The sequence below is a fragment of the Equus asinus genome, unplaced genomic scaffold, assembly GCF_041296235.1.
Source record: "Equus asinus isolate D_3611 breed Donkey unplaced genomic scaffold, EquAss-T2T_v2 contig_5, whole genome shotgun sequence".
NCBI classification, from domain to species: Eukaryota; Metazoa; Chordata; class Mammalia; order Perissodactyla; family Equidae; genus Equus; species Equus asinus.
Genome location: NW_027225182.1, coordinates 223894 through 295982, shown reverse-complemented (window position 1 = coordinate 295982; position 72089 = coordinate 223894). Strand labels below are relative to the sequence as shown.

The 72089-nt window shown below is 43.6% G+C and overlaps 1 long non-coding RNA gene across 1 annotated transcript; it reads left to right on the top strand.

The window, feature by feature from the left end:
* The first annotated feature begins 17719 nt into the window (after positions 1 to 17719).
* LOC123276006 (uncharacterized) lies at positions 17720 to 36690 on the top strand. Its single transcript, XR_011501068.1, has 5 exons — positions 17720 to 18053; positions 26243 to 26454; positions 26621 to 26811; positions 34559 to 34638; positions 36430 to 36690. It is a non-coding gene; the product is annotated as an uncharacterized lncRNA (long non-coding RNA).
* The last annotated feature ends 35399 nt before the right edge of the window (positions 36691 to 72089 follow it).

Genomic DNA, 72089 nt, shown 5'->3' with positions numbered 1-72089 from the left:
ATTGAGTATGTTGTTAGCTGTGGGTTTTTCAAGGATGATATTTATCAGGTTGACAAAATTTCTTTCTATTCCTAATGTGTTGAGCGATTTCTTTTTTAATCCTGAAGGATTTGTATTTTGTGAAACCTATATTCCATGTGTGTATTGAGATTATGTGGTATTTGTCCTTTACTCTGTTAATACAGCATATTATGTTAATCAGCTTTTCAGATAAACCAAACCTTCAGCTAAAGGTGAGAGATTAAGACCTTCTCAAGTCTTTCCTGGTTATGCACAGAGCCCTGCACACTTACAGCCTTCTAGATAACCACAAATCCACTGGAGCTTTCCAAAGCTCCCTATGGACATTTCATTCCCACAAGTTTTCTTTTATGTTTCTGCTCACCTCTTGCCTGCCTCAACTGGCATAGCTCACTCAGGCCTCTGAAATGTAAAACACTTACCACTGATGTTTTTTCTTCAAGTGCTCTGGGGAAAAGCTTTCCTCACTAAGCAAGCTCTGAGTCAACTACAGAGAAGCCATGAGAGTGAGGCTTTTTCAAGGAGCTGCCACACAGGCCAAATAGTGACAGTTCAGTGGGGATGGGTCTTTTGGGAGCTCCAAATCCATTATGGCTGCTAAGATCTTGGTTTTCAGAGCTATCATGGTTCTGAGACTGATGGTTTTCAAAGTTATTGAGAATATTGTGAGGGCAGGATGGGAATAGTGCACGTTATAATGCCACAGAGCTTACTCACTTCACCAAGAATCAAGTTTTTCTTAACCAAACAGTCCTCAGATTGCTCTAAGACTTTGGTTCATTTCTAGACTTCTGAAAATATTGATTTTGACCATTTTGACCAGTCTTCTCATTTGTTTTGTATTTTCAGAAATCCTTTCTCCAACATTTCCCTGTGACTAATCATTTATAAATCAATTACATTAAATTAAAATATATGAGAAATTTAGCTCCTTGTTCACACCCAGTAGGCACATTTTAACTGCTCAGTAACAACATAGGACTAATGATGACTGTATTGGGTAGGGCAGACAGATGTTCACATCCTTACAGAAAGTTCTCTTGAACAGGACCTAGAATCAGGGTAGAATTCCAGACACCCTTGTGCATCCCTTGTGCCCTTCTAGCTCTGTCCCCACAGTAACCACACTGGGGGACCATCTGTGTAACTTCTCACCATTGATGTGGAGACTGGACAGAGTTGCCATCTGTGAGGAATTCCTGTGACTGACGCAGAATGGTACCCAGCTACAGAGCCTTACCCTGGACAAGATCAGTGTCTTTGTGGATGGGAAGGCTCCCTGGTCACTGGGACAGGAGTAGGTTTCCAACTTCTACACCTGGGGTTGTTCCTGGGAATCGGGAGGACTGGAGCTGAGAGAGCATGGAAACTTCTCAGGCTAGTGGGAGGTGGCATAGTTCCCCAGGCTTTACCCACCATTGCGGGAGAGAAAAGGAGACCCAGTGGAATATAAGAGGCCTTCTCCTAGACAGCTCTGTGAGCTCAGGCTGGTCACCTCCCCTCTCTGGACTCTGTTTCCTTATCTCTGCACTGAAAGCCACTTGGCCAGATGGTCAGTGAGGGCCTCTAGCTGTGTGTGAACCAGCATTGACAAGTGTGGCAAGGTGGACCTGTTTCCACATCCATAGGCTGTATAAAAATAGGAACGAGCCTGACTTGGCCCACAGGCTGTAGTTTGCCAAGTCCTTCTCTAGATCAGCACCATGCACTAGAGCTTTCTGCAAAGATGGAAGTGTTCTAGATCTGTGCTGTCCAGTGCATAACTACCTGTGGCTATCGAGTACTTGAAGTTACATTATTGTGACTAGGATTTATGGTTACCGATTTCTAACGGTACTGAAGTACCAGATTTTTAATTTTACTTAATTAAAATTAATTTTAATTTAAAAAGGCACTTGTTGCAACTCCACATTGGACAACACATCTATAAGAATTTGGCTGGAGAGAGGTTGCACAAGTACAGGGACCTGAAACCCTACCCACATGCACAACAGGTGCTGTGTGTCCAAACTCTCCTGGAGTTTATGTTGTAGTTGGTAACAACAATGATAGATGATTGAAAATTATAAATTATGTGACGTGAACCAATCCATGATTGGGAGTGGTAATCTGAGATGGCTACTTGGAGGAAATTACGTTATAAGAGAATCCTTAAAAATGAGTATAAAACAACTCAGTAAAGGAGAAGCGGATGAATACTTTTCTAGGCAGAGAAGAAAGCGTTTGAGTGAGAATTTACAAATTTAGAGAGATCCCATGGGCTTGCCAGGTATGATGATCCATTCTGCCCTCGACCATCATAAGATGACTCAGCCCAATTTCAGTTCTCCGTGCCCAGAGGTATAAGTTCGATTTAATTTGTTACTCTCTTGTCGTGCGATAATGACCTTGAATATGTAGCAAAATTCCCTGATTTTCAGAGGTGCAAAATGGGGGTGAAACATCACGATGACTTTAATATTTTAATTTTAATTTTAATATTAATATCCATTTTCAAAGAAGCAAGGGTGGCAAGTGTTAATAATTTACACATTGGAAGAAATATTGTTTTACTTGGCTAAAATATACATTGTAAAATCTAGGTGATGGATGTTTCTGATATTGTTCTACTTTTCTGTGTTTGAAATGTTTTATTTAAAAAAGTAAAACACACATGCATTCTCCATTCCATTCACTTCCAGGGTATTCTCCCAACAGAAATGGTGCCTTGACTGAGAATTCTGGTCAACCTCAAGGAAACCTCAGCCCAGGGTGGGGAGGGAATATCTTCATGCTCTGACCCATAAAAGATAACCATGAAAACAGGGTCTTGGGTGATGATGAAAGTTGGCCAACCCATGTCAAGGAGTGTTGCAACACAGTGAGGGGACAGCAGCAGCCCTGGGAGAATTACCAGAGGTGGCTCACAGGAACAATTGTCTGCCCATATCTCCCCTTCTAGACCATCATTCTCATTTGCTTGGCAGGATTCATGGTGCTCATCACTCGCTGGATCTGCTGTCTCCTGGCAAGCAGGGAAGTGTTGCTTGTCTTCTTACTATTGGGTTGTAAGAGCTCTTTGTATATTATAAATACATGTGCTTTGCTAGGGATATGTTTTGCAAATGTTTTTTCCCAATGACCGCTTGGTATGCAGAGCTCCTTTAGAGCTTAAATTAATAGTGAAATTATCTACATGACTCTTAGTGACTCACTCCCACATCCCAGATATTTCCGTCAACCCAAATGGTCTTGTGCAATAATAAATAACTCAGAAAACATATCCACCCACAACCAATTCCTGATTTCCAGTGTTTACTCAAATGCTCATACAATAGATACTCGTTCCTCAAGATTGGAAATAATGCCAGATCACCACATCCTCACCTTCATTTCTCTTCTCCTCTTCATTCTCTTCTCCTATCATCCCAGGATTCCATGGGCTATGATCTCAATAATTCCCTTGGAATGATCCAAACTTTCTTACTGCTGATATCTGTCTTGTAAAACTTCAAACCCAGAAGATCCTGGTTATCTGCCATGACTTACCTGCTGCTGGTTTTATGTTAACTGCTAAGAAAAGCACATAACATATGTTGGTACCACTGTACATCCAATATTATCTACCTCAACTGGGAAGCATCCATAAAGCCTGGAAATTTTACTTGCTTTTTATGTGTCAGTAATTTTGAGCCTGTTTTTAATATTCTCCACTTTCCTTATTCCTTCCAACATATTCAAAGTCACTTAACTTTCCTCACATTTCACAGAGAAATTGCTGTCTATAACTCCTTTTCTGTAGTGGTGAACCATTGCGAAAAGATCATCTATATTATGTGTCTCTGTCCCACCACCTCCTCAGATCCCCCACACTCCATCTGCCCTCAGTATTCTATGAGTGATTCCCTTGGTAAGGCCGCACTGACTCCTTTCTTACTAGACCCAAGGGAAACTTTTCATTATTCATCCTACGTGATCCTTAAATGGAAATCTTTTAAGCATGTTTGCAACAACTTAGAGATGTGAATCTTATGTTACAACTGTCAACGTTATAATATAATGTATATACGAAAAAATTCAAGTTACGAATGCAGATTATGCTACAGCTGAAAGGCACAAACTGGATTTGTGGAACCAATAAAAAAAACCCCAGAATGTAAACTCTCTCATTATTAATTTTTATATAGATTGCATGCATGAATGATAATATCATGGTTATAATGGGTTAAAATATACTATTAAAATTAGGTTCAGAGTTTGTTTTTACTTTCTTAAAGGTGGCCACTAGAAAGTTTTGATTTCATGTTATAGAGTGTTAATGCTACTATTGGACAGCACCAGTCAAGGCAGGAGTGAAAATAAAGCACAGAGAAAGTGGTTAGGGGGGCCCGCTGGGTGGTGCAGCAGTTAAGTTTGCCCATTCTGCTTCTTGGCAGCCTGGGGTTCACCGGTTCGGAACCCGGGTGTGGACATGGCACCGATCTGCAAAAGCCATGCTGCGGTAGTCATCCAACCTATAAAGTAGAGGAAGATGGGCATGGATGTTAGCTCAGGGCCACTCTTCCTCAGTGAAAAGAGAAGGATTGGCAGTAGTTAGCTCAGGGCTAATCTTCCTCAAAAAAAAAAAAAAAGTGGTTAGGGAACATTTTTCCCAAGAAAAGGAGTGTACTCTGCCCCACACTGCAAGAGGCAGTAAACACTCTCATTCACACACACAGACACACAAAATGAAACAAATGTCATCCTAGGGTCCCACCGCTACTTCTCAACTGGCATGAAGTTGCACTCCTACATAGTGCTAAATGGACTAATCTCAAGAAAGTAATCAGAAATCAAGATAATTTACCATTAGGAAGATCTAAAACCAGAGACTAAGGGTCAAAATTTTTCTTGTGAATTTTCCATCAATGGCTTCTGTTGTTAATTCAATATGGGAGGGAGACTCTTTGAAGGAGAGTTCTTTTAAAACTCACTTTTTCTTTACTATGTAAATGTATACAAGATATGTAAAGAATAATTGAATTATACCAGCCAATCAATGAAAAGGAGATGATAGAATACAAATATCACTACTATAAATCACTATTGGATTAGCGAGTTGGTCAGGGAACAGATGACATTGGATTAATTTGGACCTCATTAGGATGATTCTGACTTCATGAACCATCATATTGCAGGTATTATGCTAGGACCTATGAAATAGCCATCCCCGCCCCACACACAGTTTAACTATCAAGGCCCACCAGCAGAACAGGTCCTTGCTGACAACTCCCCTGACTCCACCCCTCTGACAACACCTGGAGAGTTTTACACAAATCCCACCCTGTCACTGCATGCTTCTACCTGCCACAGACCAGGAAACGTTTCTACAAGGCTCATGTTCTGTGCATGCCCAGATCTGGGGATGACACTTCTCCTTAGTGTGAAGAAAAGGATCAGAGTGCAGACCCTGTGAGCTGAAGCAATTAGGACAAGGACTGGGGTTTGTGACAGAGAGAAGAGAACCTTTAGAGGGAATCTTCACTAGGGTCCAAGAAGCCCCAGTGATTCCTGGATAGAATCAAAGAAGACGCTTAAGGACAGAACACATAGGTTTGGGTGTGATTCTGCTTGGGAATGCCTGTAGGATGACATATGTGACAGTGGTAAAGCATTCAACAGTGTTGTTCATTCTTTTATTCATTGTATGTCATGGAGTGCTTTCTACATACATCCGGGCACTAGCCTCACCCTCTGGAGCTTATGAACAGGGTCAGAAGATTTTTTAAATTTTATTTATAATGCATAGATACAGTGCTTATGATATGCTAGGTGTTCCAAGCATTTTACAGACATTAACTCCTTTAATACTCTCCATGACTTTACAAAGTGGCTATGCTTATCATTATTGCATGATGACATTATTGACAGATGAAGAAACTGAGGCACCAATGACATAGTAATTTGCCCAATACACATATCTAGTAAGTGACTGTGCTAGAATTTGAGCATGAGATGTTTGCTCCATTTTCTATGCTCCTAATAGTGATATTTGCTCTCTAAAGACTTCACACATTGAAAAAAATTGATCAACTTATCCCTTTTCTTGGTGTATTCAATAGCCTATCTTATCTGTTTGAAAAATATAATACCTGCATAGAAACTATTGCACATACACACCCAAAAACATTTACTATGTATCAGGGGACTTTTGGAGAATAAGCAAAAAAAAAAAAAAAAGAAAAGAAAAAGATGGGCAACAGATGTTAGCTCAGGTGCCAATCTTAAAAAAACATAAAACTTAGACATGATCCCATCGCCTTGGCTGTATTAAGTTGTTCAGAAGCCAGTAACTAACCACATCGTGGTTACATGAGGATATGCACACCAGGAGGCAGGGAGTATTGGGAGCCATTGTGAAGAACCCATAGGCCAACATGAGGCACTTGGGTCCATAAAACAGGAGACCCTGGAAGGTTTAATGCCAGTGGATGACATTAGATGAATATCTGAATTTCATTTAATTTCAACCCTTTAAAGATGCAGGCCTGACTATGAGGCCTGGTGGGGCAGTGAATTTCCCAAGATCACAAAGCTGAAACCCAGGCCAGCTTTGAGAGATAGTCCATGGTATATCCCACGCTTTCCTGTAATTATTTCATCTGTAAGTTTGTGCATCAGAGACATGTGACACTAGCCCACAGGTGTTATAGATGTCATCTCATATACACCTGACCATGTGCCTAGGTAGTAGTTTTGAGCATCATCACCATTGTGCAGGTTGGGAGAGTGGGGAAGCCCTGAGAGGCACAACGGCTTTTCCAGGACACAGGACTGGTAGAAAAAAAGAGGTCTGAATTCAGTTCTGCCTCCTCAAAGCTGGAGCCCTGGCTTCATCCCCAAGGATCTCTGGGCAGGGTTGTGATGGATATTTGTGTACAGTTATGGAGATGACATGAGCAAGGAGGATGAGCAGTCAAGAGCCCTGAAGGCTCAATGCCTCAGCACAATGCCTTGGGAGCACAACACAATGTCTGCCTGTTTAGCACTCAGCAGAGTGCTGTCCATTTGAGCATTCAGCACAGTGGTTGGTGAGCACTCAGCATAATGCCTGCATGTTGAGTACTCAGCACTGTGCCTTCCTGTGACAAATAGAAACGGCAAGCAATAGGATATATTGGAGAATATGAGGAAGCCACTTGGTGTAAACCTAATTTGGCCTGACTTTGTTTTTTTCCAAAAGGGTCTGAGCACAGCCATTGAGCACGCATTGTATATCTGCTTTAAAACATTTACTATGGCAAGAACAAATGGCCTTAATTAAGATAAAGGTGCAACTTCCCCCCACATTGGCATTTCCTTAGGGATAAGCATCTTTCCTTAGGCTAGGAACTGATTGCTGTGCTCACCTTTGACCACCCGGCTCACCTGTGACCACCCAGCTCGAGACAGCAGACCTGCCACCCTGCTGTGTTCACTGAGACAGCAGACCTACCTGCTGTTTCCATCAATCACCGTGCCGACAGAGCAGTCTCATGACTGTTGTAAAAGGACATTTCAATCCTGTGTGAAACATCCTGTTTGGGGGTATATAACCACTCTGCGCACCCCACTTCTTTGGTGCCCTTTCTTCCTTTGGGAAGAAAGGGCCCAGGCCATGGTCCTCACATTTTAGCTCAGAATAAGCTCACCCAAATTTTCACTTATAGATTGGTTATGGATTATTTTCATTGACACCTGTGAGAACTCAGCACTGTGCATGGTGCTCACTCAGCTGAGTGCCTTCCTGGTGAGCACTCAGCATAATGCCTGCATGATGAGCTCTCAGCACAGTGCCTGGTGAACATTCACAAAGCTCATGCCAGGTGAGTGATAAGCACAGTGTCTGCCTGGTGAGCATTCAGCACAGTGACAGCCAGGTGAGTACTCAGCATAGTACCTACACTGTGAGCATTGTGCAAAGAGGCTGGTGAGCAGTCAGTACAGTTCCTATCTGGTGAGGACTCAGGATATTGCCTGTCAGGTGAGCACTCAGCAAAGTACCTGGTCAGCATTCAGCAGACTACCTGGCTGTGGAGCACTCAGCAAAGTGCTAGGGGAGCACTAAACACAGTGCTTCATGAACATGCAGCACTTCCCATATTTGCATTCTTAGCCCTGGCACCTCCATTCCCAGGTCTCTTTCTCTGAGGCCACCAACAGGATTCTTCCTCAGGCACCTCTGCTACACATTTCCTATGAAGGGAAGAGGAAAAACCTGAAGACACTTTTTCCCTCTCTGACTCAGTAACCCACTCTTCTCCACTCCTACCTCATCCCTCCTAGCCCCCAGCATCCAGAGAAAAAAATGAAATCTTTTGTCTGGGGCTCTCCAAACAGTGAGATGACCCCCATACCTGTGCTGATCCACATGACCCTCAACCAGTGAGCCATCCCATGGGAGATAATTAAATAGGGGGAGACTAAAATTCCAGTTCTAGTTTCTTGCTTATACCATCACAGTAAGTGATTAAAGGCTTAACTCCTTCATTTTGGGTTTGTTTTTTTAATCAGTCACTCTGACACCTGGCAGTTCAGCTGTCTCTCTCTCAGCCCAGCTGATCTCCTGACACTATCTTTATATAATTGTGTTACAAGATTCAGGAGGATAAAAGACAAGTTTAAATATTCTGTTGGAGGGGCTGGCCCCGTGGCCGAGTGGTTAAGTTCACATGCTCTGCTGCAGGTGGCCCAGTGTTTCATTGGTGTGAATCCTGGGCTCGGACATGGCACTGGTCATCAAACCATGCTGAGGCAGCATCCCACATGTCACAACCAGAAGGCCTCACAACAAATAATATACAACTATGTACCGGGGGGCTTTGGGGAGAAAAAGGAAAAAAATAAAATCTTAAAACAAAAATTCTGGTGGAGAAGTGGAACATAAACTTTAAAAAAGACAAAGTAAATTTGGAGAAAGGAAAATAAAAATTCTAAAACTGACAAGTAAAATAATATTAAGAACTCAACTGGTGTGTTTGAAAGTGCACATCTTAGAAACAGCTAAGGAAAAATTAAGAAGCAGGATAGATTGTTGGAAAGAAATCCAGAATAAAGTCCAAAGAGGCAAAATTTTGAAGAAGAGAGAGAGAGACCATGAGAATGAAATAGAAATAATACTAAAATGCATTCAGCTATTACCACAGGTTAAAGGGACACATGGGCAGCAGCAATATTGAACTGAAAATGACTAAGCATTTTTAAACTGGTGAATGACTACTCCATAGAAAAAATAAGCTCAGTGGATCACAAGCACAACACAAAACAAATTCCACATCTACAGTGAGTATAATAAAATCACAAAAAGAGTGGAATGAAAAGACAAAGAGAAAACCTGAAAGCAGTCAGGAGGGGGCAAAAACAGGAAGGAGAGGAGGAAATAAGGAAAGAGAGAAAGAATAAATTCAACCAATATCTCATTTTTCAACAGCAAAAATGGAAGCTGGATCACAGTGGGAAAAAAATAGCTTTAATGTGCTGAAACAATACAATGGCAAACCCAAGAACTGTAAAGAAAACAAAAATATCTTTTGGAAAATAGCAGAAAATGAAAACATTTCTAGAAAAACAAAAACTGAAATTTATCATGAATGTGTTGGGAAGCAGAATTTGCTACCTCAAAATGTGTATTTTTGGCTTGATTATTTTTTAAACGTTTTTTAATTTTTTTCCTTTTTCTCCCCAAAGCCCCTGGTACATAGTGGTATATTCTTCATTGTGGGTCCTTCTAGTTGTGGCATGTGGGATGCTGCCTCAGCGTGGTTTGATGACCAGTGTCATGTCCATGGCCAGGATTCAAACCAATGAAACACTGAGCCGCCTGCAGTGGAGCATGTGAACTTAACCACTTGACCACGGGGCCAGCCCCTTGGCTTGATTATTTTTAAGAACAAAAGACCAAGAAGATCCTTTGAGTTTCCTCCTAACCTCCTAAAGGAATTTAAGATAGAAGGCCTGTTCCAGGAAGGAGCTCTCACCATAGATAACTATAGTGTAATATGTATTATGTGTGGCAGACAGGGAGGAGCCTAGCAAGGCCCATTTCATCAAAACCCTCCTCATGTCCCACACTCTCTGCCAAACATGGCAAACATTTGTTGACCAAACACTTACTTTTCCTTCTCTTAGTGAATTGCCTCCCTCCTCTTTGAAGTCTCAAGCCACTACCCTCAAAACCCTCTTTTGTCTTCAGCTGAAGTATTTAAGGTATTTCAGGTGGTGGCTCCAGCCATTTTGGGGAATTACTCAGTTTTCCTGGGCTTCTCCCATGTATACACGTTCTTACCTTTCTTTGATTTTCTCCTGTTATTCTTTCTCATGTCAATTTAATTCTTAGACCAGCCAGAAGAACCAAGGGGAATGAGGAAAATTTCTTGCTCCCCTAAAATATCAAACTGAAGGATAATAGTGAAGGATATTTTTTGAGAGAAAGGGAGGAAATCTCATGATGGAGAAGTAGGAACAACATAAGAACAGCAAAATTAATAAATATGTGGGTAGCTCCAAATAAATAATCTATAAAACAAAGATAATATGTGATAGGCTTCAAATATATATTTTCATAGATTACATTTATAGTTTTATAGTTATATGATAATTGAAGAACACAATAATAATCTAGAAGTCAGAAAGGGGTAAATGGGATTCTTGCACTCTCTTGGAAGAAGGTATACATACTAATTAATGTTAGACCTTGATAAAGTAGGGTAGCCACTAAGATAATAGGAAAAATATTTACTCCTCTGAGAAGAGAGAGCACACAGGAATGAGAAGGGAGTATTACTAGACATGTGGTGGAGGAGAAGGAGCAGGAGGAGGGAGAGATAGGGGGAGGGAATTCAGGAGAAAAGGGGTGCCTGTAAATCCAGAGGAAAGTGTTTCAAGAAGGAGGAGTGTTCAATTGTATAATATGTGTCAAATGCAGCTGAAAGGTTGAGTGAGATGAGAGCAAAAACTTAACCTTGAATTTAGCAAAATGGAAATCATTGGTGACCTGGAAAAAGCCATTTCGGTGAAGTGATGTGGAGAAAACTCCTGAATTGGTTCAGGAGAGAACCTGAGGGGAGGCAGCTTGAATGGAGCAGAGAAACAGAATGGGAAATGGAGAGGAATCTGGGGTCAAAGGAGGTCTGCCTGTTTAACACATATTAGGGCATGTTTGTACATGGATGTTGGCAAGGAATCATCCCAGATACAGGACTACAGCACTCTGAGATGCAGCCTGAAAGGACTTTCAAGCCCAATTTTACTCAAAGTTACCACTTTAGGTCAAGATGGTGGCATAGGCAGACTCTGAACTCACCTCCTCCCGTGGACACAACAAATCTACAACTACCCTTGGAAAAATTAACCCTAAGAGAGAACTGAAAACTGGATTAAAAGAACCCCCACGAAAAGGGACAGGGCTGACTGAAGTGGAAGAGGCAGAAACTCCTTTCTGGAGAGAAAAAGACCACCTTCTAGCAGAGATGCTTCACGGCCAGCAGGGAGTAACCTTAAGCCTAGCCTCCCCAGGCACCTGCAGCAAGAGCAACATGAACAGAAGGGCACATATAGAGCACACAGGGGACACTCCTGGAACATTTGGAACTGGTGATGAGAGGGAAGCAAACTGCTGGACCTCATAAGGCATCTCTTATATATGCCCACCTCTCCAAGATCAGGAGATGTAGCTGGCATACATGATACATAGATATAAGCACAGAGAAAGAGGCAAAATGAGGAGATAAAGGAATACATTCCAAGTAAGGAAACAGGATAAAACCCCAGAAAAAGTACTAAATGAAACAGAAATAAACTACCTATGTGACAAAGAGTTCGAACAAAGAGTCATAAGGATGCTTGTTGATCTTGGGAGAAGAACTCAGTGAGAACATCAACAAAGAATTGGAAAATATGAAAAATAACCAGTCGGGGGCTGGCCCCGTGGCCGAGTGGTTAAGTTAGCATGCTCCACTTCAGGCGGCCCAGTGTTTCATTGGTTCAAATCCTGGGTGTGGACATGGCACTGCTCATCAAACCACGCTGAGGCAGCGTCCCCCATGCCACAACTAGAAGGACCCACATTGAAGGATATACAACTATGTACCAGGGGGCTTTGGGGAGAAAAAGCAAAAAAAAATCTTTAAAAAAAGTAATTTAATTTAAAAAAGAATCAATCTGAAATGAAGAATACAATACTAGAAATGAAACCTTCACTAGAGGGACTCAATAGCAGAGTAGATACAGAAGAATGGATCAGCAAGATGGATGAAAGACTAGAGGAAATCAAACAAGCTGAACAGATAAAAGAAAAAAATTTAAAAGAGTGAGGGCAGTCTAAGGGACCTCTGGGACAACATCTAGCATACTAATATCTGTGTTATAGGTGTCCCAGGAGGAGAAGAGAGAGACAAAGGTGCAGAGAATCTATTTGAAGAAATCATAGCTGAAAACTTTCCTAACCTAAGGAAGGAAACAGACATCCAAGTACAGGAAGCATAGAGAGCACCAAATAAGAGAAACCCAAGGAGGCCCACACCAAGACACATTATCATTGAAAGGTCAAGAATTAAAGATGAGCGAGAATCCTAAAAGGCACAAGAGAAGGGCAACAAGTTATATACAGAGGAAACCCCATAATGCTATCTGCTGACTTAGCAGAAACTTTACAGGCTAGAAGGGAGTGGCACGATATATTTAAAGTGCTGAAAGGAAAAACCTACAGCCAAGAATACTCTACCCAGCAAGTTTATCACTCAGAATGGAAGGAAAGATAGTTTCCCAGACAAGCAAAAACTAAAGGAGTTTATCACCAAGAAACTAGCTTTACAAGAAATGCTAAAGGGACTTGCTTGAGTGGAAAAGATAAGACCACAAATAAGAATAAGAAAATTACTTTTTAAAAACCAATAAAATCACTGGTAAAGGCAAATATACAATAAATGTAGCAGCTGATATGAAGGTCAAAAGACAAAAGTATTAAAATTATCTCTTTCCATGATAAGAGGGTAATGGATACACATGCAGAAAAAAGAGGTTAGATATGATATCAAAAACAGAAAATGTGGGATGAGGGGAGTAAAAGAGTAGAGCTTTTAGGGCCAGCCCAGTGGTGCAGTGGTTAAGTTCACATGTTCTGCTTCAGCGGCCCGGGGTTTGCCAGTTCAGATCCCAAGTGTGGACCAATGCACCACTTGTCAAGCCATGTTGTGGCAGGCGTCCCACATATAAAGTAGAGGAAGATGGGCATGGATGTTAGCTCAGGGCCAGACTTCCTCAGAAAAAGAGAGGAGGATTGACGGCAGATGTTAGCTCAGGGCTAATCTTCCTCACAACCACACACAAAAGAGTAGAGCTTTCAGTAAGAGGTCAAACTAAAGAGACCAGCAACTCAATATTGACCATGATACATGTAGACTATAATATACGAACCTCGTGCTAATGTCAAACCAGAAACCTATAATACACGAATAATTAATAGAAAGGAACCCAAACATAATACTAAAGAAAGCCATCAAACTATAAGGGAAGAGAGCAAGAGAAGAAAGGAACTGAGAAGAATTACTAAAACACCCAGAAAAAAAAGCAACGAAATGGCAATAAGTACATTCTTATCAATAGCTACTTTAAATGTCAATGGACTAAATGCTCCAATCGAAAGGCATAGGGTGGCTGATTGGATAAAAAAAGTCAGTGGATACAGAGGAAATTATTAATAAATGCTATTTTGTATCAAGAAAGAAAAAGTACCAGCTCTAAAAGAGAACACGAACACCTTCCCCATTAGCTCTTTCAAGAACGCACTTAAGGTTAAAGCAGTGCCCATGCCCACAAGTCCCTTTAGCTCATTATCAGAACACTGCACACTATTTGTTGACCTTCACTGGAAGAATGGCTGCAGTGGACTTGCCGGGATGAGTTCTCTTACATATGAAGGGGGATCAGAATAAATAGTCTTAGTTGCAAAATGATATATTCTCCTGGTAAGAAAATAGATTCTTCATCATAGTAAGTGTGGTGGCCACAAGATCATACCAGCTACAGGGAGCAGAACTGACCAATGGCCCCAGCTGCTGCTCTGAAATCCATCACTTCTTTGTGCTGAGGCCACGCCTCCCACAAGCTCTTCCCAGCCCATTACTGAGCTCAGCAGGGATAGCTTGGCTGCCCTCTCCCTGAAAGTGAGCTGCAGGATTCCTCTATTGGTTGACTTTGGTTCAAGGTTGTCCCCTCTTGAAAAACTTTCCTTTCCTCAAGTCAGACCTCCATCAGAGTCTGACAGCCCTGCCAGCTTCTCTAACTTCCACCACAATTTCTCACTGAAATATTTCCCCGCCAAATGCTTGTCATCTCTTGGAGGATACAGATTAACGTTGTAAGCAAAACAAGAAAATACTCAGTTTCCAAAAAATTTTTGCATCTATAATAACATCTATTCCTTATAAATATCCAATACATTACACAAAAGGGAAATTGTAACCCCCACACTTTGGATGAGGAAACGAATTAAGTGATTTAGCCAAGGTCAATTACCTTATTTTTGTTCAGTAGCTTCTCCATTTCCTAGTCTTCCATGATCAGTGTTCAGAAAAGAACTTTGAGTCTGCTTTCCCTTTTGATTATTACTTCCCTACTATGGACAACAATAACACCTATAGTTTACTAAGCAGGCACTGTGTAAGCACTTTGCATATATTCAATTTTTCATTTAATCCTCACAACTCAGGGAGGTAGATACATCCCCCTTTATATATATGTGAGGAAATAGCTCCCAGGAATCAAGCGACCTGCTCAGGTCACTCACCTACTAAGCAGAAGGCCTAGGACCAGCCCCTGACTCTAAATCTAGTGCCATTAGCACTTATCATAACACATCAAATCTGTCAGCATTTTACTAAGCACACCTACATTCATTAGGAAGTGGGATGGGCACCCACCAGCAACTCCCCCTGCAGAGGTCTGGAGATGACAAGAGCCAGGGAAAGGAGGAGGTGGTGATAGGAGGTGACAAGGTACAGGCAAAGGTGAAGATGAGTAACCTTCTCCCAACTGCTCCATCTCAGGTTGCAGAAGAGTTCCTCATGGTCACCTGTACTCCAAGGGGTCTTATTTCAAAGAAAGTATGGGGGGAAGTAAGCTTTTATTTAAGAGGTTGCAGCAATTATTTTCGCAAATAATTCTCATAAAAATGTTAGGAGATGGGACCCAGCTTCCTCCCACCTGCCAGCCATGGAATAGGGAAGAAAGTATTAGACACTCAAGCTTCTCCATGGTCCAATCTTTAGCCTCCTCTCCAGCTTCATCTACCCTCATACTCTGTTTTACTTGATGCTTCAATACAGCAGCATCCTTACCGTGCTGTCACATATCACTGTACATTCAGTCATGTAGCTCACTGTCTAGTTCAACCTTCCTTCCCTTCCCTTGGCGAACTCTTACTCATTTCTCCACATTTCAGCTCAGCCACCATATACTTCAGGAAGTCTTGCTCAACAACCGAATTGAGAACTCCCAGAGGACACCTCCTCTGTGTTCCCCTATCCTACCCTCAGTGCTTACCTCGCCTCAACATTTCCCTTATTACGTGAGATTATCTCACACCAGAGATACAAGCAATATTATCTCCTTAAAACCTCACTCATACCACATCACTCTGGCCCATAAAGTGCTTCAAGAGGAATCCTATGGAAGGTAAGAGAACATATAGGCCCCATGCTCTGGCCTTTAAGGCCCTAAATGGCCTGGTCCCTGACCTTCTCTCCAAACTCCTCCTTTGTCCTTGCTTACTGTCATGCCACTGTCTGTTTTCAGATCCATCACCCTGCCAAACCCTCTCATGCCTTAAGACTTATTTCCTCAGCTCTTAGCACAGTTGTTCCTTTTTATTCTCCAGGGCTTTGTTTGAAAGTTGCCTTCTTACAGGCACCTTCCATCTCCACCTCTAGAACTGTCATCCTTTCCCATTGTTCCCTATTTCTTTTCTTCACTGCAACCACGGAATTTTATAATTAAGATATTTATTGACTTATTCATTTATTGTTTTCTTGTTATTTAATTCTCTAATTTAGTGGAAAACACACCCTCAACTCTTCATGCTCCTGGAAAGTGCAATCCAGACTTTTTAATCTGTATCCTTCCAGAGTGTTTGGTGCACTGTTACATCCTCAAATGTTCCAAGTAAATGAATGAGCAAGCAAAGTTCAGGAATGACACGAAGAGAGGGAATTACAAAATAGCAGAGATGTAAAGAAATTAAATATTAGTGTTAGTTTCCATAACAACTTGCATTGAGGGAACTCTGAGTGCTTTAAAAATATTAATTTACACTCTGTTCACAGGAAGAACTCATTATCTCTAACTTACGAGCAAAGAAAGTCAGCCAAATGAAGCGACTTTTCCAAAAGGAATATAATGCATTAAATAGGGAGCTTGGTCTAAACTCTGAATAGCTTTATTTTATACCCTGTCTTGTTCCCAAAGGATTTTAGATGGCTTTGAAAGACACAGACAGTTACACAATTTAGAGTGTTCACAAAAACAAAACAAGCCAGTTGCTCAGGAGAAGCACGATTATTCCTGGTACAAGGTCTGAAAGAAACTTCTTTCTTGGGTCCACACAAAGGGCATCAAACCACATCCTCAATCACATCCTCCAGGCAAGGAAGCAGTGGGGCTCACGGGGTTGTTTGCGGCACTCCTCAGTGTGGGCCGATGGCGCGGGGCCAAGGCTCAGATCCACAGAGCAATTCTCCAAGGAACCAGATCAAGACAGCCCAGGTGTGCAATTCTCTGATGGCCTGTCTTAATCCAAAAAGAACATCTGGAGATTCTGGAGGAATCATTTAACAGCACACTCTTCATACGCTGGGCTCCGTGAATTTTAATTTTCACCCAAAAACTTCTAATAAGTACTACCTAACAGTGAAATTGAAAGTGACAAACATCTGGAACACGGTCAATGTTGTGTAACAATGAAGATTTCCATCTGATTTATCAGTCAGATGACCTGGGATAGGGTATATTAGCTAAGGTGTAGGTTAAGCTGTTCTAACAAAGAGACCCCAAAATACAGTGAACTAGATAAAACCACACTAACATTTTGGGCAAAAGCACTGGGAACTTCTGGTCCTGTTGCCTGTGTTAACTAGGCCAAGAGGCCCATGGTGGGTAAGGAGGTCCTGTGGACCCACTGAGTGGGGCCTCAGAGAAGGGGCTTAGGGGGTCACTTACCGGGCTTCTGCATTTCCTGTCTATAGTGTAGGAATTAGCTGTCTGCTGTGATGTTTCCTCCTTTTAATACTATGGCTGGGGCTGTTCTTCTATGAGGCATGACCAAAGTGTAGACTCCTCAGCCGGGAGTTCTCCACTGTGAGGGTTCCAGCAGCCCAACCAGATGGAGGGGATGGAGGAAAGGTGGCTTTGAAAATGCAAGTTCCACCTACCCGGGTCCCAGTATTTCCATTTTAGCCACTGAGATTTTATCAGCCAGGGAGATTTTGCTGGGTTTCAAGCTGCCTCAGGAGCCCTCAGGAGCCGGCCTCAGGCGCCATTAATTAAACCCGCTTTAGCCCGGCAGCATGGCTGCAGGGTCAGAGTGTGGAGGACGCCGGGAGGAAGGGGAGGGTCATGAAGGAGGAAGGGGAGGGCCGTGAAGGAGCGCAGAGCGTGGTGGGCGTGGGGAGGGGCGTGGGGAGGGGCGGGGGAGGGGCGTGAGGGGAGGGGCTTGAAGGAGCGCAGAGCGTGATGTGATATGCGTGGCGACTGGCATGATGGAGGAAACGGTGGATACACCGGTGCTTTCCTAAGCGCTATAAGCAGCAGTGACTGTGACTCCTTTCAGCCCTCAGGCCATGGAGCATCCGGTCTGCTGCTGCAATTTGCGCTTGCCCTGAATCTTTGGGGTGGGGCTTTCAGCCTGGGTGAGGCGTGAAGGGGGCGTTCCTGACGCCACAGGCGTCCAAGTCTTATGGCAGGCACCACTGTCACGCTCAGACTTCTCAGGCTTCGTCTCAGGTTCGCCTGCTGTCTCTATGGGGCGGCTGTGGACTCTTCAGGTGGGTCGGACTCACTTTGGGGGGGTCAGAGCTGGGGTGGGGTGAGCACAGCTCAGCAGGCAGGGGATGAGGGGCAGGGTGGGGGATGGGGTAGAGGGTTCTGTGGCCATTTGGGGTCTCCTGGAGTGACCATATACAATTGAGAGGCTTCTGTTACCTGTTATCAGATGCATAGGACTAAACTAAATGATAACAGATGCTTGGAGGTCCCAGAGAAAATTGACAATGGAAGCCTCACTGTAGGTGGGGCAGGCTAGGGCCATCCTTCTGTATAAAAGTATCAGGGAACGTTGGGTTGTGTTTCTGGACCATCTGTCCTTCTACCTTGTAGTGAACACAGGGAATGTGTACAGATAAGAGACAGAGGCTGCACCTGCCGATCCGTGTTCTCTAAATCTGTTCCATTCTGCAGAATGGTCAGCATGGCTTCATTCAACTAACATACTTCTTACTTATGTGTATTGAGTGTTTGATGCAAAAGAAGTGCTTTGCAAATTAGCTCATTGGATCCGTCAACATTTGTAAGAGGTTGTTAAACCATTTCACAAAGGAGAAAGGTAAGGTTCCTATAGGGGAAATGTTTACACATAATCACAGTTATATGTCACAGGCAATTGATATTGCCTGCTATGTGATGAGTCTGTGATTCACTTTAAATTGGTGAGGAGAATCTAGTTATGTGTTCTTAAGTTGACAACCAATAAACTGTAGTAAACGCGCCAGTCTGTAAATGAGATTTACCATATTTTGGGGAAATGTCCAGTTTATTTCACATTGCACATCATGTGATATTCCTTTATAATGAAGCTAGTATGTATTAAGGCTGTGTACAGACTGTATATACGTTTGCGGTTATGCAAGAATAACACATGCCAGATCAGCACAGGGAAGCATTTGGCTAGAACCCCAAAGGACTTGAGCTTTCTATACCTACAGCCTCATTTCCCCAACTCTATCATGTCAACTTTCTGCCCCTGGACTCTGGTAGAGATGTCCCTGTCTGAACCAGAATGTCCACAATGTTTTAGGAATCAGCGACCTTCATGGATATGGTTCTGGGTTTCACCCAGGAAGAATAGGCCTTGGTGGGCGCATCCTGGCAAAAGCTACACAGAGATGTGATGCTGGAGAACATCATTCGTCTTCTCTCTGTTGTTGAGTCTGTCAATAAGGATTTATTTACTCAACAAGTATCCAGAGAAGTTTCCACATATCATGCTCCCCTCAGCTCTCATTTTTATTCTTTCATAACACAACTACGAGTGGGTAATTCTGTTTATTGATTTAATGACATGTAGTTTGCCCCTTCACTAGAATATAGTCTTCTTGACCACAATTTTATGTCTTTGTTGCTGCTCTATTGCCAGCACCCAGAACAGTGCTGAAAACTCAATGGGGTTTTTTTTAATAACTAAAAAATAAGATTAAACAATTCCTAAGTAATTTTTCTGTTCTAAGCAGTAAGCCCAAAGTTTGAGGCCACAGTAGAGAAAAACACCAGGCAACATAAATTTAGGTTATTCTGGATTAACTAGAAACATTTAATTCCTCGTTTGTTGAAAACACTGGGAATCTTTACTCTGTGAGCTTGCTCGTGCACATCCACGAGTTCCTCAATGCTTTTGGCTTGGTGTCACGGTGTTCCTCCTGCTCTGCTCAAGGACTTCCAAGGTTTTCTTCAATGCTCACTTAGTTGTTCATGCGATCCTGTCCTTGACTTGAGGAATATGTATGGTTCTTAAAACACAGTTCAAAATTCCAGTGGCTTTTTCCCATGAACAGGGTGGCAGCTCTGCAAATAAGACACAATTTCCCATTGGAGCAAGGAGAGGAGTTGTGGAGGGAAGAAAGGGGATTCCCACAAGGCCTGAGGCTGGCTAAGCTCTAGGCATGTGTGTTCACTATGAGGAGAAGCCTAGTCAGTGAGGGATCAGGACCTTGGTAATGCCGACTACAGATTTCCTTAAGTCCATGGTCTTTTCAGGAAAGTATGGGAATCCAGTGGGGGAAAAATCCTCAATGTTGTCAATATTCCTAGCATTTATCAATGTCTTTTATTCATAGTTTATGTCCTCATTGGATTGAAAGTTTCATATTGTGAACTTTGCCCTCATCCCTTCCCCTTGATGATTTCTTCTCTCATAACCTTACCAAAATCTGTCTTAGTTTTCTCTTCAATCTTGAAAACATTTTGTAATTGACAGTGCCCTAAAACATGTTTCTAGACATTAGTGCATTGCTCCATTTCACATTCTTGCCCTGTGTAAGGGTCAATATTTGCCTTGCATGCCGTACAACACTTTGGTTCCCTAATGCCTCTTGAGAAATTTATTTTTTAATTGACTTTAGGCAGGAGAAGTAACCTTTAAAACCAAGAAATGGTACCTATACCAAATATCTGCAGGAAGGAGCCATCTAAGTGCACAGTGATGGTAAGTTTCTTGGGTTGAACCCTGGTCCCCTACATTAGAGGCCTGGGAATTGGATGATTACTAGTAAAGCACAATAACGGGACTATAATTTGAGATGGGAGTAAGTGCCATCCCAGCGGAAAGTTTTGCATAATTTTAATTTAGGAAGGATATTGACCTGAGCTCAGAGCTATAACCTGAGTTCTTATAAAAGGACAATTGTATAAACATGGCTCAAATATCTAGTCTATGAAACACAATGAAGTTACAAAATTAACCAACTGTACAGTTGAGGTGTTATAAAGAAGAAATCTCTGGGCTGGTCCAGTGGCACAACAGTTAAGTTCACACGTTCCACTTCAGTGGCCCAGGCTTCACGAGTTTGGATCCCCAGTGCAGACATGGGACCACTTGGCAGGCCATTCTATGGCAGACGTCCCACATACAAAATAGAGGAAGATGGACACAGATATTAGCTCAAGGCCAGTCTTCCTTAGCAAAAAGAGGATTGGCAGCAGATGTTAGCTCAGGGCTAATCTTCCTTAAAAAAAAAAAAAAAGAAGAAGAAATCTCAATGCATGCAAGAGAGTAACACACCGTGCATATGTAACTTACATGAGGAAGGTTTTTAACCAGGAACTATGACTGACTGATTAGCCTAGAATTCATACATAGAGAAAAGAACAAATGAACGTCTGTGGGCAGTCTTTTAAGTGCCTCTTAGCTCCTCCAATAAGCAGAAATCTCACATTGGGGAAGAACCCATTGAACAGAACTAGTGTGAGATGTTTTCACTCACAGGTTCACAGTGACTTAACATATGTGAAGTCACGTGGGCCCAGGAGGCCCACCTCTGTAAGCTGTTGGACCAACTGAGGCAGCAAAGCCATGAGGAAGCACTGAAGTTTCACCTGGAAAATACCCAAGATATTCTCCAGAACATGAAATACTGGTAGGCAGGCCAGATTCAAAAAGACAGAAGGGGATGGCCTGAAATCCATAATTAAGATCAGATGAAGCCTGCTTAGGAGCCCAGGGGTGTGCCCAGGAAGTTCAAGATGAAAATCTTGCCTCTAACTTTGGAGAATGTTGTGGACTTTGCTGCTCTGTTCTCAGCCAACTCAGAAGGTTCCAGGGAGGATTTTGATCAGAATAGCTTATGGAGGGAGGTTTCAAGGTCATGTAATTTAAACAAGTGCAGTCAAAGAGATGGCTGTAAGTGAGGAAAGCAGGGCTCCTGGAGTGGTGAGAGTCACTAGGACAGATGGGAGAGATGGGGGGCTGGGGAGGGTGTGGGTGCACCAATGATGCACTCCTCGGGTCCCCAAGATGCCAGATGTCTGGGAAGCAGCTGCCACCATGGCCTTTACCACTGCAGCCACCGCCAGTGCCGTTTCCCCAACCACCAAGAACACCACCACAGTAGGCTGGACAGGGAAGTAAGAAGTAGGTTCCAAATTCACCACTGTGGTCTCAAATCTGGACCTGGGAATGTTGTGATTGGGTCTGATAGGAGTCGTTGGGCAAGAGGAATTACCCTGAGGCAGGGGCATGAAGATCCCTGAACTCCTCTCCAAGTGTCATTTGTTGTATTTGAATCTGTTGAGCTGAGGTGGATTCCTGCCCCAGAGGTGACCAGAGTCAGCCCAATCCACATGCCACACCACAGGGGGCGCCAACCGACCCAATGCATTCCAGGAGGCTGTGGGACACCACCCCCGCTGCTGGTGCCCTTGCACTGGCTGCTGCCACGTTCATCATCCTCCCTCGGGAGCCCGGCCTGGGCTGGGGGGGGGCCCAAATGTGGAAGGGCTGAGACACAGTTTGGGCACACTAGCTTCCTGGAAGCCTCCTGCTCCAACCAGGCTGATGACAACTGCCAGGGTACTTTCAGGTCTCAGGGCCCTTTTCCCCATGCTAGACCCCAGACAGAGACTCATCCCAGGAAGCTGGAATGGCTGGCCTCCTTCAGACAAAGCAGGCTCCTCCAGAGGATACACCTCTCCCTGTGCCCTGCCACAGTGCACCCAGAGAGATGGCCAGGGCAAGGCCTGTCTTGGACCTTAGTCATGGATTTCTCTCAAGAGTAGAGCTCTGGGCAGCAGGAGGGCATGGCTTTAGTGACTCCAGAGTGAAGGGAGGTGCCTGCCCCTGGAAGGGCAGGCCTGCCAATTTCCCCACTATTTCCGCAGGGGGCGTGGCATGCCTAATGTGGCCAAACTCCTTTGGCTAGCATTCCTGAGCCCTGTTGACTTGTCAAACATTTACTGCTCCCTGTGTTGAAAAGCTCCTTCCTGATGGGAGGCCTTGTTCTGTCAAACAATAAAGGAGGCACCGGATGACCAGCATGCAGGAGGGATAGCCTTGCCCTGCCCCCTGGCTCCTGATGGGCAAAGAGGGGCAGAAAGCTATTTTCAAAGGATGGGAGTGGGACCTGAGCAGAAGGGGAGACGGGGATGTGAGACACAGTTGTAGAAGTTGGGAATCCCAGTTCACCAGCAGCTGCACCCGGCCACCACCAGTGGGCTCCCCCACACTTTCAGTGCCACAAGGACCTGTCCCTCAGCAAGCCCAAGGGCCTTTCTGAGGCCAGTCACCTTTGCTGTGCATGCGTAGATAGAAAGAAGGGTTTTCCCTCCATGGAGTGGGGCTTCCAGAGTGCTAACAGTCAATAAGACCCATGGGATTTGTCAGTCAGTTGGGGAGGGGCGGGTGCACCCACCATCCTCTCTTCATTTCCCTGAGATCCTAGATCTGGTGAGAGTCACTTGAGATTTCCATGAAATTAGTGGAGTTCTCACTGTGTTGTAGGCGATCTTGTTGAGGTAATGGCTGGCCTCTGTGATATCAGGTCTCGGTGAGGTCAGAGGGGGGTCTCTATAATGTCACTAGAGGTCTCTTGGAGGTCATGGGAGTTCTTTGTGTGTTCAGGGAGTTCTCTGTGAAATCAGGAGACCTCAGTTTGAGGGAAGAGGGGTTCACTATGAGGTCAGTGGAGGTCTCTGGGTGGTCAGACAAGTCTCTGTGTGGGCATGGGATGTCTCTGTGTGGTCAAGGGGAGTGTCTAAAGTGTCAGGGGATGTCTCTGTTAGGTCAGCTGAGATCTCTGTCTGTCAGTGAGGACAGAAGGGGCCTCTATGACGTCAGAGGTGGTCTCTGTGAGGTCACGGTGTTACCAAAATCAAAGTGGTTTGAATGCTTGCGAGTTAAGTTGGCATGAGCACACTAAAGCTATTTGGGAACATAAACCTTCCCTCATTTGTTTGTCTTCCACCCCTTGACTATTGGGGACCACTGAGAACGCTGTGTAGTAGCTTCCCTCACTTCATCTGTAGTAAGTTCACAGAAGGTGTCAGTTCACACGAGGGCAGTGTGGAAATTAATGGTAACTAGAGAATCTCTCCTGATGGAGTGGCCATTTTTGCAGCTGCAGCTGCCACGTTATGTCCTTTGAAGGGCTTTACCATGGATCCCAGCTACTTTCTTGGAGACCTGTACCACTTCTAACAGTTTAAGCATCTCTGGCCCATGTTTAACGTCCATGATTCACTCTGGAGACCTCTGTGGCTGGAGGTCACTTCTGGGCAAGCATGGCTTAAAGACCCATTGGAATCAAGGAGAAGGGCAGCAGAGTTTAAGATATGACAGGATATTAAAGAAATATGAAGGGAATCTGGCATCATATCTTGATAATGAAGTATTCTATTTCGGGATAGCCAGAGGCCTCATCAGTCACTGGTAGACTAGAGAATTGATGTAGGAGTCCAAACCCTCATAGGTAGGTCCATAGCCAATTTTTTTGCTTTCTTGAATAACAAGCAGATGGCAGCTACTGCTCTGAAGCTTGGGGGCTAAACTTTAACCAGTGTGTCCATCTTGCCCCATTCAAAAGCGTCCGTTTATGATCGCGAGTTTATCAGAGAGGCTGATAGCCATGCATCCAATGTAAAGAATCCAAAGAAGAAAGAACAGAGCCATTCCTTTAGACACATCGTATTCCTTCCTGGTCAAGAAGCTGAACATACTTAACTCACGTCTGACTCTATCCTCCTGGGGATAGAATCACACCCCGCAGGATTACCCTTCTCCCCGCCCCCATTTTCCATGCCAATTGCAAGTTCGGGTCGTGACCTGTGCTCCTGACAAAGTGGCCGTGAGACCGCAGGTTCCCACCACCCCCTCCTTGGGTTTGAGGGCTCTGATAGAGCGGCTCACACAACTCGGGAGAACCTCTCCCTTCTGAACAGCCACAGGGAAGAGGGGCATAGAGCAAAACATGTGTGGCAGGGAGGAGGAGCTCCCGGGGCCTCTCTGGGTGTGCCACTCTCCCCGAACCTCCACGTGTTCGCCAACGCAGCAGCTGTCTGAGCACCGTTCTTTCGCAGTCTGACGGAGACTCCATCGCCTGGGCATAGTCGATTGCGGTCATTGGCCGTTGGCTACTCAGCGCAACCTTCAACCCCTCTTGCCCCCCCCCCCGTCCCCAGGGGTGGGGACGGGGACGGGGACGGGGACGGGCCTGAAACTTCCAAGGCAAGAATCGAATCACACAGTTGGTTTCCCTGGCACCCAGCCCCCACGCTTAGGGCTTCTCCAACACTCACCTCGTTAACACCAGTTCAGGTGGCGTTGAAAGGGGCTTGTTAGGCATAACACCAGACAAACCACTTCGCCTTTCTGGCTCTGGACTCGTTTCAGGAACTGAGCCCTAAAGTAATTCTCCTAACCAAAGATGCGCCATGTGGCTCTCGTATGGGCAATCCCAGGACTTTTAGGCGCTCACTGCCAGAAACCAAGGGAAGACATTTACTGTTATAGCCCCAGGAGCGCACAGCATTGAGAGCACTAAGGTCTCGAGCAAAGCTAGATTCCCCTGTTCTGAAAACTTCCTGATTCCGGGAAAGCTTCCTCTTTCTGGCTTCTGGCTTCAAGGGGCATATGTTTCACCCGGGGCCAGCCACCTACCTGCTTCCGTTTTACCTTTCCTGGCGTGGCACCGGCTGCTCACTCCACCTGTCCTTGGGCCCATAGTTCCGAGTTAGCCCTGCTTGAATCATGTAGGGGAATCTCTCGCTTCTCAGGGGCTGCTGTATCCTGCAAGAGGGCCATCAGCTCACCTCCCCCACTTTTTGGTGCTTGGAGCTTGGTTTTCTCCTGTTCCCAGCCTGTGGAGGCCCCTAACTCACAGAGCTCGTCCCTCCCTAGAAGGGGGTGGGGAACGGGGCATTCTGGTACACACAGTGAGGAATCCTTCAGCAGTTTGGACCCTGTTTCACAGGTCCAGGGCTCCAGAAATCTTCTGGTCTCTCCCTTTCCTGAGACCTCCTTCAGTTCACACTTTCCTTCAGAAAGCTTTCCCTTGTGGGCATTCCACACCAAGAACACGGCTCCACTAGGGAGCAAAGATTCAGCCTGCTCTCCTCCTTCCTGCCGAGGTCACCGGGCCCTCCCGGAGCCAACAGGGGGAGGGGGCTGTCCTTCAGCCCCATCACGTCTCATCTGTGGTCAAGGGAAACTGCCACGGCTCGGTCTTCTTCGATCCCTTCCCTCCCTGGTGACGGTTCGGACAATCCTGCCACCAACGCCCTTCCTCTTGGCAGTCCGCACACCGATTAGCCCCCGACATTGCGGGTGGCCTCCTGGCCCCTCGGTGGGGGCTGGGGTTACTCACCCATGGCATATGTCCCCTCTCCCTCAGGTTACCTTGAGGAGACTGGCGGGCCACAGCGAGCAAGGCGGCCTGCCTTTTCATCTTCTTGTCTTCCTTTGCATCCTCAGCTTCAAGCCGGTTATGGAGCACCCTCCGTGCAGCCACTCGTAGCTGTGCAGGACTGGTAGCAGGATGGATCGCCAACTTTTGGAGTTTCCCACGGGTGTCTGGAGCACTTCTGAGATCTGAAATACGGATTCGGGATCATTGTACTGCCCCGGGCCTCCAGGTCCCAGTTTGTGTATCACCTGAGGCAGTCCTGCGGCCTCTGGAACAAAATGTGTGTGTGTGTGGCGGGGAGGGGGGGCGGGGAGGGGCGGTGTGGCTTTCCCCAGGGCCCCATTGGACCTGTCTGAATTTAGGCCATTTAATGGGTGGCCGGCTTACTCTTTTCATGGCTTTCAGAAGCAGACCCCGAAAATATCCTCCCTTTCCTCCATCCCCAGGATCATTGGGATTCCACCCTGCCTCGCTCTCTGGCACAGCCTGTCCACCATGCCTGTGGATGTCCGATCCTGGGTCATCTGCCTTACCCGCTTGTTCCCTGGCTTTGAATGGAACGGACGACTTTGCCTCAGGCATGCTAACCTTCTCCTCCAGAAGCCCACAATTCGTATGGGGCAAGAATTCATATGGAGTGAGTATAATAATATTGCTAATAAAGTTATTTTTATTATTAATAGCTAACAATTATATAGTGCTTCCTATATTCCAGGCAATCTTCTAAGTGCACTCTAAATATTAACTCTTTGAATCCTTGCAAATCCCCCATGAGGTAGGTATTATTTCTTTCAAATGAGGAAACTGAGGCACCAGAGAGAGGCTAAAACCAATATGTAACTGATAAATGAATTCATCGATAAGGCTGAGTAAAATGCAGGCTCTCTGTCTTCGGAGTCTTGGCTCTTGATACTCTATACCTGTGCTCCTGCAAGTCCTATGAAACTCAGAAGCTTGTACGATGGTGGTGAGGCACAGAGGCTTTAAGCAAACTGCTGAGTTCCACAGCTGACTCCACCCTTGGCTTGGTACTGAAAACAGTCCTGGATTTGAGAAGCTCAGTATCTACTGCCCTCTCCTCTAGGACCCAGTAGAGGTGGGGGATACAGATGCAAATATGGGGAGGCTTTTAAGTTCTAGGGGCAGGTTGTATCCAAAGAAGCTCAGGGCCTGCAGGTAACTTCTCCTCTCCAGTTTAGCACCTCCCCTACCCCTTCAGCCCCCGTCCATGCAGAAAGGCAGCATGAGCCTGGAATCACACAGGCCTTGATGGAAATCCTGGCTCTGAAATGCACTGGCTTTGGGTAACAACTTAGGCTTCATGATCAAGAAGGTAAAATCAGAGGAAGATGGTGCTGTTGAATGAGCATCCCAGCAGCTGAGTTAAACGGTAACCAAAATGACTGCCTGACTCAGGGACATAAGGCTTTAATGCACACACACTTCACATGTCCCAGGCACAGGCTAGACATTCTACACGGCTCATCCCTTTTCATACTCCCAATAGCCCCAGGAGTTGTGTTGTTCTATACCCACGTCACAGGTGAATAAACTGAGGTTCAGAGACCTTAAGTAAGTTGTCCCAAAAGTTGGGCTGCTTTGAATCCTTGTTACCATTACGGGCTTAATTGTATCCTCCCAAAATTTATATGTTGAAGCCCTAACACTTAGCACCTCGGAAGGTGATTGTATTTGGAGACAAGGACTTTAATGTGGTGATTAAGTTACATGAGGCCATTAAGGTGGAGCCCTAATCCTGTCTGACTGGGGTTCTTGTAAGAGGAGGAAATTTGGAATCACAGGGAGACATCAGGAATGCGCTCACACAGAGGGAAGAACATGTTAGCACAGTGAGAAAGTGGCCATCCACAGGTCCCCTACTACCAGCACATAATCAGGAAGGGCAAAGAGGTTTTCTGGTGCCATTTTGTCCAGAGGCTTTATCTCATATTTGGTAACTCCTAGCAGCTCTGAAAAATAAATGTTATGAATGTGGAAATATCAATGGATCTGGGAATTTGTTGTTGCATTATTGTCATTTCTTGGAGGATCAGAAGATGTCATAAGCATAAGCCTGTCTCTCCTAAGAAGGCCTGGAAAGAAATTACAGAAAGTGTAGAAGGCAGGAGCTACTTCTACTATAGCTCATTTCCAGATTCGGGCTAATATCAGATCTTCATTGGATTATTAATGTTTCTTGAGAGTGTTGCTTCATCAAATTTCTCTTCCCTGCCTGGGCCTTCAGCAGCTGATACGGTCATCAGCTGTCTAGCTTGTGGCCCTGCATATCTATGCCTTACCTATTCATATGTCCAAAGTGACATGAAGCTCAGGAGGCCGTATTTTCTGATTTATGGTATGATTTTTGGAAAAGTTTTATGAGGTATAAACAAAGCAAACTAGTTAAAAATCTAACACTCATTTTTATTTGAAGAGAATAAAATCATATGCCATTAGAACTCCTCTGGAAAACCCAGGGCATATATCTCACAACTTGCTTGACTTTTTTTTTTTAAAGATTTTATTTTTTCCTTGTCTCCCCAAAGCCCCCCGGTACATATTCTTAGTTGTGGGTCCTTCCAGTTGTGGCATGTGGGATGCCGCCTCAATGTGGCTGGATGAGCGGCGCCATGTCCACGTCCAGGATCCAAACTGATGAACCACTGGGCCACTTGCAGCGGAGCATGCTAACTTAACCACTCAGCCACGGGGCTGGCCCCCTTGCTTGACTTTTGATAGGCAAGAAGGAGATAGAAATTCTTACCAGTGGCTATCTGGTTGCTAGAAACAGAAACTTCCTTTTGTTAACATAAGCAAAACAAATATCTTTAAAGGCTATGGAATGACATATAAAATTGAGGGAAAATAGAACTTCAGGAAGCACCAGAACCAAAGAATAATGAGAGATACAGAGACGGAGACAGAGAGTGGGGGGGAAGGGAAGAAGGGAGGGAAGGATGGGTGGAGAAAGTGATAGAGTTAATTAAACAAGGTGGCCACAGCATAGGCTAAGGGAGGGGATGGGAGATTGACAGTAGTCCGTGATCCCAGAGAAGAATGTATTTATATACAAATGGAGGAAGGATACTGGACAAGCAAGTATAAGTGATTTTCACTAACAAAGCATTCCTAAAGTACTCATAAGCATTACATGACTCCCTGATTGTCTCATGCACAAGTATTGCTCAGTGAAATTCCTGCTTGGGGACTTCACCAAATGTCATCTATTTACACTCAACACCCATTTCCATCCCCTTGTACATTCTTTCTTGTGTTTCAGTACTTCCCATATTTGAGAGGGCTAAAAAGAACGTTTCCAAAACTCCCTTGATGCCACGGTTCTAGAATTGATTTAAGTTCCATCAATGTAATGCAGTTGCATGAGATTTGAAAGGCAGAAGGGGTAGTGAAGGGCAGCAGGGACATTTCGTGTATTTATTTTCCTGCATTAGTAGCAACTCCAGGCCCTGGCAGGCATCAGTTTTTCCCGTGGCCAAAAGGCACTTTGCACTGCCTACTCACCAACCTCATGGTCAGGGGCATGGAGACATCAGCCAGAATTTCCTGCAGTTCCCCCAACCCTGGTCTACATCTGCTGAGGCCTGACCCTGAGCCTGAGTCTAGCAGCAGACACCAAACTCCATTCTACTAGCCCTTGAAATAATTCTGTGGACGTCTAATTTCCTATAGTAAAGCCCTTTCTAGTGGAGATACTTAAAGTAGTTTCTGTTTCCTGCATTCACCCTGAATGATACAAGTATCAAAAAGCTCCTTCAGTATCAATTTAATTTCCAGCTTTATTGCACATTCTTTCAGTGCAATGATATGGTTCACCCATCTTATGGCTCCTTTCCTTGCACAGATGACAGAGTTTTCTTGAGTAATTGAGCAGAGCTTCCTCTGACTTGCCTACAGGTGAGTTCAGTTATTTTGTTCCTTGAGACCACTCCCATTTCCCAGAACTATTGTGGACTATGCTGCTTAGCTTCAGTGGTTTCCTTGTTGTGTTTCATCTCATTACTCCCAGAAATGTACACTAGGAGTGATGATTGCCTTGATGGCTGTTCTTTTAGGCAAGTTGGATCATAAAAGGCATACTTCTCCAAATATTATTATATCATGAAGCATTCTCTGGTGATAGCCCTTTGATAGGTACACTTATAGAAGAAGTTAGAGTTGGTATTATGCATTAGAATTTCAGTCACATAGTCCCTTGGATCTAGGAATCCCAAAGCTAGGGACTTATGTTACTGATATCTCACAAAAAATCCTCTCAGATTTACATATAAGTTTAGTGCAGGAATTGTTTTTGGTAAGTGTTTTTTAAAACGAAAACAGCAAAACGATCCTTCAGGGACCATTTAATTGAATTACAGTATATTCAATTGATAAAAGTATTCAGCTGTAAAATAACATGGTTGGCCCAATACAGGAAGATTTCCAAGATGTAATATTGAGTGAAATGGTAAGGATGAATTGCGCAAAATATTTAGCATTTAGCAAGTTTTAAGTATGACAGGTGAGAAAATATGCATTGGTGTCAACTACACATGAACTGTTCACTAATTCCCCTTGGGATCAAAATACAAGGTTCTGAGAGTTTAGAGTGGCGGGGTGGTATATCATTTTGTGTTTCAGTGGAGAAAGAGAAACATTGCCAGGTATTTCAAACAGAGGGAATTTACAACAGGGGATTGTTGGTTGGCTTTGCCAGGATTGGACGACTGAGAATGAGGGTATTCATTTCCTAAGGCTGCTGTAGCAAATTACCACAAACTTGGAGACTTAAAATAATAAGCATGAATGAAAAAAGAGAATGAAATATACAAAAAGAAGTGTATATGAGACATATAGGAAATGCTGACAATACCCAGTACACATGTAATCAACGTTTCAGAAGGACAGGAGGAAGAGAATGGAGCTAAAGCAATATCTGAAACAATTATGGCTGAGAAATTTCCAAAAGTCATAGAAGACTTCAAGCCACAGATCCAAGAAATGCTATGAATTCTCATGAAGACAAATACAAAACATTTAGATCCCACCAAACATGGTATGGTCTAAGGTCTAAAGGGGTATTTCACAATAAGGAAGTGTGGGCCCAACTTTGCATCTCTTCATTGTGGGGCCTGTGAGTGAGGGAGAGGAAGAAGCAGCAATCATGGAGCAGGGCTATAGCGTGGCTGCTGATGGGGGATAATTAGGAGGGAATGAAGGTAGCCTCAGAGGCTCATTGATCCCCTCAAACATTGCTTGAAGACCTGTAACTCAAGATTTGGCAGAAAAATGGCTAAGAGTTTGCCTTCCCTTTTATCAAGGAAAAAAATACCTATAGTAAGTCTTACTTACAACTACTTATACAAAGGGACAGAAAACCCAACTCAGTGGGTATAGACAATGAAGATATTTTGTTTTATGTAAGTGCAAAGTCTGGCAGCAGCAAGCCTTACAGGTGTGGGTTTATCTAACCATTCAGGTGTCAAAATCAAGGATCTGCTTTCATTCTGGCTCTCTGTTCTGCTTTACTTGGTGTTGGCATAATCTCTAGGCTCTAGGTGGTAGTCCTCCAACTTCTCCAGGTGGGCACTCCTCTGCAATAGCAAAATAGCCATGGCAGCTATGTCATCATATCTGTACAGCTCCCTCTTTTGGTAGGTCCTTCTAGGAAGGAGAGAACCTTACTAGCTAAGAAATTATAGCAGATGTCTCCTCTCACCTCTGAGGCTCCGATTGAGTCTTATGCCCATCTTTGAACCAAGATCGTGATTGAGATACCACGTTAGTCTTCAACTAAGCAGAGACCAGGTTTAGAGTTGGAATTGGGGGTTAATACTACCAAACCACAGCACTGGCATGGGGGGAAGAGTGGTCTCCACAAAGAAAAATATAGTTTCTAACAGTAGAAGTGGGTAATCACCAGAGGAGGAACAAATGCTGGAAGCCAAAACAAACAAACAAACAAAAAATCAACTCAAATCACATGGCATGACACTTGACCCACTTCTCTTCCCTTTCCCTCCTGGGTTAGCTCGGCTCTCTTCTCAGCTGTTGCTTGAATGCACCAAACACCCCGCCCTTGAGGCCTTTGCTCTCCCCAGAGCTTTATCCTGGTATGCTCTTTCCTCAGACATTTGCTTGGCTTTCTCCCTTGTTTTTCTATTCACGGCTCTATTTAAATGTCGCCTCAGAGAGGCCTCTGGTGAATTCCCTATCAAAAATAGCAACTGCATTTCTATCTACCCCCATAATTGGCTTTGGTTGTGTTTATAGCATTTATCACTATTTGACATTATTTTATGTCTCTCTTTGCCCTCACCACTGGAACACACTCTCCCTGAGAATATTCCCTCGTGCTCATTGTTGTATCATGGTGCCTAAAACAGTGCCCAGCATGTAGTAAGCATTAAACAAATGTTTGTTGAATGAATGAATGAGTTAGAATCCAAGACCTAACCCCACTTCTGTAATCTTAAGCAGGGAACTGAAGCCTTTACTGCCTCTGTTACCTTATCTGTCAAATGGAGATGCTTTCTACCACAGAGCATTATTCTTCAAGTAAGAAAATGTGTGGGAAATCTCTGGCATGTACAGATCTTTGATATATATTATTCTCACACACACACACACACATATATATATATTCTCACAAAGCTTCATTCAGTGGACCCAATGAGGCCAGAATCCTTTATTTAAATCAGTTGTTATCGACCCTGGTGTCACTTTAGGATTACCGAGGGAATTCTTCACAAGTGCTGAGCTTGGTTCTCACCCTGAGTCTCTTATTTAATTGGCCTGGTGTGATGCCCAATCATTGGCAATTTTTAAAGCTCCCCAGCGGGGTCTAATATGCAGCCAGTGCTCAAGACCACTAGTTTCTAGTCATTGGTGGGCTGATGGCAGGGCTGGATGTGTAACCATCAGACTCATGGAAGCATTGTAAAACCTGGCCCTTCCAACACCTGGAAATCTCTAGAAGCCAGCTTGGCTTATTTTCTCCAGTACAAACCTTCAACTGGCAGACTACACAGATGATCCTTCCCACTGTGTTAGAAAGAAAAAACACCAGCTCTGCCTCAGATTTCTCAAATGATTTTTACATGTGCAAACCATGACCCGTTTCCACGCTTGTAGATGTTAGGGGGGAGAAAGAGAAGCTTAAAGGAGACCAGGGAGACTAGTGTGTATTTTCTCCTAAAGAAACTTTTAAAAGTGCAGAGGAACTGGCCTGGGACAGGGTCTAGGATCTAGATCTTATACTAACAGGGATGATGCATGTGAACAGTGCCCAGGACAATTCCTGGCCCATCGTAATTAGTGTTCAATTAAGCAAACTAGACTTGCCTAAGGTGTTATGATAATAACGACACAAGGACAAACAATGAATCCTTTTTCTAAGCATCTTCCCTGTGTTAAGTATTTTAGGTAGGTAATTTTTTATCTCTACAACATTACGGTAAATCACTGGTTTTCTCTCCTTTCACAACTGGCAAAATTAGGATCTGAAAGCTTGCAGCTGGGAGAGGGAAGACTCAAGATTAGCATTCAGGGCTGACACCAAAGTTCATCTTCCTGCCTGTATACTCTATACTGTTTCTAGAATCCCCTTAACTCTCAAACTCTATGACTCGGAGCAAGTTGGACCTTTTTCACCTGCAGTAAACAGAAGGCTTTTCCTTCACTTAAAATAATGTAAGTAGTGATAAATGCTAGGAATACAACCGAAGCCAATTGTGGGGGTACTGGGTTAGAGATGCTGTTCAAACCTCATCCCATTCAGACCCTCTGACTATTGATAGGAGAGGGAAAGTGGAAGAGAGAGGTTTTGCCTGATCTTTGAGGCATACACCTGTGTGGAGAGAGGGGGCAGAAATGCCTGGTTTTCTGTTAAGAGGTAGGGCCATGGGAGGAAGCTGCTGCCCACTCCTCAAACTGTGCAAGTCCTCCTGATTCAGGGCAGTTCTACAGGCTCTTGTCTCTGCTTATCTGGAACTCTCTGCTCCTTGTGAACACCCACCATCACCTTTGCCTGGAAATTCCTATTCACCCTTTGGATCCACAGTTTAAGCGTCACTTCCTCCAAGAAGCCTCCTCTGGTTCTCCACCACTCCCACCCCTACAGTAAAACAAAATATTTTCACATCTTCTTTTGTTGTGTTTATGGTAGTTTGTAATTACATAATAATTTTGAGTAATTGTTTAGCGCCTACCTCCCCTTTGTCAGCTCCATCAGGGCAGGAACCAGATCTTTCTGATCTACCTCCATATCCCCATCGCCTAACACAGTGCCAAACACATAGAAGGGCCTCAACATTTTATTTGCCTGGCTGTAAGTGTTACAATGAAGAGACCAAATTTAACCCTTCCATTTTTTCTTTCTTTCTCAGGAAACAGAGGAAAGGGAACCTCTGCCACTCCACTTCAGCCTGACACTCCTGAGATGCCTCAAGGCACAACTAAACAAATGGTATGCACCTGGGTATGTGGAGCTTGAGGAAGAGCTTCACTTATCTTTCACCTTCTATTCTCTGATGCTGGGTAGGGTCCTCCTTTCTGGTTTTTTTTTTTTCTGGTGTTGTTCATTTATTTTTTTAATGATTGGCCCTGAGCTAATATCTGTTGACAATTTTTTGTTCTTCTTCTCCCAAAATTCCCCTAGCACATGGTTTTATATTCTAGTTGTAGGTCCTTCTGCTTCTGCTATGTGGATGCTGCTTCAGCATGGCTTGATGACATCCATTCCCAGGATCTGAACTGGTGAAGCCCTGGGCTGCTGAAGCAGAGCATGTGAACTTAACAATTCGGCCACGGGGCTAACCCCCCCTTCTTGGTTTTTGGTTTCCACCCACCGCCGTGATGTCAGACTCTCTTTGACTTTGAGAGTCTCCTCTGGCAGAGAAGGGAGGTAGAAACCTCTTCAAGTGTGGGGTGGTTCCTGCCTTAGCTGATATCGCTGCAGAAACCTCTCTCCACAACCTGGTCATGGGCTTGGCACCTGCCGCAAGAAATTGGACCTGTAGCATGTGCAACGTTTCTGAAGCCTGTGACCAATCCTCCCACTGCCATCAAAATAAAGGGTGGTTCTGAGACCTATTTCAACATTTTTTTTTAAAGATTTTATTTTTTTCCTTTTTCTCCCCAAAGCCCCCCGGTACATAGTTGTATATTTTACTCGTGAGTCCTTCTAGATGTGGCATGTGGGATGCTGCCTCAGCAAGGTTTGTTGAGCAGTGCCATGTCTGCACCCAGGATTCAAACCAACGAAACACTGGGCCACCTGCAGCGGAGCGCACGAACTTAACCACTTGGCCACAGGGCCAGCCCCCTATTTCAACATCTTAAATTCAGCTTCCAGAGACTGAGGGCGACCTTTTCCCCAGACACCACATTTTAAAATGTAGTGGGCTCTTTGATTTTGCAAACAAAATCTGGTAAGCAGTTAAATTACATTTTAATATTCCCAGCACTTAGCCAGGAAAAGATGCACACAGAATTGAAAAGCATCCTGAGTTTTTCTGTCATTTTTATTTAAATGCCCAGATTAGACCATAATTCATCTCAAAATGGCAGGAGGCCTCTTCATGCACTTCACACTTCAAAATGTCTTAGAAAATCATGTCAATTTTGGCAAGCCTCTTGCCATGCCAGAAACAACAGCAAATGCTTTTCTCCTTGAGTACCATCTATTGTGAATCAGATTATAAAAAAAATACACCTTGCTCTTTTATTTTGACTCTGTTTTGAGGATTTTATGGCATCTCTGCAGTAATTGATTTGTGTCACATTCCTGCATAAGTAGCATTCATTGTCCCACTTTTTAGAAGGGGGAATTGAAGCAGAGGTGTGGTAAAGCAACTTTCTTATGATCCTGGAGAAACTCACTCATTCATTCACTTGTTCTTTCAGTAACCATGTCTTGAGAACCAGCTATGCCCTGGTCACTAACCAGACCTTGAGGATACATAAGTGACTATCTCACAGGCCAGTCTCCAGATCTCTGGTAGAAGAGAGAGTCATTCTAATAAATGATTACAACATTCCACAATAAGTGCTGAGGTGGATAAAGGGGCCACAAAGAATCGCCCCTCAGCCAGCTTGTCTGTAAGAGAAGGCTTCCCACAAGAAGTGAAATATGAGTCAAATCTTGAAGGATGAGTAGGACCCCAACCATCCAAGGCCTGAGTGGCAAGAAGCGCTTTTACAGCAGAGGGAGCAGCATGCACAAGGCACAAAACAGCTTCGTGTTTTCTGGTTTTAGGTGGTTGGAGAAAAAGATGTATATGTGGGATTGAAAGAAGATAGACAAGAACGAGAACGAGAACAGTCTTACATGCCAATCACGGGACGTGGACTTCCTCCTGACACAGTGGGACGAAAACAGTATAGAGTGTGTTAGTTAGTACTCACTCACTTACTTAGTTCAGCCTAATTCAGGTTCATACAAATTCCCCCTTTCCCTGTCTTTAGTGGTCAAAGAGAGTGTTGATCTATCTGAAGAAATATAAAATTATTAAAATCACTTTTTCAGATCCAAGGACCTCTTTGAACTGTCTAAAGTCATCCTGCATGCAAATGTGCATTTGCCTGGGTAGATTATCTAAAGCCTTCGTTGGATTTCTCAAGTGATCTAAAGCTCTAAAAAGTATAAGAATCACTACTCTGTTTATTTTATGAAAACTTTCAGCCCTTCCCAAAGTTGATTTTATCCAAGTAGAATTCTTTTATATTAATCTCTTAAAATTTACTGGTTGCTTGTTATCCATGTGGGTACCATATCATGTACCATTCTATTATTTCAAACAAAACAATTCTTCACATTTCCCAGCAGCAGGTTAATCCATGTTTGTTAACCAACTAAAACTGGACTTCTAATCTCAATTACTATTCTTTAGACCTATGGGATTTTCATACTTTCTATGTGAGAAGTTTGAGACAGAGGTACTATATTGGAGAAATACAGGTATTTGAATGTTGGGGGAAGCACAGATGATTTTCAAAAGTTAGAGTCATAATTCTATGGTGAGTTAGTTAAGATTATTTGGATTGAAATTAAGAGAAGAAACTCTACTAAATTTATTGGAAGGAGCGAGAAGCGTATTATGCTACCTAAGGTTAGAAAGGTAACAAGTAACAGTGAAGTAAAATCCGGGAACTTGAGCTTCATCATGACTTCCTGTATCTTTTCCCTTCTCTCTGCTGTTAGCTTCATACTCTCTCTCTCTGTCCGTCTCTATCTTTCTGGACAGATCAGCCTTTTCTCATTTCCAGTACACAGTGTGTAAAACCTGTGAGAGTTCCCACCTCTCACACAGAATGATCTCTGTTTGTATATCCCTCTGTCTTCATCTCTCACAAATCGTTCCAAAATCACTGAACAATGAGTGCATTGGTCCCTTTGCATTAGATACCCAGTCCTGCACTGTACACTTAGATATGGCTGTTCTCTCCCTAACCATATGGCTCGGCAGGAGGGAAAATTCCTGGAAAAGTGAAGTTGTGAAGATCAAACAATGGATGCCACTCTGTACATGGTAGGTGACAGAATGCCTGTCATGGCTGCCGGGACTAGGTTGTCCATTATTCTAAAAACATCTCTATTTTGCAGTAGACATGAGATTAGGATACCAAACTGAGCTAGACATAACCTCTACATCTCCTTATAGTTCTGTGTCTACCATTCACTGCCTGATCTCAGTAAGTCACTTCCACTCTCTGGGCCTCGTCTCCCTTAGTTAAATCAACAGGACAGACAGAACTAGAAGTTCTTTATGGTCCATTACAAGGAGCCCATGAGCCTAAGACAATGTCACTATTCTTCCAGTCATTCTTTGTGAAGAACCTCAGGCTCATTGTCCAGAGGTTTTTCCGTGGAGAAGTTATAAGCAATTCCTGAAGACCCTCCTCCATGAATCCCACTAGTATAGAACATCAAGAAAAGTCTCAACCAGTTAAAAAAAAACCTTTTCTTTGTGCAAATCAGAAATGCAAACTGATTAAAGTCATGATTTCACCCTTCTCTTAAAAAAATAGAAAGCGTTCAACACAGTAATTTACATCCTGGAAGGCTTCACAGATGTAGTCCTATAGCACTCAGGACTTGAAACCCATCCTCCAAGCTTTACAAAGCCAGACATTACAGTAAATCTCGCTAGCTGTATGGCCTCATCTTTGGCCAAGAGACTGGAGAAGATCTAGGTGGTGAATGTGTTGCCAGTGAGATAGTTGTGTTGTTTTGGTAGAAAACTCTAGAAGAGGATCTGCAGCCAGAAAACCCTACTGCTGAGACTTCAGCCCCCAAAGATCCCCCAAGCTCTTTGAAAATCAGGCCAGTCTCACAGCCTTTCCTGAACCCAGTGATGAAGAACGAGTCTGAAGAATCGGAGACATGGATCAAAAGGTTCAGGAAGCTAGAAGATGCCCTATACTTCTGTGATCTGAATAATGCAGGTGAAGTGCGAAGCTTAAAGCTAATATACTTCTGTTTGTGTTTTAGTCTGAAAGTGGAGATCTCATTTTCTTTCACTTGTTAACAAATACAATTTGTATATAACCCACGTGCCTGGCACTGTGCTGGGCGCAGTCAGGGAATACAAAGATGGATCAGATGTGTAACCTCCACCAGGTTGCTTAAAGTTTCTCTGTGTCTCTGGAGGAATCTACTTCCCCACCCGGGTCTAACCCACAGTCCAATCTTGCAATTCCCTTGATTGACATTTTCAGCATGCTTGCTAACAGACTGAACTCCAAACTTCTTAGCAAAGCAAAACCTGATCCTTGTCTACCTGACCAGTGTCTTCTCCTTCAGTTGCTATTCTCTCAGCATACCCTATCCTGTCAGAGTCAGCAACGTGCCTTCCTCAAATGTGATTTCTCCTGTGGCCATGCCCTCCATCTGAGCTGTCTGCCTCTCCTTTACCTACCTCACCCCCTCCCAACTCCCCGTCTTGTCCAACTGGCTAATTAATACCTAAACATATTTTACGTTGGAACTCCACTCCACTCCTCTGAGACTCCACAGACAGATCTAGGCCAACCTTTATCTGACCACTTAGAGTTCATTAACATCCAGTATCATATTTAATATATTGTATTTTGTCAATCGAGGGCTTGTTACTATCTCACCAGTAGACTATATTCCCTTTTTATCCCCAGCATCTTGTGCAATTCTGTTCAACACTTTTTTTGAGGCAATAAGTAAATAAATAAATGTACATAAATAACTAAATCCAAGATGGGAGGTGATAAATGCCATTAGGGTGTGCTACGTGGGCATTCAGAGAAAGGAGGATCCTTCCCATAAGGTGATCAGGAAGTCTCTGGTAATATGGGACTGATCATTAGAGATCAAGCGCAGTTTGTATACAAAGGGATGAAATAGAGCGCCCTCTCTGGCAAAGGTGCAGGTTAGCCAAGCAAAGTGTTATGTATGAAGCTCAAGGCAAGGAGTTTGCTTTGTATAAAATGTAAGGACTATTAAGAAGAATATCAAACGATAGAAGATGGGACCAGATCCAGGAGGATCTTAGATGCCAGACCTGGAGATGAAGATTTCATTCAAAGATAGTGAGTAGTAGTGAGGGTTTCTAAGCAGGGGAGCGGTATGATCAAGTTGTACTCCAGAAAGTTGGTGTTTCTGTGCAGAATGAAGGAGAAATTGAAAGCAGGAAAAGGAGGAAGGAGGCTATCGGAGTGTCCAACTGAGAGAGAATGTAATCCAGAACCAGGTCAGAGGCCTGCAGAAGGGAGGAGCACATACAAAAGCACATGGGCTGAAATTGTTGTACTTAATCACACGCTGTGTTTTGTGAAGACTTAGTGTCCCCTATGTGGCTCTGGAAACACGAAACTTGTAGAAACAGAGATAAGAGTGGTGGTTTTCAGGGGACTGGGAGAGATGTTTAAAGGGTACAAACTTTCAGTTTTCAGATGAATAAGTTCTGAGGATCTAGTGTACAGCATGGTGAGGCTAGTTAATGTAGGGGAGGAAGACACTTCCTCTTCCCAAATGTGGGTTCGTCTGGCCGGAGAACGAATTAAGTTCACCTGAGACAGAATAGCAAGAGAAAATTAAACAAAGATTTATGAGGAGCCATGGCCCGGGGCCTGTCTTCCCGAAGGAAGAAAGGGCACCGAAGAAGTGGGGTGCACAGAGTGGTTATATATCCCCAAACAGGGTGTTTCACGTATGATTGAAATGTCCCTTTTACAACAGTCACGAGCCTGCTCTGTCAGCACAGCGCTTGATGGAGGCAGATATTTCTGCTGTCTCAGTGAATGCCGTGGGGTGGCAGGTGTGTTGTCTCGGGCTGGGGGATCACAGATGAGCGCAGCAATCAGTTCCTTGCCTACAGAGAGGGAGGCACCTTTACAGATAGAGATTTACCTTACAGATGTAAATGTGTCCTAACAAAGGGCAAGTTCCACTCCTCAGAGCCTCCTTCCCTGTCCCACTTTATCAAAAGCAATCAGCCTCAAATAATCCTGATGCCAAAGAGACATATCTGGGGGTGGCCAATTTCAGGTCCCTACAGTCTCGCCTTTGAAACTAAAAGTTTCACAATCCAGAAGCTGAGTGGTAGATTGTTTCATCTCACTGAACACATTTCTTAGTCCTGGTAATAGATCAGTCCAGTTAAATTCATTTTAGAAGGTGGCGACGCAGGTGGGCTCCCAAAGTTAGGCCTTTATTTTGGAAGCAAGCAATCAGGTGTTTAAGAAGTATTTCTATGGAAATAAAAAGAAAAACAAGGTTAATGGTTGGAGCAAATTATAAACTAGTTCCTGAGTCCAGGAGGCAGCCAGTCAAGAAGACTTCTGGATGTCAGAGTGAAGCATCTTTAGCAGCTTGAAATGTCTCTGATGATGTCGTCAGGCATTCAGATATCTTTCTGAGTGGCTTACAGCTTACACAGCAGCAGACAGGAATCTCTCAAGTTTTTATCAAGTCGTTCAGCTTTAGTTTGCAAGGCTTCAGGAAAAAGAGCAGGTTCAAATCTCAATGATTCCAAATGAAAATGAGGAAAAGATTGAAAACATTAGTTTGGAGATTTGTAAGCAGATATTTCAGCAGAAGAATTCAGGATCCAGTCCAGTTCACAGGTGGAAAAAAACCCTCAAAGACAGTTAACAAAACTAGGATCTAACATCCACAAATGTGTCTTATAGCTTTTCACTGAAACATAGTTCTTCTCTCTAAAATCACCCTCATTTTTACCAAAGATAGCCAAATTAAGACTAATTCGTTTGCAAAATAAGTTTAGTTTCAAGAAACTTGGCCCAATTATTTACATAAGTGCAGCACGAATAGCAGTTGATCACATAGGCTCTTAAATCTGCTTTGCTGAAGTTTTTTCTGAGGAATCTCAGATTGAACTTCAAAGACCTCTCGAGGCCAGGAAAGCCACGCCAAGGACTTGCTGTCAGATTTTGCCTGCAGTACCTACAGATTTGGGTGGACTCCTCTCTTCTTGAGGTCCCCCAAAATATTCCAAGTTTCCTTACATCTGCCAGATAAGCAAGCTTCCTTACTTACCGGGTAAGAGTGCCAGAATCTCTGTAAACAAGATACCAGGCCCATATTTCCAAGTGGCTTTATTTCCAGAAAGTCAACCCTCTTCCTCAAAGGCAGTATTGTCATATCCGAGTCTGTATGTTTCTCTCAAATATGACATTCCAGTCAAAGCCTTGGTAATACAACCAATGTCCTGTTATAAGGAGAACAGATTCTTATTGAACTTATGCAAATACCTGTATTGCCATGAAATAACCATACTCACAAAGGGTTTCCCAATTCTGGAGGGATCAGGTAGGGAGAAAAAGATAAATGTTTCAGTTTTGCTCTTAAAGGCATACTATCACTAAATTGCTGTAAGTCATAGTTAGCAAAATAGAAAAGATTTCCTTAAATCTGAGTAAACAAAACAAAACAAAACATCAAAAGAATACACAATATTTCAAATAAAAGTCATAAAAAGTTATAGTCATCCTCATCAGTTCACACAGTCCTGTATAATTGATTACTGAGCTTAAGCTCCTGTTAGGAAGATCTATGAGGTTATCCGTTTCTCCAGTAGATTTCTGTAATTTCTTACCCAGTCCAGTTATGTGATCTGAAAGTTTATCAGAAAACTGTAATCCAGAGTAAGTGTCAGAGTTTTTTCCATGAATGTCTCTGAAGATGAGAAGTATTTGCAAAAGCAAAAAGCATCAGAGTAAAACAACCGACTGTAGACAACAAAAGACTTAAAAATGACAATTGACAGAGAAACTTATTATCTCTGATATACAACACCTTAAAATAATAGAATTATGGCTGATAGCCAGGACAGATCAGAATTTTAGGAATGTCAGCTAATTTTCAAAACACTTATATCAGTAATATTTACCCACAAATACCACTTAGGAAAGATTATCATCGCTTATCTGATAATGCTTCCAATGTAAATTAACCTACCAAGGAATCCTAATTAGTTTAGAATCTTCCACCTTACAGGAAGGAAGAGCAAATGTCTCTCTGAAGTCCCAGGGGCCGTCTGAAAATCCCCAGAGAAATCCTCCCCCTTCTACCAGGTTAAAAGACAGCCTTCATTCGGGACTTGAATATTCTTTAGGGAGAAGCTTGTCAAAAATATCAAAAGATTTGAAAACACTTGTTCAAACAACGGTCACTGTCAGACAATGCTCAGGTATCCATTTAAAGCAACAACAGAAACAATCAAAAGTCTTAAGCATGACCTCAGTCATTATACTAACAAAACGGATTTGTCTTTTAGGTAGACTTACTCAAAGGAACACCTTTTATAACCTCTTTATCAAGAGCAGACCAAAAGTTCAAGACAATTATCCTTTGAGAGACAACCAAATTTTAACTTCTGTACCACTTTACTTTTTCATATTAAAACCCATTTACTTAATTAGATTCATTTCAATCTTAGCCAACTTCACCAGGCATAAAACTCCTTTCAGAATTTCTCCTTCACAGACTTTGTGCAACTTTCTTTTTGCCTTCAGAATTTGTCCCAAAGTCTTTCGTTTTTTTTTTCCACCTAGTACTTTAGGACCAGTTTATCTTTTCTTAACCCATCAAACAAAAATATTCCATTCTTCATACACTCTTTACTAAAAATTTACACCTTACTTTCCTTAAGTACAGAACTGTTTTTCTTATTAATTTCTAGCAGCTTTAATCACATATATTAGAACTCTTTCACCTTTAACAAACCGTAGGAAACACGAAAATGGTAAGCAATTATGAATTGTCTTTTATATCAGCATTCTAAACACTTTTCATAATTTCTTGAAACACCCCACACTTTACAGTAAAAGACCCAAAGACTTTTAGCCTCTCTGCAATAAGAAGGCAAAAGTAGATAAACTTAGATACGTTTAGCAATAATGTTTCAGTGTTCTATCCAATCAGAAAATGACCCAGATACTCAGATTTTTTATCATTTAACTTAACTTGGCAAAACTCAAGATTGTTACCAAAAAGAATTTCAAAGCTGTTTTTTTTCCCAAGTATACAGACCATAAAACAGTTATTGTATCCACTTTTATCTATTTAAATCATTTGTTTCCAACAATTATGTTCAGATTACCTATGGAAACCTCATGAGACATCAGACAAAACTGATCATTTATAGCTGTTATTTTCCTGACGAATTTCTAACAGACAACATGCACTTATTTGACTAGTAAACACAGGCTTGCATGCCTGCATCATATGCAAATACCTACAACTCTTGAGGGCATGCCTTTTCAATCAAACCAACAACTTAAACTTTCATTAAGCAAGGATTAATCTATGTCATGTTAACTTGAAAGACATTTGGGTTAAAACTTCTTAGAGAAACTTTTTTGTAAGCCCTTACTTTAAGTCAATGGAATAGAGCTCTTTAGAAATTGTACCATCTGGAGGTAAAGTATCACACATTTGTAACATATATAGATACAGACAGACAGACATATAGAACAAAGATTTTCCTTAGATTTGATTTTGGTGTTGTCATAGCAGACCATGGTGAAAAAACTTGTTTTCCCAGTTTTTTTTTCCTTTCTCTCTTTCTTTCTTTCTTTTCGCCTTAGCAATCTGGCTTGGGATACCCCCTTTGTTAAGCAATTGCAATCACAGCACGAAGCCAACGGGAGTCTGGAGGAAAGGCTGCAAATTCGGGAACTGATTCAGGCCTTTTCAGAAGCTTGATTTCCCACGTCTCTTTTGATTTTCTTTTGTTATTGTGGGGACCTGGAATTGGCCACCCCAAGATATGTCTCTTTGGCATCAGGATTATTTGAGGCTGATTGCTTTTGATAAAGTGGGACAGGGAAGGAGGCTCTGAGGAGTGGAACTTGCCCTTTGTTAGGACACATTTACATCTGTAAGGTAAATCTCTATCTGTAAAGGTGCCTCCCTTTCTGTACCAGGAAGAAGAAAGGAGATGACCTTCTCTCTAAAAACTCTTAATCAATACCACAGACAAAGACTTAAAATCTTCATTTTATTGTGCTAGTCTGGTAACCTCCTGTAACTAACTTCCCTCCCCCTCCCAACGCTGGCATTTCTTAATGATTAAGCATCTTTCCTTAGGCTAGGAACTGATTGCTGAGCTCACCTGTGACCGCCCAGCTCCAGACAACCGACTTGCCTCCAGCTACGCCCTCTGAGACAGCAGACCACTACCTGCTGTGTCCATCAAGCACTGTGCGGACAGGACAATCTTGTGACTATTGTGGGAGGGACATTTCAATCACATGTGAAACACCCCGTTTGGGGGTATATAACCACTCTGGCACCCCACTACTTGGGTGCCCTTTCTTCCTTCGGGAATAAAGGCCCCAGGCCATGGTTCCTCATAAAGCTTTGTTTAATTTTCTCTTGCTATTCTGTCTCATGTGAATTTAATTCGTTCTCCAGCCAGACGAACCCCCATTTGTGGAGAGGTGATGTCCTCCTCCCCTACAGTTTTGGCATAGTCAGCAGGCTGAAATTTCCCTGGCTGGACACTGCTTGCACCTGGACTGCTGCAGCTGAGAGATCCCGGACCCCTGATGAGAGCCGGCAAGAGGTAAGAGTTCTTACCACATCAGTCTCCCAGATCTCTGCCTGCAGAGTCCAAAGGAAGCAAGAGTGGTGAGGTTTTTGCTCTTCTAAATTTAGATTAACAGGAGAAAATGTTGGTGGGGCTAGCTTCTCGGATTCAGCGACTCTAGGATTTGAGCACTCACTGGTTGTAGATCCTTTTCCTCCCAGAGATAGACTTTTCCTTGTCTCTGTCTTTTTGTTTGTCATACAACACAGGCATCTCTATAAGACTGTTGTCTGGGTTTTTTGTCTTGTTCTATGTCTTGAGAGCTTGGCTTTGTGACCTTTCTGGTCTCTGCCATTGGAGGATGCATGTACCGGCACGCATCTTGGCAGCCAGTCACATAGACTGGGGCTCTGGGAAAGTTTATCTTGAGAGCTTGGCTCTCTTTGTCTGGCTGTGTAAGCTCTCAGGGAAGTTTGTCATAAGAGGTCCCAACTGCTTTCATAAGGGGCCTTTGTCGTCTCAACATTTGTTGTTTGCCTTTACTTTCTTAGGCTATTTTTGGGAGTGAACTTTCTGGATCTCTTTTGGGGGCGCCTCTTTGTCCTTGGTTAAGCTTTGGTTGAGTCGCTAAGATCCTACTCGTCAAATCAGCCAGACGATGGATCATTTAAATTCGGAAAACTTCTAAATTGGGGAAAAAAATTGTGAGAGCTCTCATCATAATTCTTAATTGGTATCTGTAAAAAAAAAAGCCAAATTGAAAAGGAAACACAAGAAAATGGCAACTAGGTTTTAAACCCTGACTCAGGTTATAATTGAACTGGTGAAATATAAAGGTCTATGTGTTAAGATTATAAAGGTTGGAATGCTTGAGCTGATTATCTTTTTATGGAGAGGTTATACCAACTTTGCTTGAGTATGTTTTAAAACGTCTTTCTGGGAATGCTTCCTTATGCAATATTATAAGACTAAGACCTGTTAAGTCCTGGCCATGGGTCCTGCTGTCATGCTGCAGCTCTTCACTGCCCATAGGCCCTGTCCCCACGCTATTTGAATAGAGGAGTGCTACTTCCAGGCCTTGAGCCTAGGAAGTCTTTCTTTTGACTCCTTGGCTGCTGAGCCAGCTTGCTTCACCAGCTTGGGAGCTGAAGTTCTAGTTTTCCTTGTGCCTTTCTCTTTTTCAAGGATGGATCTAAATTCACTGCTCCATCGGGAACTTTCTGGGATAGCTGTATGAATCCATGTTTGCTTGCCCATGGCTACTCTATGGGGCAAATTGTGGCATTCAGCCTGAAGAGAATCAGTACCTTAAGCCTGAGGGTGATGGACAATGAATTAATCCATTCCTTCCTGACTCTATCTGTAATAGACAAATTTTACATGGGCACGGGTCGGCCACTTAAGTCATTAGGACGGCCGCCAATCTCCAAGACTCCCGTGGAAGGTTTCTTTTCCTAAGGCTGGATTGGGATCCCTTCCTCTGGCACCTGATCTCTCTCTGAACTGCAAGTCCCAATCGGGACTCCGGTTCAAGGCAAGTACCAAACTCTAACCTTTGGTTGAGTATGGGAACCCCTTCTTGGGAGAACGGCTCCAGGACGCAATTGGGTAGAATGTCCCCCAGACCGGAGGAAAAATTCTTCACTGTTTTTCTCTGTTCTTTGATCCTGGGGACAACTCACCTGGCACTTAATGACTGCCAGGCATAATAGGGAAGGTGTACAAGGGATGCAATGCAGAGGGATGCGCCCCATCGTCCCTTGCTATAGGAACCCCACAGGCAGAACAAGTAGGATGCTGCCCTAGGTTCGGGAGATTTTCAAGGTAATGGACCCATTTCTTTCCTCTCTCTTAAAGTGACAGTGACCATTTTTGGGCTCCTTTTGAGCTTTGCAATTGAGAAACAAAGAAATCTTTAAAGTGTGAAAGGCTCCACCTCTGGGAGCCCCCACTCTGGTTTCTGGGCCTGATCACCCCGGCAACCACGTGGGGTGCCCTCTCTTGGCGATTGACTTGTTAAGCATTTTAGGTGCCTACTGAATTGGTTATGACAATAGGAGACCTGTGGTTTATTCTGTCAACTGTCCTGATGGTGCTGTGTGCCCCAGCATGGGAACTGCTGTGTGACCTCTATCTCGATAACCCTTGGGGAAGAGGCCATGAGGGTGAGGCCTGATCTCTTTTCCATTGTTCTCCAGGCCTTTGCCTCCTGCTTCCCTGCCTGGCTCACCTGTGCTGGCTCAGGGACTAAGTGCCCTGGGCTAAGTGGGATTTGACTAGATCTTATAACTATGTTGATGCCTGCAGTCAGGCGCCTTTGCACCCTTTCTCTGGCCTTGTCAATTGGACACCAGCTTTACCACCATGAGGAATGCCTCAAACATCCTAAGAGACTTACCCCCTGGGTGCATTTTAAAGTTGGAAACGCTTTCAGTTGGATGGCTTATGCCCCAGAAACTCCAGCTTGGAGAAAACTTGAGGAGTTTCTCTGTCCCTTTGTGACTGCCTGTAGTTGGACAGGCAGGTCAATCTAGAATGTCATTAAGTTAAGCCCAGTAACTTCCAACTGTCCTTGGAAAATCCTTGCAAGACTGGACATACAGCTCTAGAGGCAGTTCAGATTCCACCCAGTTCCTTTATCTCAAAAGGATTATCATCTCCCCTCTCCAGGAACTACTATCTAGACCATCACTAATCCTAAGAATGAAGGAAAAAATAAAAAGAGGGGAAAGGTCATAAGTGTGCCCTTGCTGAGGAAAACAATCTAGCGTCTTGAGTGTCTTCTCCAGAAATATTAGTAAAAAGGCTCAGAACAAAATTCGGATTCATAACTAGGGAGTTTTGTATTGTACCAGATTCATGGAGTGATTTTTAAAACAATGGCTGTGGAAGCACTGTGTCTGTGTGTGTCTATGTGTGTGTGATATTTTTACCCCGGGTGATATGGCCTAAACTAAGAGCTCTGTTTAATTGGATTAAAGTCAGCGCTTACATAAATTCTAAATACAATGGAAATTAACCCAATGTCTTTTAAATTAAGATGATATGGATTAATCTTTGGTTAATGAAAGTTTAAGTTTGTTGGTTTGATTGAAAAGGCGTGTCCTAAAGAGCTGTCAGTATTTGGATGTGATGCAAACATGCAGCCTGGGTTCACTAGTCAAAAAATTCATGTTTTCTGTTAGAAATTTGTCAGCATAATAACTTTAAATGATAGCCGTTTGTCTAATGTCTCAAAGTTTTTGTGGGTAATCTAAACATAATTGTTGGGAACAAATGGTTTAGATATAAATGAAATAAGAGTTTATAGATAACTTTTTTTTAGCAATAATTGTAGTTTATGGTATGTGTATTTAAAATAACTTCCAAAATCTTTGGTAACGAAATTTTGACGTTTTGCTAGGTTAATTTAAATGATAAAATTCGTTGAGTAACTAGATCATTTCCAAATAAGATATTAGACATTAATTATTAAATGTAAGTTTATCTACTTTTGGCTTCTTATTGCAAAGAGGCTAAAAACATTTGGGTCTATTAGAAAGTATGCCTTGTGTTTTATTGTGAAGTGGCATGTTTCTAGAAATTATGAAGTGTTTAGAATGCTGGTATAAAAGACAATTCTTAATTGCTTAGTTTTTAGCTTTTTACTATGGTCTGTAAGGGTTAAAAGTCTAATTAACACATGTAATTAAAGCTACTGGAAATTAATAAGGAAAATGCTCTGTATTCAAGGAAAGTAAAATGTGTGTTTTTAGTAAAGACGGTATAAAGAATGGAAATATTTTGTTGGATTAAGAAAGATAAATTTGTCCTAAAGTACTAGAAAGTAAGAAAGCAAGCATGGGACAAATTCTGAATATAAAACAAAGTTATAGAAATTCTGAAAAGGGTTTTGTACCTGGTCAAGTTGGTTAAGATTGAAATGAATCTAATTAGGTAAATGGGTTTTAATATGAAAAAGTAAACTTGTACAAGAATTAGAATTTGACTTTCTCTCTAAAAAGGATAATTTTCTTAAACTCTTAGTCTGCTCTTGATAAAGGAATTATAAAAGGTTTTTCCTTCTGAGTAAGTTTCCAGAAGAAGATCTATGTTTGGTTAAGATAATCTCCTATGCAAAAAGACAGAGGTCTCTCTATTAAGGTTTATTTATTTATTTATTTTTTTTTGCTGTTGATACCTGAGCATTGTTTCACAAATGTTTTAAAACCTTGGATATGTTTGACAAGCTTCTTCCTCAAAAATATTCAAGTCCTGAATAAAGGCTTTCTTTTGACCTGGATGAAGGAAGAGGATTTCTCTGGGGATTTTCAGAGGGCTACGGGGACTTCACAGAGAAATTTGCTCTCTCTTCCTGTAAGGTGGAAGATTCTAAACTAATTAGGCTTATTGGTCTGTTAAATTACATTGGAAGCATTGTCATATAAGTGATGACAATCTTTCTTAGCTAGTATTATGTGGGTAAATGTTATTGACATAAGTGTTTTGAAAATTACATAACATTCCTAAATTCTGATCTGTCCTGGCTATCAGCCATAATTCTAAATATTATTTTAAGGTGTATATCACAGAAATAACCAAGTTTCTCTGTCAATTGTCATTTTTAAGTCTTTTGTTATTTACAGTCAGTTGTTTTACTCTGATGCCTTTTGCTTTTACAAATATGTCTCATCTTCAGAGGGATTCATAAAAAGGACTCTGACACATACTCTGGAATACAGGTTTCTGACAAACTTTCAGATCATAGAACTGAACTGGGTAAGAAAGTACAGAAATCTAGTGGAGAAACTGAAGACCCCATAAAACTGCTAACAGAAGATTAAGATCAAGAAATGATGTATAGGACTGAATGAACTGAAGATGATTATAATTTTTTTACGACTTTTGTTTGGAATATTGCTTTTGATGTGTTGCTTTGTTTTCTCAGATTCAAGGAGATCTTTCTCTCTTTTTCTCTTATGCTAACTATGACTTACCAATTTGGTGAAATTATACCTTTGTGAGCAAAACTGAAACATTTATCTTTTTCTCCCTACCTGATCCCTCCAGAATTGGGAAACCCTTTGTGAGTATGGTTATTTCATGGCAATACAGGTATTTGCATAAGTTCAATAAGAATCTGTTCTCCTTATAACAGGACATTGGTTGTATTACCAAGGCTTTGACTGGAATGTCATATTTGAGAGAAACATACAGACTCGGATATGACAATACTGCCTTTGAGGAAGAGGGTTGACTTTCTGGAAATAAAGCCACTTGGAAATATGGGCCTGGTATCTTGTTTACAGAGATTCTGGCACTCTTACCCGGTAAGTAAGGAAGCTTGCTTATCTGGCAGATGTAAGGAAACTTGGAATATTTTGGGGGACCTCAAGAAGAGAGGAGTCCACCCAAATCTGTAGGTACTGCAGGCAAAATCTGACAGCAAGTCCTTGGCGTGGCTTTCCTGGCCTCGAGAGGTCTTTGAAGTTCAATCTGAGATTCCTCAGAAAAAACTTCAGCAAAGCAGATTTAAGAGCCTATGTGATCAACTGCTATTCGTGCTGCACTTATGTAAATAATTGGGCCAAGTTTCTTGAAACTAAACTTATTTTGCAAACGAATTAGTCTTAATTTGGCTATCTTTGGTAAAAATGAGGGTGATTTTAGAGAGAAGAACTATGTTTCAGTGAAAAGCTATAAGACACATTTGTGGATGTTAGATCCTAGTTTTGTTAACTGTCTTTGAGGGTTTTTTTCCACCTGTGAACTGGACTGGATCCTGAATTCTTCTGCTGAAATATCTGCTTACAAATCTCCAAACTAATGTTTTCAATCTTTTCCTCATTTTCATTTGGAATCATTGAGATTTGAACCTGCTCTTTTTCCTGAAGCCTTGCAAACTAAAGCTGAACGACTTGATAAAAACTTGAGAGATTCCTGTCTGCTGCTGTGTAAGCTGTAAGCCACTCAGAAAGATATCTGAATGCCTGACGACATCATCAGAGACATTTCAAGCTGCTAAAGATGCTTCACTCTGACATCCAGAAGTCTTCTTGACTGGCTGCCTCCTGGACTCAGGAACTAGTTTATAATTTGCTCCAACCATTAACCTTGTTTTTCTTTTTATTTCCATAGAAATACTTCTTAAACACCTGATTGCTTGCTTCCAAAATAAAGGCCTAACTTTGGGAGCCCACCTGCGTCGCCACCTTCTAAAATGAATTTAACTGGACTGATCTATTACCAGGACTAAGAAATGTGTTCAGTGAGATGAAACAATCTACCACTCAGCTTCTGGATTGTGAAACTTTTAGTTTCAAAGGCGAGACTGTAGGGACCTGAAATTGGCCACCCCCAGATATGTCTCTTTGGCATCAGGATTATTTGAGGCTGATTGCTTTTGATAAAGTGGGACAGGGAAGGAGGCTCTGAGGAGTGGAACTTGCCCTTTGTTAGGACACATTTACATCTGTAAGGTAAATCTCTATCTGTAAAGGTGCCTCCCTCTCTGTAGGCAAGGAACTGATTGCTGCGCTCATCTGTGATCCCCCAGCCCGAGACAACACACCTGCCACCCCACGGCATTCACTGAGACAGCAGAAATATCTGCCTCCATCAAGCGCTGTGCTGACAGAGCAGGCTCGTGACTGTTGTAAAAGGGACATTTCAATCATACGTGAAACACCCTGTTTGGGGATATATAACCACTCTGTGCACCCCACTTCTTCGGTGCCCTTTCTTCCTTCGGGAAGACAGGCCCCGGGCCATGGCTCCTCATAAATCTTTGTTTAATTTTCTCTTGCTATTCTGTCTCAGGTGAACTTAATTCGTTCTCCGGCCAGACGAACCCACATTTGGGAAGAGGAAGTGTCTTCCTCCCCTACATTAACTAGCCTCACCATGCTGTACACTAGATCCTCAGAACTTATTCATCTGAAAACTGAAAGTTTGTACCCTTTAAACATCTCTCCCAGTCCCCTGAAAACCACCACTCTTATCTCTGTTTCTACAAGTTTCGTGTTTCCAGAGCCACATAGGGGACACTAAGTCTTCACAAAACACAGCGTGTGATTAAGTACAACAATTTCAGCCCATGTGCTTTTGTATGTGCTCCTCCCTTCTGCAGGCCTCTGACCTGGTTCTGGATTACATTCTCTCTCAGTTGGACACTCCGATAGCCTCCTTCCTCCTTTTCCTGCTTTCAATTTCTCCTTCATTCTGCACAGAAACACCAACTTTCTGGAGTACAACTTGATCATACCGCTCCCCTGCTTAGAAACCCTCACTACTACTCACTATCTTTGAATGAAATCTTCATCTCCAGGTCTGGCATCTAAGATCCTCCTGGATCTGGTCCCATCTTCTATCGTTTGATATTCTTCTTAATAGTCCTTACATTTTATACAAAGCAAACTCCTTGCCTTGAGCTTCATACATAACACTTTGCTTGGCTAACCTGCACCTTTGCCAGAGAGGGCGCTCTATTTCATCCCTTTGTATACAAACTGCGCTTGATCTCTAATGATCAGTCCCATATTACCAGAGACTTCCTGATCACCTTATGGGAAGGATCCTCCTTTCTCTGAATGCCCACGTAGCACACCCTAATGGCATTTATCACCTCCCATCTTGGATTTAGTTATTTATGTACATTTATTTATTTACTTATTGCCTCAAAAAAAGTGTTGAACAGAATTGCACAAGATGCTGGGGATAAAAAGGGAATATAGTCTACTGGTGAGATAGTAACAAGCCCTCGATTGACAAAATACAATATATTAAATATGATACTGGATGTTAATGAACTCTAAGTGGTCAGATAAAGGTTGGCCTAGATCTGTCTGTGGAGTCTCAGAGGAGTGGAGTGGAGTTCCAACGTAAAATATGTTTAGGTATTAATTAGCCAGTTGGACAAGACGGGGAGTTGGGAGGGGGTGAGGTAGGTAAAGGAGAGGCAGACAGCTCAGATGGAGGGCATGGCCACAGGAGAAATCACATTTGAGGAAGGCACGTTGCTGACTCTGACAGGATAGGGTATGCTGAGAGAATAGCAACTGAAGGAGAAGACACTGGTCAGGTAGACAAGGATCAGGTTTTGCTTTGCTAAGAAGTTTGGAGTTCAGTCTGTTAGCAAGCATGCTGAAAATGTCAATCAAGGGAATTGCAAGATTGGACTGTGGGTTAGACCCGGGTGGGGAAGTAGATTCCTCCAGAGACACAGAGAAACTTTAAGCAACCTGGTGGAGGTTACACATCTGATCCATCTTTGTATTCCCTGACTGCGCCCAGCACAGTGCCAGGCACGTGGGTTATATACAAATTGTATTTGTTAACAAGTGAAAGAAAATGAGATCTCCACTTTCAGACTAAAACACAAACAGAAGTATATTAGCTTTAAGCTTCGCACTTCACCTGCATTATTCAGATCACAGAAGTATAGGGCATCTTCTAGCTTCCTGAACCTTTTGATCCATGTCTCCGATTCTTCAGACTCGTTCTTCATCACTGGGTTCAGGAAAGGCTGTGAGACTGGCCTGATTTTCAAAGAGCTTGGGGGATCTTTGGGGGCTGAAGTCTCAGCAGTAGGGTTTTCTGGCTGCAGATCCTCTTCTAGAGTTTTCTACCAAAACAACACAACTATCTCACTGGCAACACATTCACCACCTAGATCTTCTCCAGTCTCTTGGCCAAAGATGAGGCCATACAGCTAGCGAGATTTACTGTAATGTCTGGCTTTGTAAAGCTTGGAGGATGGGTTTCAAGTCCTGAGTGCTATAGGACTACATCTGTGAAGCCTTCCAGGATGTAAATTACTGTGTTGAACGCTTTCTATTTTTTTAAGAGAAGGGTGAAATCATGACTTTAATCAGTTTGCATTTCTGATTTGCACAAAGAAAAGGTTTTTTTTTAACTGGTTGAGACTTTTCTTGATGTTCTATACTAGTGGGATTCATGGAGGAGGGTCTTCAGGAATTGCTTATAACTTCTCCACGGAAAAACCTCTGGACAATGAGCCTGAGGTTCTTCACAAAGAATGACTGGAAGAATAGTGACATTGTCTTAGGCTCATGGGCTCCTTGTAATGGACCATAAAGAACTTCTAGTTCTGTCTGTCCTGTTGATTTAACTAAGGGAGACGAGGCCCAGAGAGTGGAAGTGACTTACTGAGATCAGGCAGTGAATGGTAGACACAGAACTATAAGGAGATGTAGAGGTTATGTCTAGCTCAGTTTGGTATCCTAATCTCATGTCTACTGCAAAATAGAGATGTTTTTAGAATAATGGACAACCTAGTCCCGGCAGCCATGACAGGCATTCTGTCACCTACCATGTACAGAGTGGCATCCATTGTTTGATCTTCACAACTTCACTTTTCCAGGAATTTTCCCTCCTGCCGAGCCATATGGTTAGGGAGAGAACAGCCATATCTAAGTGTACAGTGCAGGACTGGGTATCTAATGCAAAGGGACCAATGCACTCATTGTTCAGTGATTTTGGAACGATTTGTGAGAGATGAAGACAGAGGGATATACAAACAGAGATCATTCTGTGTGAGAGGTGGGAACTCTCACAGGTTTTACACACTGTGTACTGGAAATGAGAAAAGGCTGATCTGTCCAGAAAGATAGAGACGGACAGAGAGAGAGAGTATGAAGCTAACAGCAGAGAGAAGGGAAAAGATACAGGAAGTCATGATGAAGCTCAAGTTCCCGGATTTTACTTCACTGTTACTTGTTACCTTTCTAACCTTAGGTAGCATAATACGCTTCTCGCTCCTTCCAATAAATTTAGTAGAGTTTCTTCTCTTAATTTCAATCCAAATAATCTTAACTAACTCACCATAGAATTATGACTCTAACTTTTGAAAATCATCTGTGCTTCCCCCAACATTCAAATACCTGTATTTCTCCAATATAGTACCTCTGTCTCAAACTTCTCACATAGAAAGTATGAAAATCCCATAGGTCTAAAGAATAGTAATTGAGATTAGAAGTCCAGTTTTAGTTGGTTAACAAACATGGATTAACCTGCTGCTGGGAAATGTGAAGAATTGTTTTGTTTGAAATAATAGAATGGTACATGATATGGTACCCACATGGATAACAAGCAACCAGTAAATTTTAAGAGATTAATATAAAAGAATTCTACTTGGATAAAATCAACTTTGGGAAGGGCTGAAAGTTTTCATAAAATAAACAGAGTAGTGATTCTTATACTTTTTAGAGCTTTAGATCACTTGAGAAATCCAACGAAGGCTTTAGATAATCTACCCAGGCAAATGCACATTTGCATGCAGGATGACTTTAGACAGTTCAAAGAGGTCCTTGGATCTGAAAAAGTGATTTTAATAATTTTATATTTCTTCAGATAGATCAACACTCTCTTTGACCACTAAAGACAGGGAAAGGGGGAATTTGTATGAACCTGAATTAGGCTGAACTAAGTAAGTGAGTGAGTACTAACTAACACACTCTATACTGTTTTCGTCCCACTGTGTCAGGAGGAAGTCCACGTCCCGTGATTGGCATGTAAGACTGTTCTCGTTCTCGTTCTTGTCTATCTTCTTTCAATCCCACATATACATCTTTTTCTCCAACCACCTAAAACCAGAAAACACGAAGCTGTTTTGTGCCTTGTGCATGCTGCTCCCTCTGCTGTAAAAGCGCTTCTTGCCACTCAGGCCTTGGATGGTTGGGGTCCTACTCATCCTTCAAGATTTGACTCATATTTCACTTCTTGTGGGAAGCCTTCTCTTACAGACAAGCTGGCTGAGGGGCGATTCTTTGTGGCCCCTTTATCCACCTCAGCACTTATTGTGGAATGTTGTAATCATTTATTAGAATGACTCTCTCTTCTACCAGAGATCTGGAGACTGGCCTGTGAGATAGTCACTTATGTATCCTCAAGGTCTGGTTAGTGACCAGGGCATAGCTGGTTCTCAAGACATGGTTACTGAAAGAACAAGTGAATGAATGAGTGAGTTTCTCCAGGATCATAAGAAAGTTGCTTTCTTATGATCCTGCTACCCTGTTGTTTCTGAAATCGTTTCACACTCCCACTTCTTTCTCTGAGTGCATGTGTCACAGTCCCTCTACCGTCTATTTCTTCATGTGTTACACTACCAGTGGCATCTCTGACTTTGTCACACTCCACATGGTGTGTCTGACTTTGTGTGTAACCCTCCACATGGGTTTTCTTACTTTGTAACACACCACATGTCTGTTTTCGTTTGTTACACTCCTCCTCGTGTCTATGATTTCATGTGTAACACCCCAATATTCCTTTCTGATTTCGTGTGTGATACTGCACCTGTTGTCTCTGGTTTCATGTTTCACACTTCCCAAAGTGTCTATGACTTCTTCCGTCACTCACACCCTGGTGTCTCTGACTTCCTGTGTAACTCTGCCCCTGGCATTTCTGACTTTGTGTGTCACACTCACCCTGGCACATCAGACTTCATGTATAACAATTCCTGTGGTGTTTCTGGGTTAGTGTGTAACACTCCTCCTGGCACCTCTGAATTCATCTGTAACAGTCAATTTGGCATCTCTGACATCGTGTGTCACAATGCCTCTGGCATCTGTGACTTTGTGTGTTACACTCCCTGTGGCATCTCTGATATCCTGCTTTACTCTACCCATGGTCTTTCTGAATTCATGCGTAACACTCCTCCTGGCATCTCCAACTTTGTGTGTAACACACAACTGTGGCATCTCAGACTTTGTGCATAAAACTCCCCCAGGCATCACTGACTTTGTATGTTACACTCCCCTGGCATCTCTGAATTCCTGTGTCATAGTACCCCTGACTTCTCTGATTTCATGTGTAACACTCCCCATAGTGTTTGTGACATCATTTGTCACACTCTCCCTGGCATCACACAGACTTCATTTGTAACAATCTACATGGTGTCTCTGAGTTCTCATGTAACACTCCCCTGACATCTATGACTTCATATGTAATACTTCACCTGGCTTCACTGACTTCATGTGTCACAATCTTTCTGGCTTCTCTGACTTGATGTGTCACAACTCCTCTGGCGTCTCTGATTTTGGGTGTGACACTCCCCATATTATCTATGACTTTGCGGGTAATACTGTATGTGGTGTCTCACATTTTGTGTAACACACCCCCGTGGCATCTCTGAATTTGTGAGTAATACTCCCAATGGTGTGTGAATTCATGTGTAACAACTCCCCTGGCATCAGTGAATTTGTAACACTCCCTACTGCATCACTGTCTTAGAGCATTACAATCCCTGGTGTCTTTGACATTTCACATAACATTCTCCTGTGGTGTGTCTGAATGCATGGATCACACACCCCATGTCTTATCGGCCTTTGTGTGTCATAATCCCAGTGACATCTTTGACTTCGTCTGTCAAACACACACTGGTGTCTCTTGACTTCATTTGTAACAGTCCATGTGGTGTCTCTGACATCCTGTTTAACTCTCCCCCTGGTGTCTCTGACTTTGTGTGTAACACTCCAAGTGACATCTCTGACTTAGATTACAACACTCCCCCTGGTGTCTCTGATGTCGTGTGTAACACTCCATGTGGCATTTCTGACCTCCTGTGTAACACACATCCTGATCCTGCTTTCCATTACTTCATGCATAGTACTCCTACTGATGTCTCTAAATTCATGTATCACACTCTCACTTGCGTCTCAGAATTCTTGTGTAACACTACCCTTGGCATCTCAGAGTTTGTGTGTCACATTCCACCTTGCATCTCAGACTTCATTTGTAACACTCCATGTGCTGTCTCTGACTTCATGGGTAACACTCCCCCTGGAATCTCTGGAATCTCATGACATCATGTATAAAACTTCCCCTGCTGTCTCTAAGTGTCTAACACTACAAGTTACGTCTCTGACTTAGTGTATCATGCTCCCCCTGGTGTCCCTGACTTGTGTGACACTTCATGAGGCGTATCTGACTTCCTGTGTAACACTCACACTGGTGTCTTTGATTTTGAGTTTAACACTTCACGTGGCATCTCTGAATTCATGTGTAACACACTCCCCCTTCTATCTCTGACTTGGTGCATCATGGTGCCCATGTGGTCTAAAACTTCATTGTGTAACAGTCCCACTGGCATCTCTGACTTTGTGTCTATTTCTCCACCTGGCATCATTGAATTTGTGTGTAACATTCCCCATGGCTTCTCTGAATTTGAGGGCCACACTCGACCCGTTGTCTCTTACTTCGTGTGTCATACTCTCCATGGTGTTTCTGATTTCATGTGCAACACTCTCGGTGGCATCTCTGACCTCGTGTACCACACTCCCAATTGCGTCTCTGATTTCATGTGTCACTCTCCCCCTGGTGTCTTTGACTTAATGTGTAACACCCACCATTGCACCTCTGATTTCACATGCCACAATGCACCTGGGATCTCTAACTTTGTCTGTCACATTCCTACTTGCATCTCTGTGTTTGTGTGTACCTCTCCCTGTGTTGCTGCTGACTTCTTGTGTCGTGCTTCCCCTAGTGTCTCTGACTTTGTGTGTCACACTTTCCCTGGCGTGTCTAACTTGATGTGTCACACTCCCCTTGGTATCTCTGACTTCCTGCATAACACTCCAACTGGTGTCTCTGAGTTTGTGCATAACACTCCCACTGGCTTCTCTTACTACAGGTGTAACACTCTCTCATGTTGTCTCTGATTTCCTGTGTAACATTGCCCCCGGCATCTCTGATTCATGTGTAGCACTCCCACTGACATCTCTGAATTCATGTGTCACATTCCCCTTTGCATCTTGGACTTCGTGTGCAACACTCTATGTTGTCTCTCTGCCTTTGTGTGTCAGATGCTACATGCATCTCAGACTGTGTGTGTGACACTCACCATGGCATCTCTGATTTTGTTCATAACACTTCCCCTGGTGCCTATGACTTCCTGTGAAACACCACACGTGACCTGACTACCTGCATAACACTCCCCATGGCATCTCTGACATCATGTGTTACAACCACATGACGTCTCTGCCTTCGTGTGTAACACTCCCCTTTGCATTCCTGACTTCATGTGAAATGCTCCCTGTGGCATCTCTGACTTCGTGTGTCAAACCACATATGTCGTCTCTGACTTCTGGTGTCACCAGTGTTCACTGTGTCATCTTGCGATACAATACCCCCGTTGTCTCTGACACCATGTGTAACACACACCCTGTTATCTCCAACATAACGTGTGATGCTCCAACTGTCATCCTGATTTCATTTATAACACTACCCCTGGCATCTCTGATTTCATGTGTTACACTCCCCCTGGAGTCTCAGACTCCGTGTGTAACATTCCATGTGCTGTCTCTCACTTTGTGTGTAACCCTCCTTCAAGTGTCTCTGACATAGTGTGTAACCCTCCCCATCACTTCTCTGACGTTGTGTGTCTCACTCCGCTTCTTCTCTCTGACTTAGTGTATCACAACCAACCAGTTGCTTCTGACTTCTTGTGTAACACAGCCCTGTGGTGTCTCTGATTTCATGTGTCACACTCCCCTTTCATCACTAACTTCGTGTGTCACACACCCCTTGGCATCATGACTTTGTGTATAGCAATCCCCATGCAGTGTCTGACATCGTGTGTCACACTCCTCCGGGCTTCACTGACTTCATGTATCACACTCCCTCGGGTGTCTGTGACTTCATGTGTTACACACTCTGGCATCTCTGCCTTCGTGTATCACACTCCCCCAGGCGTCACTGATTTCATGTCTCACACTGCCCCTCACGTCTCTGACATCATGCATCTCATTCTCCCTGGTGTCTTTAACTTCGTTTGTAACTCTCAGACTGTCACCTCTGATTCCATGTGTAACATTCCAGGTGGCCTCTCTGGCATCCTGTGTAACACTCCGTCTGGCATCTCTGATGTTGTGTGAAACATTCCCTGTGGTGTCTGACTTCAAGGGTCACACTTGACATGTCATTATTGACTCTGTGTGTCACACACTGCTGTTGTCTCCAACTTAGCATGTAACATTCACTGTTGCATCTCTGATTTTGTGTGTCACAGCCCCCTGGGGTTTCTGACTTCATGCGTTACACTTCACCTGTTGTCTCTGACTTCCTGTGTCACACTCCATGTGGCATTTCTTCCTTTGTGTATTACACTGCCCTGTGTCATCTTGGACTTTGTGTGTAACGCTCCACCTGATATCTCTGACTTCGTGTGTTACACTTCATGGGGCACCTCAGACTTTGGTACACACCCCCGGGTGTCTCTGATTCATGTGTAACACTCCACAAGACCTTTCTACCTTTGAGTGTAACACTCATCCTTGGAGTTTTGGACAACTTATGTAACACTCACACTGTCATCTCTGATATCGTGTGTCAAACTTCCGCAGATGTTTCTCACGTTGAGTGTAAGACTCCATGATGTGTCTGACTTTGTGTGTCACAATCCACCTGGCATCTCTAGCTTCCTGTTTCACCCTACCCCTAACGTCTCTGACTTTGCATGTAGCACTCACTGTGGCACATCTCATTTTGTGTGTCACAATCTGCCTGGCATCTTTAACTTCAGGTGTCACACTTCCTTTGTCAACTCTGACTTTGGTACACTTCCTGTGGCAGCTCTACTTCGTTTGTCACATTTCCTCTGGTGTCTCTGACTTTGTGTGCCACACTCCTGGAGGCATCTCTGATGCTGTATGTAACACACTACCCCTTGTGTCTCTGAATTCATGCATCACACTGCCCCAGACATCTATACCTTTGTGTCCAACACTCCCAGTGGAGTCTCTGACTTTGTGTATAACACTCTACCAGGGGTGTCTGGATTTGTGTGTAACATTCCCCATGGTGTCTCTAACTTCAAGGTTCACACTTGACCTATCATCTCTTACTTCGTGTGTCACACTACACTTGGTGTCTCTGAATTCATGCGCAACACACTTGTTGGTGTATCTGTCTTCATGTGGCACATTCCCGATGGCGTCTCTAACTTCCTGTGTTACACTCCACATTGCGTTTCTGCCGTCATGTGTAAAACTCCCCCAGGCCCCATGTAACACTCCCCCATGTTGTCCGGGACTCTGTATGTAACACTCCATGTGGCATCTCTGACTTTGTCACACACCCCATTTGGTCTCTGACTTCGTGTGTCACCCTCTCCCTGGTGTCTTTGAGTTTGTGTGCAACACTTGCCCTGGTTTCTCTGACTTCATGCGTTACACTCCACCTGGTGAATTTGACTTCATGCGTAACACGCCCCATGGCATCCCTGAAATCATAAAACTCCCCCTGTATCTCTGACTTCGTGTGTAACACTCCCACTGGCATGTCTGACTTCTTGTGTCACATTCCCCCTGGCCTCTTGGACTTCGTGTGTAACACTCTACAATGTGTCTCTGCCTTCATGTGTCATACACTTCCTGGCATTTTGAACTGCATGTGTAACACCATGGCATCTCTGATTTTCTTTATAACACTCCCCCTGGTGTCTGACTTCCTGTAACACCACACACGGCGTCTCTGACTTGGTGGGTAACACTTGCCCTGGCATCTCTGACTTCGTGTTTAACACTCCACCTGTAGTCTCTGAATTCCAGTGTAATTCTCCCTATGGTGTGTCAGACTGCATGTGTCACACTTCCCCTCCCATCTATAACTTCTTGTGTTACACTCCTACATGTGTTTTCACTTCAGGTGTAACATTCCAGGTGGCATCTGTGACGTCCCATGTCATACTCGATCTTTCAACTGTCACTTCCAGTGTCACACTCACTGTGGGGTCTCTGAATGCCTGATTAACAGTCCCCCTGTGTGTTTGACTTCGTGCCTAACACTGCCCTGTGGCATCTCTGACTTTGTCTGTAATAGTGCCCCTGGCATCACAGAATTTTTGTGTAGCACACTATATGGCTTTTCTGACTTCAGGTATAAGATTCCCTCAGGTGTCTCTGACTTCGTGTGTAAAACTACACGTGCTATTTCTTCCTTTGTGTGTAAAACTTTCCCGTGGCACCTGTGACTTCATGTATAAAACTCCCCAGGTATCTCTGACTAGTTTTGTAATACTCCCACTGACGTCTCTGGATTCATGTCTCACAGTCCCACTGCCATCTCTGACTTCATGTGTAACATTCCCTGTGGCATCTCTGACTTTGCGTGTAACGATTGCCCTGGTGACTCTGTTTTCACGTGTAACACTTCCCATGCCATCTTGATTTCATGTCTAACATGTCCCCTGGCCTCTCTGACTTTGTGTGAAATACTCCCCCTGGTGTCTCTGACTTTGTGTCACACTCCTCCAGTGTTCTCTGCTCTTGTGTGTCACAGTACACCTGATGTCTCTGATTTCGTGTGTAACACTCCCCATGCTGTGTCTGCTTTCGTGTGTAACACTCCCTGTGGCATTTCTGACTTTGTCTGTAACAGTCGCCCTGGTGTCTCTGACTTCATGTGTAACACTTCCTGTGATGTCTCTGACTTCTTGTCTAACTCTTCCCTTTGCCTCTCTGACTTCTTGTATAACATTCCAGGCGGCATCTCTGACTTCTTGTGTCACACACCCCTGGCATCTCAGACTTTGTGTCCCAATACCCACCATGTCGAGGACTTCATATGTGACATTCCATGTAGCATCTCTGACTTGTGTAACACTACCCCTGGTTTCTGCGACATTGTGTGTAACAGCCCATGTGGCGTCTTTAAATTTGTGAGTAATACTCAGAGGAGTGTCTGTGTATTCACGCATAACGTTTCCTCTGGCATCAGTGACTTCATATGTAACACTCCCCATGGCGTCTCCTACTTCGTGTTTCACAATTCCCCTGGCATCTCTGAAATCAAGTGTAACACTCATCATATACTCTTGTACTTCATGTGTAACTCTACCCATGGTGTCTCTGAGTTCATGTGTAATACAACATATTGTTTCTCTGACTTCCTGTGTAACACTCCACATTCCATCTGTGACTTCTTCTGTGACACTCCCCATGGTGTCTGTGCCTTTGTGTTTCCCAGTCACCCTGGTGTCTCTGACTTCGTGTGTAACAATCACCTTGGTCTTTCTGACTTTGTGTGTAACACTCTTTCTGGTGTGTTTCACCTTGTGCATAATACTCCAATGTGGTGTCTTTCCTCCTGTGACTAACACTCTACCTGGTGTCAGTGAGTTAGTGTATCACACTCCCCCTGTGGACTTTGTTTTTTACTCTACCACTCATTTCTTTGACTTCATTTGTAATGATCCCCCTGGCATCTCTTAGTTCGTGTGTCACACTGCCCCTCGTGTCTCTGAGTCTGTGGGTAATATTCCCCATGACGTCTCTGACTTCATGTGTCACACACAAACTGTCACCTCTGAGTTCGTGTGCAACACTCCCCTTGGTGTCTCTGACTTCCTGTGCCCCACACACCCTGGCTTCTCTTTCTTCTAGTCTAACACTCCATTTGGTCTTTCTAACTTCCTGCATAACACTACCCCTAGCATCTCGGACTCTGTGTGTATCACTCCACCTGGTATCTCTGAATTCATGTGTAACACACCCCCACTCAGTTCTGACTTAGTGTGTAACACTCCCCCTGGAGTCTTTGACTTCATGAGTAACACTTCCTGTGTCACCTCTGATTTTGTGTCCCAGTCCCAGTGGCATCTCTGACTTGTTGTGTAACACTTCCCTTAGTGTCTCTGACTTTGTAACACTCCATGTTACATTTGTGACTTCCTGTGGGATACTCCCACTGGTGTCTCTCACTTAATGTGTAACACTCCACATGGCGTTTCTGCTTTCATCTGTAACACTCTGCCATGGAATCCTAGACATCACGTGTCACACATCACCTTGTACCTCTGACTTGGTGAGTCACTTTCCAGCTGGTGTCCCTGACTTTGTGTGTCACACTACCACTGGCTTCTCTAACTTCGTGTATAAAGCAACAGGTGGCATCTTTGACATCATGCGTCTCTCCACGAGGCATCTCAAACTTCATGTTTAACATTCCACATGGCATCTCTGACCTCATGTGTCACAATCCACCTGGCATCTCTAATTTCATGATTCACAGTACCCCTCACATCTCTGACTTTATGTGTAACACTCACCATTGCATCTCTGACTACATGTGTCACTCTCCCCATGGTGTTTCTGACTTCATGTATCACACTTCGCATGGCATGTCTTACTTCCTGTGTAAAACACTCCCTTGTGTCTCTGACTTCCAGTGTAACACTACCCCTGTCATCTCTGTATTGTGTGTCACACCTCACCTAGCATCTCTGACTTTGTATATCACACTCTCCCTGGTGTTTATGACTTACTGTGCAACACACCTGGTGGCTTCTCTGACTTCATGTGTCACACTTCCCCTTGTGTTTCTGAGTTTGTGTGATACGCTACCCCTGTCATCTATAACTTCGTGTGTAACACTCCCCCTGACATCTCTGAATTTGTGTGTAACATTCCCTACGGTGTCTGTGACTTTGAGGGTCACATTCAACCTGTTGTCTCTGACTTCCTGTGTCACACTATCCCTGATGTTTCTGACTTTGTATGCAACGCTCCCAATTGTACCTCTGAGTTCCTCTGCCACACTACCAATGGCGTCTCTGACTTAGTGTGTAATAATATCTGTGGGATCTCTGATTTCATGTGTCACAATACACCTGGCTTTTCTAACTTTGTGTGTCCCACTCCCCATGGCATCTCTGACCTCTTGTGTAACACTGCCCCTGGTGTCTGTGACATCGTGTGTAACTCTCCATGTGGCATCTCTTACTTTGTGTATGACACAACCCATAGCCTCTCTGACTTCACGTTAAAAACTCCACATGGTGTTTCTACCTTTGTGTGTAAACATTCCCTGTGGCTTCTCAGACATCCTGTGTCACACTCCATGTGGCATCTCTCACTTCATTTCTCACACTCCCCATGACATCTTGGACTTCACATGCAACAACCCTTGTGGCATCTCTGACTTCATGTGTAACACTCTCCTGGCATCTCAGAATTCATTTCTCACACTCCCTCTGTTGTTACTGACTTGGTGTTTAACAGTCCCTGGCTTCTCTGACTTCATGTGTCACACCCCCTGTGGCATCTCTGGCTTCCTGCATAACACTCCCCCTGGCTTCTCAGAATTCATGCATAACAACCCAGTGACATCTCTGAATTCGTGTGTCATACTCCCCGAGACCTCTCTGATTTCATGTGTAGCACTCATACTGGCATCTCTGATGTCTTGTGTCACAATACCTCTGGCCTCTCTTACTTCGTGTGTAGCACTCTATGCTGTGTCTCTGCCTTCATGTGTCACATGCTGCCTGGCATCTCAAACTGTGTGTGTAACACACACCATCACATCTCTGATTTCATTTGTAACACTCCCCTTTGTGTCTATGACTTCCTGTGTAGTGCCACACGTGGCATCTATGACTGGGTGTGTAACACTTCCCCTGGCATCTCTGACTTCCTTTTTAAAAGTCCACCTGTAGTCTCTGACTTCGTGTGTCACACTCCCAATTTCTTCTATGAGTTCGAGAGTAAAACGTCACGTGGAGTCTCTGACATCGTGTGTAACACACCCAAGTGGCCTGTCTGGATTCCTGAGTAATATACACAAAGGTGTCTCTGAATACGTGTGTAGCTCTATCCCCTTGCATCAGTGATTTGTGTGTAACCCTCCCCGTGGCATGTCTGTCTTGTTTCACAGTCCCCCTGGCCTCTCTGACTTCATGTTTAATGCTCACCATGGCGTCTCTGACCTGTGTAATATTCCACATGGTGTCTTACTTTGATAGGTCACACTCGGCCTGTCATTTCTTACTTCTTTTGTCACACACAGCCTGGTATCTCCAACGTAGAGAGCAACATTCACCACGGTGTCTCTGACTTCATATAGAAAAATCCCCCTGGCATCTCTGACTTCATCTGTCACAATCCACCTGGCACTTCTGACTTTGTGTGTAACACACTTTTTGGCAATTCTGACACCATGAGTCACACTTTTCTCATGTCTCTGACTTCATGTGTCACATATCCCTTGGCATTTCTGAATTCATGTGTAATAACACTCATTCGTATCTCTGACTGCCTGTGTAACACTAGCCCTGGGTATTCGGTTTTGTGTGACACTCCTCCTGGCATCTCAGGCTTCCTGTTTAATATTCCCTGTGGTGTCACCAACTTCGTGTGTAACCCTAGCCCTGTTTCCTCTGACTTCGTGTGTAACACACCCAGTGATGTCTCTGATTTATATGTCACACTCCCCCTTGTTTCTCTGAGTTCATGCATCACACTCCTCCTTTCATCTCTGACTTCATGTGTAACACTGCAACTTGAGTCTCTGATTTTGTGTTTCAAATTCGGCGGGTATCTCTGATTTCATGTGTCACACTCCCCCTTGTGTCACAGACTTTGTAACAGACCACATTGCGTGTCTGACTCCATTTGTAAAACTAACCCTGGTGTCTCTGACTTAGTGTGTAAAACTCCAAGTGGCATCTCTGACTTCGTGTGTATCACTGTCGCTAGTGTCTCTGACTTCACGTTTCACACTCCACTTGGTGTCTCTGATTTCATGTGTCACACTCTCCTGAGACATTTCAGACTTGATGTATAACACTCCAGGGCCATTTCTGACTTCATGTGTAACACTCCCCCTGGTGTCTCTGACTTTTTGCATCACACTGCCCTGGCTTCACAAACATCGTGTGTAATACTCCCACTGGCATTTGTGACTTTGTGTGTCACAGTCCCCCTGAAGACTGACATCATGTGTAACCCTCCCTTTGCTCCTCTGACTTTGTTTGCCAGTCTCCACCTGGCACCACGAACTTTGTGTGTAACCCTCCATGTGGTGTCTTTGACTTCATGTGTAACACTCACCATGGCATCTCAGACATCATGTCAGAATCTGCTTCCTGTCTCTAATTTCCTGTTTCTCACTACCCCTAGCATCTCTGACATTGTATGTAACACACGGTGATGCCTCTGATTTCGGGTGTCATACTTCCCATGACGTTGTTGACTTCCTGTGTCACACTCCCCGTGGCGTCTCTGACCTTGTGTGTAACACTCCCCCTGTCATCTCTGACATCATCTGTACAATCACTTTGGTGTCTCTGACTTCATATTTAACAACCAATATGGTGTCTCTGACTTTGTTTGTAACTCTCCTACATGGCATTTCTGAATTCGTGTATCAGATTCCCCATGTCGTCTTTGACTTTTTGTGTAATACTCTCCCTGTCGTCTCTGACATCATCTGTATAATCCCTTTGGCATCTCTGACTTCGTGTGTAATGATCCCAGTGGGATCTCTGCGTTCGAGTGTCATGCTCGACCAATCATTTCTGACTTCGTGTATCACACTGACCCTGGCATCGTAGATTTCATGTGTAACACACCATGTGGCATTTCTGACTCCATGTGTAACACTCCCCCTGCTGTCTCTTACTTTGTGTGTAACACTGCATGTAGCATTTCTTCCACCATGTGTAACACTCCCTTGTGGTGTCTTGGACTTCTTTTGGAACACTCCATGTGGCATTTTTGACTTAATGTCCAACACTCCCCCTAGCGTGTCTTACTTCGTAACACTCAACATCACCTTTCTGCCTTTGTAAAATTCCCCCATTTAGTCTCGGACTTCTTGTGTAAACTCACACTGGTGTCTCTGATTTCTTATGTCACAATACCTCTGGCGACCCTGACTTTGAGTGTAAAACTCACTGTTGCATCTCTGATATCGTGTGTCATAGTCCACCTGGCATTTCTAACTTCATGTGTCACACTCCCTCTGGCATCTCCTACTTTGTGTGTAACACTCCCCATTGTGCCTCTGATTTCATGTGTCACACTCCCTGTGACATCTCATGTTGTGTGTAATACTCCACCTGTTGTCTGAGACTTCTGGTGTAACACTCCCTCTGGCATCTCTGACTTTGCGTGTCAGACTCCTCATGTCATCTGTCTTCCTGGGTAACACTGCATTAGGCATCTCAGACTTCGTGTGTAACACATCCCCATGGCTTCACTGATTTTGTAATACTCCCACTGGTGTCTGTGTATTTGTGCACATCAGTTCCCTTGGCATCAGTGACTTCGTGTGTAACACTCCAAAAGCAGTTCTTACTTTGTGTTTCACAGTGCCCCTGACATTTTTTACTTCCTGTGTCACACTCCTCATGGCCTCTCTGACTTCGTGTGTAATGCTCTCCATGGCATCTCTGGCACCATGTGTAACACACCCCCTGGTGTCACTGATGTCATGTGTAACAATCAACATGCCATCTCTGACTTTGTGTGTCACATTTCCTATGGCATCTCTACCGTCGTGTTTCACAGTCACCCTGGCATCTCTACTTCATGTATTACATTCCCCCTGGGCCCTCTGACTTGGTGTGTAACACTCCCCATGTTATGTCTCACCTCGTGTATAATACTCCACGGTGGCATCTCTCACTTCATGAGTAACACTCCTCCTGGCATAGCTGCCTTCATGAGTCAAACCCCACTTGTCATCTCTGACTTGGTGTGTCATATTAAGCCTGGAGTCACTGACTTCATGTATCACTTTCCCCCTGGTGTTTCTGACTTCGTGTGTAATACACCCCGTGGCATCTCTGACTTCTTGTGTAATACTCTCCTTTGTGACTCTGAGTTCATGCATCACACTCCCTCTGTCGTCTATAACTCCTTGTGTAACACTCCCACTGTTGTCTCTGACTCCATGTATAACACTACCACTCGTGTCTCTGATGTTGTGTGTAAGATTCCCCATGATGTCTGACTCAATGGTCATACTCAACCTGTCATCTCAGACTTGTTGTGTAACACTGCACATGGAGTCTCTGACTTCATGTGTAACACACCCCTGATGTCTCTGACTTTGAGTGTAACACTCCACATGGCCTCTCAGTCTTGGTGTGGCACATATCTCCTGGTGTCTGTGACTTCATTTGTAACAGTCATCGTGGCCTTTCTGCCTTCGAGTGTAACAGTCCCCGTGGAGTCTCAGACTTCTTGCCTAACACTCACACTGACATCTCAGATTTCCTGTGTAACATTCCCCCTGACATCTCAGATATCCTGTGTAAGACTCCCCGGGTGATCTCTGACTTTGGGTGTAACATACCAGGTGGTTTTTCTGAGTTTGTGTGTCACACAACACTTTGTGTCTCTGAGATCGTGTGTCACATTTCCCATGTGATTTTTGACTTTGTGGCACACTGCACCTTGGGTCTATCACTTCGTGTGTCAGACTTCATTTGGCATCTCTGACTTTGTGTGTGACACTACCCCTGGTGTCACGGACTTTTTATGTAAAATACCAATGACATTTCTGACTCTGTGTATAGCACTCCCCCTGGTGTCTCTGATCTTTATGTGTAACACTCCATGTGATGTCTCTACTTTGGGGGTAACACATGCCCTGGTGTCTCTGTCTTCGAGTATAACTCTCCAAGTGGCATTTCTTCCTTCATGTGTATTAATCCCTTGTGGTGCCTCAGACTTCATGTGAAACACTCCACATGCCATCTATGACTTCATGTGTAACACTCTCCTTGGTGTCTCTGACTTAGTGTGTAACAATCTACATAGCATCTTGGACTTCATGTGGTACGCACTCTCTCATGTCTCAGACTTCATGTGTAACATGCAACATGGTCTTTCTGCCTTCCAATGTAACACTCCCTCATGGAGTCTGGGACTTCTTGTGTAACACTCACACTGGCGTCTCTAATTTCCTGTTTCACTATCTGCCTGGCATCTCTGACTTTGTGTGTCACACTCCACTTGGCATTTCTTACTTTGTGTGTAAAGCTCCACATGGTCTCTCTCACTTCGTGTGTAAATTTCCCCTGTTCACTCTGACTTTGTGCATAAGAATCCCTCTGGTGTATCTGACTTCATGTGTAGTGCTCCCTGTGGCGTCTCTGACTTTGAGTGTCTCACTCTACCAGTCATCTCTGACTTCGTGTGTCACACGCTCCTTGGCGTCTCTGACATCCTGCATAACACTGTCCCTGGTATCTCTGACTTTGTGCATAACAATCCCCTGTGGTGTCTCTGACTTTGGGTGCAAGACTCCCCCAGGGATCACTGACATCATATTTAACACTCCCCCAGGCCTCTCTGACATAGTGTCTCACAGTCCCACTGGTGTCTTTGACTTCGTGTGTTGCACTCTCCCTGTCGCCTATGACTTTGTGTGTACCACTCCCCCTGGTATCTGATGTCTCAGGTAACGCTCCACCTTGTGTCCCTGACTCCTTGTGTAATACTCCAGGCTGCATCTTTGACTTCATTTGTAACACTCACTGTGCTGACTCTAATTTCTCCTGTCACATGCCACATGGTGATTCTGACTTCATGTCTAACACTACACCTTGTCTCTTAACTTCGTGCCTAACACTCCCACTAGTGTCTTTCTGTTCATTTCTCACACTTCCTATGGTGTCTCTGACTCTGTGTGTGACACTCACCCTCCTTCTCTCTGTTTGTGTGTAACACTCCCCCTAGTGTTTATGTCTTCGTGTGTGTAACAAATCCTCATGGTGTCTCTAACTTCGTGTTGGAGAGTCCTTTTGTTGTCTCTGACTTTATGGGTAACACTTTCTGTGGCACCTCTAACTTCATGTGTCACACTTCCCCTGATGTCTTTGACTCTGTATATTACAATGCCCTTGGCATCTCTGACTTCATTTGACACATTCTTCCTTGTTTATCTGAGTATGTGTGTCACATTGCCCCTTCTATCTCTAACTTCGAGTGTCACACTACCAACATCATCTCGGACTTTGTGTATAACACTGTCAATCGTGCCTCTGATTTTGTGTGTCACACTTCACTTTGTGTATCTGACTTCTTGTGTCACACTGCAGGTGGCATCTCTGACTTCATCAGTGACATACACACTGGTGTCTCTACCCGTGGCATTTCTGACTTCTTGTGTCACATGCTTCTGAGCATCTTAGACTTCGTGTGTAACACTCCCCCTTCCATCTCTGACTTCATGTGTAACCCCCAAAGTGGCGTCTCTGAATTAGTGTGTAATTCTGCTATGGGGCATCTCTGAATTCATGTTTCATGACATGGTGTGTTACACTCCACATGGCATCTCTGATTTTGTGTGTAACCCTCCCCCAGCATCTGATTTTGTCTGTCACACTCCATGTCATCTATAATTTCATGATTAAAATTGCATGTGGTGTCTCTGACTTGGTGTGTAGCACACCCATGTGATATCTCTGAATTCGTGAGTAATATTCCTCCTGGTGTCTGTGAATTTGTGCATAACACTTCACCTGGCATCATTAACTTCCTGTGCAACACACCCACGGCACTATACTTCATGTTTCAGAGTCCTCCTGTCATCTCTGCCTTCATGTGTAACACAGCCCCTAAAGACTCTGACTTCATGTGTAGCAATCGCACATGGTATCTCTGACTTCAGGCACAAGTCTCCCCAGCCATCACTGACTTAATGTGTAGCACTCCCCCTGGTGTCTCTGACTTCTTGTGTCACAGTCCCACCGGTGACTCTGAATTCATGTGCCACACTCGCCCTGTCGTCTCTGACTTCCAATGTAACACTTCCCTGTCATCAGTGACTTTGTGTGTCACACTCTCCTTGGCATCTCTGACTTCGTGTGTCACACACTCCCTGGTATCTCTGACATCTTGTGCAACATTACCCCTTGTGTTTCTGACTTCGCTTGTCACCCTTGCTCTGGTGTCTAAGACTTCGTGTGTAACACTCCCGCTGGTGTCTTTTACTTCATTTGTAACACTCCATCTGGAGAATTTGTGTCTGACACCCACTGTGGTATCTTTGTCTTCTTTTGTCACACTCCACCTGGCATCTCTAAATTCATGTATCACACCCCCCTGATATGTTTGGCTTCATGTCTAACACACCTGGTGGAGTCTCTGACTTCCTGTGTTAC